The following is a 72089-nucleotide window of genomic DNA, read 5'->3' as shown; positions in this document are numbered from 1 at the left end:
CTGTGGGCTGCGGGATACCTCCCATCTACATGGAAAGAGGCGATTGTGGTTCCTGTCCTGAAGCAGGGAAAAGACCCCTCCTTGGCAGCAAGTTATCGTCCGATAGCTCTTACCAATTGTCTGTGTAAGCTCTTTGAAAAAATGATTAATCGCAGACTCGTACATTTCCTTGAACTCAACAATATACTCGATCCCTATCAGTGTGGCTTCAGACAAGGGCGGTCAACAACAGATCATCTTGTGCGCATTGAAGGACATATTCGCGATGCCTTTGTACACAAACAGTATTTCCTCTCCATATTCCTCGATATGGAGAAGGCATATGATACAACATGGCGCTACGGGATCTTGCGAGATTTGTCGGGAATGGGCATCTGTGGAAGTATGTTGAAAATAATTGAAAGCTATTTGTCCAATCGTACCTTCCGTGTAAAAGTCGGCAATGCACTGTCACGTCCCTTTACCCAGGAAACTGGTGTACCCCAGGGCGGCGTGCTCAGCTGCACTCTCTTTATTGTTAAGATGAACAAACTACGTGCTTCACTACCACCTGCCATCTTTTATTCCTTATACGTAGACGATATACAAATAGGCTTCAAATCCTGCAACCTCACAGTATGCGAAAGACAGGTACAGCAGGGCTTAAACAAAGTGTCCAAATGGGCAGACCAAAACGGATTTAAGGTCAACCCCCACAAAAGTTCTTGTGTTCTATTCACAAGAAAGAGAGGCCTGGTCGCAGATCCTTGTGTAGAACTGGTCGGACAACAAATTCCTGTCAACAAAGAACACAAATTCCTAGGTGTTATTCTTGACTCCAGGCTCACTTTCATTCCTCACTTAAAACATCTTAAAGAAAAATGCCTTAGAACAATGAACATACTTAAAGTACTATCCCACACAACGTGGGGTAGCGACAGACAGTGTTTATTGAATATTTACAGGAGCCTAGTTCGATCACGGTTAGATTATGGTGCCGTAGTATACCACTCTGCCGCACCGAGCGCGCTTAAGATGTTAGATCCCGTACACCATTTGGGTATCCGTCTGGCCACTGGCGCATTTAGGACAAGCCCTGTCGAAAGTTTATATGTAGAGTCAAATGAGTGGCCACTCCATCTTCAGCGAACCAACATCAGCTTAACATATTTTCTCAAGGTTCGCTCTAATAAGGAACAGCCGTGTTTTACAACCATTAACGACTTCACGTGTGAAACACTTTTTAATAACAGACCCTCTATGAGACTTCCTTTCTCACTGCGTGCAAGAGAACTTAGCAAGGAAATGGATGTCCCAATTCTCGAACAACGCCTAATGCCTCCAGCTAAGCTAGTACCGCCCTGGGAGTGGCAGCTGATAGAGTGTGACACATCCTTTGTAGAGGTCACTAAACATGCGCCAGAGACACATATCAAAATGCATTTCTTGGAGCTCCAGTACAAGTACTCGTGCACAGAGTTTTACACAGACGCTTCTAAGTCGCATGACGGGGTGTCCTACGCAGCCATTGGTCCATCCTTCTCGGAATCCGGTGTACTGCACCCTGAAACAAGTATATTTACGGCTGAGGCCCATGCACTATTGTCGGCTGTGAAACATATTAGAAAATCAAATATTCAAAAAACAATTTTATTTACAGACTCCCTAAGCGTCGTGAAAGCCTTGAAGTCACACTGTAAACAAAGAAACCCCGTAATTACTGAACTCTATTCCATTCTCTGTAGAGCGTATATGTCTAACCAGCATGTCATTGTATGCTGGGTGCCTGGACATAGGGGCATTGAGGGTAACGTTCTAGCAGACCAGATGGCCACATCAATTTCATTGCTTACAGTTAATCCTACCGCTTCGGTCCCTGTCACAGACCTGAAGCCTTTTTTAAGAAGGAAACTGCGAAACCACTGGCAACGTAAGTGGGACGCAGAAGTAAACAACAAACTGCACGTGATAAAGCCACAGTTAGTTTCTTGGCCCTCCGTAACAAAATCACGCCGGACAGATGTCCTATTCTGTCGCCTCAGAATAGGACACACATTTGGCACACATAACTTTTTACTCACTGAAAATGATCCTCCAACCTGCGGTAGATGCGGGGAGAGGCTGACCGTCCTCCACGTCCTCCTGGAGTGTCGGGCAGCCGAATCTGAAAGAAGGAAACATTTTTCCCTAGCATACCGGCAGCACATCCCCCTACATCCCGTAATGCTACTCGGCCCAGAACCTTTATTTGACACCAACACAGTACTAAATTTCCTGAAAGATGTTGTCCTGCATGTTTTTAGCCCCACATGTTCGTAGCGGGTGCTCTCTTCAGAGGATGCCGCTGCGATATCTCTTTAGTATAGCACATGCCTCTAGGCCCTTGTCTTTCAAGGGCTCTGGCGAGGCAGCAGTGCTCCAAGTAATTTTAACATCCTACATATTTTTGATTTTGCATCAATCTTCTACGATGGATTTTAATGTTCATAGTAATCGTCATTAGTCATCGCCATATACTTATAGCACGTAGATTTTACGCACTTTACAGCGACAATTTTTAGGCCACTTTACAGCCAAGTCACATCTCCATAATACATCGTCAACATCACCACTTGTCATGGCGCTCTTTGGCCAAACCTGGCCCTTGCGCCATTAAACACTACATATCATCATCAAAAAACAAAGCAGTGCGAAACATATCACCATTCCTTGTCTCAAAGTCCTTGACTGATGTTTTTGGACCAGGTTACAAGGTGTCCAGGATGGCAAGCGGTGACCTCCTCTTGGAGCTCCGCGACCAGAAGCAATATCAGCAACTACAGAAACTAGTGTCATTCGGGGAGACCCACATAACAGTAACGCCACACCGTACAATGAACACCACCCGCGGTGTTGTTTCCGATGATGATCTGCTTGAGCTGACTGAGGCGGAGCTCCTGGAGGGCTTCAGTGAGCAAAATGTTATCAATGTTCGAAGAATAAAGATAAGGCGAGATGGTAAAGAGATTCAAACGAAGCACTTAATAATCACCTTTGGTTCAAGTGTCCTGCCCGAGTCAATCGAGGGCGGGTACATCAAGCTCCGCGTTAGGCCGTACGTGCCCAACCCACTCCGCTGTTTCAAGTGCCAGCGCTTCGGCCACAGTTCGCAGAGTTGCCGAGGCCGCCAAACTTGTGCTAAATGTAGTGCCCAAGAACACACCACTGAAACGTGTGAGAACGCTCCCCACTGTGTAAACTGTGATGGGGAGCACGCCGCGTACTCGCGGTCGTGCCCCTCCTGGAAGAAGGAAAAAGAAATAGTAACGATCAAAGTGAAAGAGAATATATCGTTCAAAGAGGCACGAAGGCGGGTAGCATACCTGCCAAAGAAAACCTTTGCCGAAGTGGCGCGTCAGGGGGCAGCGTCACAACGGCCTCCGGCGGCTGTCCGACCCTCAATCAGTGAGTCGGCAGCTAAGCCATCTGCCCCCGCGGCGGTTGCAGCTGGCGCTGCTCCGTCAACTGAGGAGAGGGGACCACCGACCCCGAAGGTGGGCGCAGCCGAGGCTGCCTCAACCTCCCCGGCCCCTTCCAGCGCTGGCAACAGCCGGCGCAGCCAAATCGCTCAGGGAGCCCCATCGACCTCCGGGCTGGTGGGCGCAGGGGTCTCGCCTTCCGAGGTGAGACTCTCTCGAAAAACTTCTCGCTCTCAAGAGCGCGTGTCCGGCGCCTCAAAAGAGGCAATGGACACAACACCTATCCCCACGGCGCTCCAAGCGCCTAAGGAGCGGCGAGGCTCCCTCGAACGCTCCAAAAAAGGCAGAACCCCGGTTACAGGGCCTCGCAAGAGCTCTGTAATCTAAGGCATCACTTCCGTTTCCGTAAACACAGCACCAATTCCCTTTAAACATGGATACACAAGTCATACAATGGAATGTCAGAGGTCTTCTGAGAAACCTTGATGATGTACAAGAACTCATCCACCAACACAATCCAAAAGTGCTGTGTTTACAGGAAACACACCTAAAATCAAAACACACAAACTTTCTCCGACAGTATTTAACTTTTCGCAAAGATCGCGATGATGGTGTCGCATCATCAGGCGGCGTTGCCATTGTCATCCATAAAAGCATTGCGTGTCAACCTTTACAGCTACAAACGCCTCTTGAAGCAGTGGCGGTTCGAGCTGTTCTTCTAACCAAACTTATCACTATTAGCTCTCTTTACATCCCCCCACATCACAAATTAACGAAACATGAATTCCAATCCTTTATAGATGAATTGCCAGAACCTTATGTTGCTCTGGGTGATTTCAATGCACACAGCAGCTTGTGGGGAGACTCTCGTATCGATGCGCGAGGTCGTCTCGTTGAACAATTTCTTTTTTCGTCCGATGCGTGTCTGCTGAATATGAAGGAACCCACTTATTACTGTCTTGCAAACCATACCTTTTCTTCAATTGATCTGAGCATAGTTTCTCCTTCTATTCTGCCTGAACTTGAATGGGAAGTTACAAAGAACCCTTACGGAAGCGATCACTTCCCCATACTACTACGAACACCTCAAGAAAACGAATATCCACCACAGGCACCTCGGTGGAAGATGGAGACAGCTGATTGGGACAAATTTCGAACTCTTACTGGTATCTCATGGCATGACATCTCCTCGTTAGAAATTGATGCTGCTGTGGAGTATTTTACAGCCTTTATAATAGATGCCGCATCTAAATGCATATTACAAGTAAATGGCCTCTCGTGCAAACGGCGCGTCCCGTGGTGGACCGACGATTGTAGGATCGCACGTAAAAAACAGAACAAAGCGTGGGGTTTGCTACGCGCTTCTCCCACTGCAGAAAATCTTATCAACTTTAAAAAAGTAAAATCCGAAGGCAGGCGAACCCGCCGACAGGCCAGAAGAGAAAGCTGGCAGAAGTTTTTATCGGGCATCAACTCGTACACAGATGAGGCCAAAGTCTGGAGCAGGGTTATTAGGATAATAGGGCGACAAGCACAATCACTCCCTCTGGTAAACACACAAGGTGATACCCTCCAAGATCAGGCAGACTCACTTGGGGAGCACTTTGAGAGCATCTCGAGCTCAACCCATTATTCTCAGTCCTTTCTCAAATATAAACAAACCGAAGAATGTAAGCCAATAATTAGAAAATCAAGACAGAATGAACCCTATAACCGGCCTTTCAGTATTGCCGAGTTGAGAGCTGCCTTGAATACATGCCAAAGCACTGCACCGGGACCTGACAGAGTCATGTATGACATGATCAGAAACTTACATACTGACACGCAATTTACACTACTTACACTTTTCAACACTCTGTGGGCTGCGGGATACCTCCCATCTACATGGAAAGAGGCGATTGTGGTTCCTGTCCTGAAGTAGGGAAAAGACCCCTCCTTGGCAGCAAGTTATCGTCCGATAGCTCTTACCAATTGTCTGTGTAAGCTCTTTGAAAAAATGATTAATCGCAGACTCGTACATTTCCTTGAACTCAACAATATACTCGATCCCTATCAGTGTGGCTTCAGACAAGGGCGGTCAACAACCGATCACCTTGTGCGCATTGAAGGAAATATCCGCGATGCATTTATACATAAACAGTATTTCCTATCGATATTCCTTGACATGGAAAAAGCTTATGACACGGCATGGCGTTACGGGATTTTGCGAGACCTGTCGGAAATGGGCATCCGTGGAAATATGCTGAACATAATCGAAAGCTATCTGTCAAATCGTACCTTCCGTGTAAAAGTCGGTAATGCACTGTCACATCCTTTTACGCAGGAAACTGGTGTACCCCAGGGAGGCGTACTTAGCTGCACTCTCTTTATCGTTAAGATGAATACACTTCGTTCTTCACTGCCCCCAGCCATTTTTTATTCCGTATACGTAGACGATATACAGATAGGCTTCAAATCCTGCAACCTTACAGTATGTGAAAGACAGGTACAGCAGGGCTTAAACAAGGTGTCCAAGCGGGCAGACCAAAATGGATTTAAAATTAACCCGCACAAAAGTTCTTGTGTTCTGTTCACAAGGAAGAGAGGCCTGGTACCTGATCCCTGGGTAGAACTGGGTGGACAACAAATTCCTGTTAACAAAGAACACAAATTTCTAGGTGTTATCCTTGACTCCAGGCTTACCTTCATTTCACACATAAGAAGTCTGAAAGCAAAATGTCTAAAAACCATGAACTTACTTAAAGTTCTATCCCACACTACATGGGGTAGCGACAGGAGGTGCCTGTTGAATCTTTACAGGAGCCTAGTTAGATCACGGCTAGATTATGGTGCCGTAGTATATCACTCTGCTGCCCCGAGTGCGCTAAAAATGTTAGACCCCGTTCATCATCTGGGCATCCGCCTCGCCACTGGCGCATTTAGAACAAGCCCCGTCGAAAGTCTATATGCAGAGTCAGACGAGTGGTCACTACATATTCAGAGAACATACATTAGCTTCACCTACTTTCTTAAAGTGCGCTCTAATAAGGAACATCCGTGTTTCACGACAGTAAACGACTTAACGTGTGAAACACTCTTCCGTAACAGACCCTCCATGAGACTTCCTTTGTCGCTGCGTGTAAGAGAACTTAGTGAAGAAATGGATGTCCCAATACTCGAACATCGCCTAATGGATCCTGCTAATCTATTACCGCCCTGGGAGTGGCAGATGATAGAATGTGACACATCCTTTGTAGAGGTCTCGAAGCACGCTCCTGAGCTTGAAATTGCTATGCATTTCCGAGAGCTTCAATCGAAGTACTCCTGCTACGAGTTTTACACAGACGCGTCCAAATCCCATGCTGGTGTATCCTACGCTGCTGTTGGCCACTCTCTTTCTGAATCTGACATGTTGAACCCCCTAACAAGTATCTTCACTGCAGAAGCCTATGCAGTACTGTCTGCAGTAAAACACATAAAGACACTGAAACTTGACAGAGCAATAATATTCACAGACTCGTTAAGTCTTGTAAAAGCACTAATTTCTTTACAAAAGCATACAAATCCTGTCTTCAATGAACTCTACACACACTTATCTAACATCTACTCATTACACAGACATGTTGTAATATGCTGGGTTCCTGGCCATAGAGGAATCGAGGGAAATGTGCTTGCTGACGAGATGGCCAAATCAGTGGCATCGCAGGGTAGCCGTTCTGCTGCAGTCCCTGTCACAGACATGAAGCCTTTCCTCAGAAACAAACTGCGAAGCCAGTGGCAACGCTTGTGGGACGCAGAAACGAGCAATAAGCTTCACGTAATTAAGCCTAAGTTAGGTTTATGGCAGCCAACAACGAAAACACGAAGAACAGACGTCCTTTTCACTAGACTGAGAATAGGACACACATTTGGCACTCATAATTTTCTTTTGACTGGTAACGAGCCTGCAACCTGTGGTAGATGTGGCGACCGGCTGACCGTCCTCCATGTCTTCCTGGAGTGCCGGGAAGCCGAAAAAGACAGGAGAAAACATTTTCCTTTTGCATACAGCCATCACGTCCCTCTGCATCCGGCCATGTTCCTTGGGGTAGAACCGCTTTTTGGTACCAAAGCAGTCCTCGCTTTCTTGAAAGATGTTGTACTACATGTTACAAGCCCATTCATTTCTTAGCGCGTTCTCTTTCCAGAGGATATCGCTAGGATAGATTCTCTGTATAGCACATACCTCTACGCCCTTGCGTTTCAAGGGTCCCGGTGAGGCACTAGTGCTCTAGACAATATTATACATTTAGACAATCACATATTTTATATATTGCATCACCCTTTCTCAATCCATTTTAATGTTCACAGTACTCGCCAATAGTCATTCCCATAACTTTATTACTCGTACATTTTATGGAATTTACATCAACTCTTTTAGGCCCCTTTACAGCCACAGCGCATTAAGACCATAAACCCATCAGGCACTGCGAACTCATTAATCATTAGCATGGCGCTCTTTGGCCACACCTGGCCCTTGCGCCATTAAACATCACATATCATCATCATCATCTTCCTGTCTCTCTCTCCCCAAACCTTCGCCTTTATCCCTCACTTTTCGATCTTTCCTGTCTTCTTCTCTCTTCCATTTACTTCCTTTCTCCACGGTGGCAAGGGTTAACCTTGTGTGGATATCCTACCTTGGGTACACCATATTTGGTTATAGCGACGGCGTACGGCTGGCGTCGTGCAGGCTTGTACACAAGCTCTGCCGCGTCCCCTCGTTGGGCTCCGTGGTGGGCGGTCGGCGCTGTTGCCGAACATACTCATTTTCTATGGCAGCACAAACCTCTCTCGTCTATGATCGGCGTCTGAAAAGATGCCGCACCGAAGTACCATTCCATTTCTCCTTTCGGGGCAACGCTCCATCCTTCCCCAAGTACTATGTAGTACATAGCGAAAGCAACATGCCAGTAAGAAAACTCTCACCATTCCTTGTAGCCAAATGCTTGAAAGAAAAAATAGGACCGACGTACAAAGCCTCCAAAATGTCTAGCGGAGACCTCCTCCTAGAACTGAATGATAAAGACCAAGTAGAGAAGCTCACTGACCTTACCAGTATTGGCGACGCCACAGTGACAATTTCACCACATAGAACACTGAACACAAGCCGGGGAGTGATATCTGAAGAAGACTTTATTGGACTGAGCGATGAGGAACTCCTTAGGGTTTCCAAGAACAAAATGTAACAAAAGTACAAAGAATAGTAATCCGTGGAAACGATCAAGAAATTCCCACTAAACACGTTATACTCACCTTCGGAACAAGCGTAATGCCTACCTCTCTCGATGCCGGATATGTCAAAGTCAATGTGAGACCATATATCCCAAACCCCAGACGATGCTTCAAATGCCACAGATTCGGACATGCTTCACATGCATGCCGAGGACAAACAACTTGTGCTAAATGCAGCTCAACTGATCATCAATCTGAAAACTGCACTTCTTCCCCACATTGTACTAACTGCAAAGGAGACCATCCAGCCTACTCGCGGTCTTGCCCATGCTGGAAAAAAGAAAAAGAAGTAATAGCACTAACTGTCAAAGAAAAAATATCGTTCTTTGAAGCCCGAAAACGACTGTCGTACCTTCCGCGACGCAGTTATGCCGATGTGACGCAGGCGGGGGCAGCGTCACAGAGGCTTCCGGAGTCCTCCGAGCCCACGCGCAGTGGTGCCGCAGTGACTCCTCCCGCCCCCGTGGTGGAAGCAGTCAGTACTGCTCCGCCCTCTTCAACGGCCCTGCAGACACCAGTCCCGCAGGGTCCTAAGATCAAGCGAACTCCAAGGCCCGAGACACGTGTCTCGGCGCCAAACTCTCGGTCCTCCAGCGCCTCAGAGAGAGCAATGGAGGTCGAAACAAAAACCCCGGTGTCCTCGACACCGAAGGACAAGCGCTCCCTCGAGCGCGGTAAGAGGGACAAAATCCCAATAACAACTCAAAATAAGAAGGCGATAACCTAAGGGTTATCGCTCTGTTTGTATCTGCCTTCTTCAGATCCATGTCACCTAACATCTTTCTTATCTCCCATTCACTCGTTAATATCATTTTTTACCTTTCAATTTCATAATGGCGTTCATGATCCATTGGAATTGTAGAGGTCTCATTCATAACTTAGGTGACATAAAAGACCTGTTAATAAACTTCTCTCCTGTGGCCCTGTGCTTACAGGAAACCAACCTAGGCGAAAAACACAAGAACTTTTTAAAAGGTTTCACTGTTGTACGGCGCGACCGTAGTCAGGCGAACCGGCTGTCAGGTGGTGTAGCCATTGTTCTGCCAGTTGGTATAGCAGCCAGAGAAATTCCCATTAACACTCACATAGAAGCCGTTGCTGTCACCGTTTTAGCTCACAAAACCATCACCATTTGTTCAGTATACATTCCGCCGCATTCAGATTTTACCGTAAGAGACCTAGAGTTAATTTTAAACCAGCTACCTGAACCATTTTAATAGGCGGTGATTTTAATTTGCATAACACGTTATGGGGTAGTAAAACTACTGACAACAGGGGTCAAACGCTTGAAGATTTTATCCTAACAAATGACATATGCCTTTTAAACACAGGTGCGGCTACTTACTACTCCCCAAGCACAGGAGCTATGAGTTGCTTAGATCTAGCACTGTGCTCTCCATCTCTTTTTTGCGATTTTCAGTGGAATGTTATTCAGAACCCCTATGGTAGTGACCATATGCCCGCTATCATTAAAAGAACATCTACTTTTCCTACCATCCCACTGAGGCCACCCCGTTGGAAACTCCATCTAGCAGACTGGCCCCTCTTTACCGAAAAGGCCACTCTGGATAACATATGAGATGAGCTAACCATAGATGAAATGAACGATCAGATCACCGCCTGTATACTTGCTGCAGCAGCAGAAACAATCCCACAATCGTCATGCTTCCTAAGAAAAAACCTAAAACCCTGGTGGACGAAAGAATGTACGCAAACAAAAAAACTACAAAACAAAGCGTGGGGTATCTTTCGGGGATACCCATCACAAGATAATCTACTCTCTTTCAAAAAAGCAAAAGCGAAAGCCAGGTACACACGCAGACAAGCAGAAAGACAGTCATGGAAAAATTATGTATCGTCTGTAAATAGTTCAATAACATCCAAACAAATGTGGGATCAGCTTCGCAAGTTTAGAGGCGATTACGCTTCTTACACTATCCCCATACTGTCACCTCCAGGCACACAAACAAATATAGAAGAACAAGCAGACATATTAGGGCAACATTTCTATGATATATCAAGCTCGAAAAACTACTCTGCTGCATTCCTGAAACAAACAATTAGCAGAAAAACTAAAGCTTCCGACCACAGGAAGTTCAGAAAGACTGTATAATGGCCCTCTAACACTTCCAGAAATCAACAGAGTCCTTACTAGTGGCAAAAAAACAGCACCCGGTCCGGACAGGGTACACTATGCAATGCTAGCTCACCTATCCCCTAAAGCAGTTGAGACCCTGCTTCATTTCTTCAACATAATCTGGGAAACGGGGAAAATGCCCAAAGAGTGGAAGAAAGCTATCATAATCCCGTTCTTGAAAGCCGGAAAGTCTCCCACAACAGCAACCAGTTATAGACCCATAGCACTCACAAGTTGTCTTGCAAAGTCCTATGAGGCCATCATCAACATAAGATTGACATACGTCCTTGACACAGAAAACATGCTAGATAACCATCAGTGTGGATACAAGAAAGGTTGCTCCACAACAGATCACCTAGTCCGGCTAGAAGACGAGATACGTGCGGCCTTCCTACACAAACAATATTGTCTCACTGTTTTCTTTGACTTAGAAAAGGCGTACGACACAACATGGAGGTTTGGTATATTAAGGGACTTAGCAGATTTAGGAATCCGAGGTAGAATGCTGAAATGTCTAGCCGATTTCATGTCGGACCGAACATTCCAGGTGCGTTTAGGAACGGTGCTGTCACGTGTATTCATTCAGGAAAATGGTGTGCCACAAGGATGCGTACTAAGCACAACACTCTTTATAGTAAAAATGAACTCTGTTAACAAAGTCATTCCCCCCTCTATCATGCACTCCATATACGTCGATGATCTGCAAAAAGCGTGCCGCGCCTCAAACTTACATACATGTGAAATGCAGCTCCAGATAACAATTAATAAACTAATGGAGTGGGCTGAAAAAAATGGCTTCCGTTTCTCTACTCAAAAAACCGTTACAGTGCTATTCTCGCAAAAACGAGGATTGTACTTAGACCCGCTTCTAAAATTGAATGATGTCGCACTGCCGGCAAAACAAGAATGTAAATTCTTGGGAGTAATGTTTGATAAAAAACTAAACTTCCTAGCACACATTAAAACACTAAAAATTAAGGCAAATAAAGCATTGAATATCCTAAAAGTTTTGTCTCATAAGCACTGGGGTTCCGACCGAACCTGTCTTTTACGTATGTACCGGTCTCTTGTGCGTAGCCTTTTAGACTACGGCTCCGTGGTTTATGGTTCAGCCAGGCAGTCCTACATCCAACTACTTGATCCAGTACATAACCTTGGATTGCGACTGGCAAGTGGTGCCTACAGAACGTCACCCATTCAAAGTTTATATGTTGAGTGTAATGAACCCTCCTTACAGCAGCCCCCGCAGGGGCGTCTGCGTCAGCAGGCGTTTGGTGTGTTGCGACACCACGTACCCGAGCACACGAGGGTTGGACCCTCCCGCGTGTAGCCGTGCGCGGCTTAGCCGTGTCCGGGGAAAAGGGGATCCTGGGGGTTGAGCCAATGCCGGGTGTTTGGACCTTTACGGCCCCTCGGCAGCGGCAACACACCCCTTTGGCCTCGGCTTCACGTAGACGGCACCCCTGGACTGACCCACCCGGGGGAAACCGGTAGTCGCCTTTTCCTGTCTCTCTCTTCTCAAACCTTCGTCTTTATCTCTCACTTTACATCTTTCCTGTCTTCTTCTCTCTTCTATTTACTTCCTTTCTCCTTGGCGGCAAGGGTTAACCCTGTGTGGCTATCCAACCTTGGGTAAACCATATTCGGTTATAGTGACGGCGTACGACTGGCGTCGTGCAGACTTGTATGCAAGCTCTGCCGCGTCCCCTCGTTGGGCTCCATGGTGGGCGGTCGGCGCTGTTGCCGAATGTACACATATTTTCATGGAAACTTCTTTCCCCTCCCTTGTTGATCGCCCTCAGAAACGAGGGCGCACCGAAGATGTCTTCAAGTTTTTTGGACACCAAATCCAGAATTTCCCGCGCTTCCACGTTATCCACTCTGAAAAGCCAAACAAAGCAGTTCGAAACATTTGCCCATTCCTTGTCTCAAAGTCCTTGACTGATGTTTTTGGTCCAGGTTACAAGGTGTCGAGAATGGGAAGCGGTGACCTCCTCTTGGAGCTCCGCGATCTGAAACAATATGAGAATATACAGAAACTAGTGTCATTTGGGGAGACCCCCATAACAGTAACCTCACACCGTACAATGAACACCACCCGTGGTGTTGTGTCAGATGATGATTTGATTGACCTGACTGAGGCGGAGCTCCTGGAGGGCTTCAGCGAACAAAATGTGATCAACGTCAGAAGAATTAAGATGAGGCGGGATGGTAAAGAGATCCAGACGAAGCACCTAATAATTACTTTTGGATCAAGTATCTTGCCCGAGTCAATCGAGGCCGGGTACATCAAGCTCCGTGTTAGGCCTTACGTGCCAAACCCACTCCGTTGTTTCAAATGCCAGCACTTCGGTCACAGCTCGCAGAGCTGCCGAGGCCGCCAGACTTGTGCTAAATGTAGTGCCCAAGAACACACCTCTGAAGCTTGTGAGAACGCTTTCCACTGTGTAAACTGTGACGGGGATCACGCCGCGTACTCGCGGTCGTGCCCCTCATGGAAGAAGGAAAAAGAAATAGTAACGATCAAAGTAAAAGAGAATATATCCTTCAAAGAGGCACGCAGGCGGGTAGTGTACCTTCCAAAGAAAAGCTTTGCCGAAGTGGCGCGTCAGGGGGCAGCGTCACAGCGGCCTCCGCTGGCTGTCCGACCCACAGGCAGTGAGTCGGCAGTTACGCCATCTGCCCCCGCGGCGGTTGCAGCTAGCGCTGCTCCGCCTACTCAGCAATCGGGGCCACCGACCCCGAAGGTGGGCGCAGCCGAGGCTGCCCCAACCTCCCCGGCCCTTTCCAGCGCTGGCAACAGCCGGCGCAGCCAAATCCCTCAGGGAGCCCCATCGACCTCCGGGCTGGTGGGCACAGGGGTCTTGCCCTCCAAGGCGGGATCTTCCCTGGTAACTTCTCGCTTGCAAGAGCACGTGTCCGGCGCCTCACTAGAGGCAATGGACACAACACCTATCCTCAAGGCGCACCTAGCGCCGAAGGAGCGTCGACACTCGCTCGAACGCTTCAGAAAGAGCAAAACCCCTGTTACAGGGCCTCGAAAGGGCTCTGTAATCTAAGGCATCTCTTCCGTTTCCGTAAACACAGCACCTATTGACCTCCAATATGGATACACAGATAATTCAGTGGAACGTCAGAGGTCTCCTTAGAAACCTTGATGATGTTCAAGAACTAATCCACAAACACAATCCCAAAGTGCTCTGTTTACAAGAAACAAACTTAAAACCCAAACACACAAACTTTCTCCGACAGTATATAACATTTCGGAAAGATCGCAATGGTGCTGTCGCATCATCGGGCGGTGTTGCCATTGCTATCCATAAGAGCATTGCATGTCAACTTTTACAGCTACAAACGCCTCTCGAAGCAGTGGCGGTTCGAGCTGTACTCCTAAACAAACTCATCACCATTAGCTCTCTTTACATACCCCCACATTACAAATTAACGAAGCGCGAATTCCAATCCTTTATTGATCAATTGCCAGAACCTTACGTTGTTCTTGGCGATTTCAATGCGCACAGCTCTCTGTGGGGCGACTCTCGTATAGATTCGCGAGGTCGTCTTATTGAACAGTTCCTTTTCTCTTCTGGTGCGTGCCTTCTCAATAAGAAGAAACCCACATATTACTGTCTTGCAAACAATACTTTTTCTTCAATTGATCTGAGCATAGTTTCTCCGTCCATACTGCCTGAACTAGAATGGGAAGTTACCAGCGATCCCTACGGAAGCGACCACTTCCCCGTACTATTAAGAACACTTAAAGAAGACGAATATCCACCACAGGCTCCTAGGTGGAAGACTGAGACAGCAGACTGGGAGAAATTCCAAAACTTAACCAGTATATCATGGGATGACATGTCCTCGTTAGGAATTGATGCTGCCGTGGAATATTTTACAGCCTTTATAATAGACGCCGCAACTAAATGTATATCACAAGTAAATGGATTGGCATGCAAACGGCGTGTCCCGTGGTGGAACGACGATTGTAGGATCGCTCGTAAGAACCAAAACAAAGCGTGGGGGATGCTACGCGCCTCCCCCACTGCGGAGAATCTTATCAATTTTAAAAAAGTAAAATCCCAAGGCAGGCGAACACGCCGACAAGCCAGAAGAGAGAGTTGGCAGAAGTTTTTATCTAGTATCAACTCCTATACAGATGAGACCAAAGTCTGGAACAGGGTCAATAGGATAAAAGGGCGACAAACATATTCACTCCCTTTGGTGAACACACAAGGTGAAACACTGAAAGATCAGGCGGACACACTTGGAGAACTCTTTGAGAGCGTGTCGAGTTCAAACCACTATTCGCAATCATTTTTGAAATACAAACAAATAGAGGAATGTAAGCCAATAATACAAAAATCCAGACAAAATGAACCTTATAACCGGCCGTTCAGTATTGCAGAGTTGAGAGCTGCTTTGACCACATGCAAAAGCTCTGCACCGGGACCTGATAGAGTCATGTACGAAATGATCAGAAACTTACACACTGACACCAAACTTACACTACTCACGCTCTTCAACGTTATTTGGGCTACGGGATACCTCCCATCCGCATGGAAAGAAGCGATTGTGGTCCCTGTTCTTAAGCACGGTAAAGACCCTTCCTTGGCGGCAAGCTACCGTCCGATAGCTCTTACAAATTGTCTTTGTAAGCTTTTTGAAAAAATGGTTAACCGCAGACTAGTACATTTCCTTGAACTCAACAATATCCTCGATCCCTTTCAGTGTGGCTTCAGAGAAGGGCGGTCCACAACCGATCACCTTGTGCGTATTGAGGGAAACATTCGCGACGCCTTTCTACATAAACAATATTTCCTATCCGTATTCCTCGATATGGAGAAGGCGTACGACACTACGTGGCGCTATGGAATCTTGAGAGACTTGTCGGGAATTGGCATCCGTGGCAATATGCTCGTGCTAATAGAAAGCTATTTGTCCGACCGTACATTCCGCGTGAAAGTCGGCAATGTATTGTCGCGACCTTTTATACAGGAAACTGGTGTACCTCAAGGAGGTGTACTCAGCTGCACTCTCTTCATCGTGAAAATGAACACCCTTCGTGCTTCATTACCGCCAGCCATTTTTTATTCTGTTTACGTGGACGACATACAGATAGGTTTCAAATCCTGCAACCTTACTGTATGTGAGAGGCAAGTTCAACAGGGCTTGAACAAAGTGTCCAAATGGGCAGAAGAAAACGGATTTAAAGTTAATCCCAACAAAAATTCTTGTGTGCTTTTCACAAGAAAGAGAGGGCTTACTGCAGAACCCAGTATCGTAATGTATGGCCAGCAAATTCCTGTGAGCAAAGAACACAAGTTCTTAGGCATCATACTTGATTCGAAATTAACCTTTATTCCACACATAAAGTACCTCAAGGTCAAATGCTTAAAAACAATGAACTTACTTAAAGTGCTATCCCACACAACATGGGGCAGCGACAGGAAATGTTTAATGAACCTTTACAAGAGCCTCATTCGATCACGGTTGGACTATGGTGCCGTGATCTATCATTCTGCAGCCCCGAGCGCGCTAAAGATGCTAGATCCGGTCCACTATCTAGGAATCCGACTGGCCACTGGAGCTTTCAGAACAAGTCCCATCGAAAGTTTATATGCAGAATCAAATGAGTGGTCACTACATCTGCAGAGAACATACATCAGCCAAACATATTTCCTGAAAGTCCACTCTAACCCTCAACATCCATGTTTCAATACCGTTAACGATATGACATATGCTACACTCTTTCATAATCGTCCCTCCGTAAGACAGCCTTTCTCGCTGCGTGTGAGGGAGCTTAGTGATCAAATGCATGTCCCACTCCTCGAGCTCCGCCTAATGCATCCAGCGAAGCTGCTACCTCCTTGGGAGTGGCAGCTCATACAATGCGATATATCTTTTGTGCAAGTGACAAAGCATGCTCCTGAGATAGAAATCCAAATGCATTTCCGGGAACTCCAGTACAAATATTCCTGCACGGAGTTCTACACAGATACATCGAAGTCACGCGACGGGGTGTCCTATGCAGCCGTCGGTCCATCCTTCTCGGAATCCGACGTACTACATCCGGAAACCAGTATCTTTACGGCTGAGGCCTACGCACTCTTGTCGGTTGTAAAGCATATAAAGAAATCAAACCTCCAGAAATCAATTATATATACGGACTCCCTTAGTGTTGTGAAGGCCTTGATGTCATTCTGTAACCACAAAAATCCGGTAATTAACGAACTATACTCCGTACTGTGTCAAGCATATATATCCAACCAACATGTGATTGTATGCTGGGTGCCTGGGCATAGGGGCATTGAGGGAAACGTACTAGCGGACCAGATGGCCACATCCATTTCATTGCATGCAGTTAGTCCTACTGCTTCGGTCCCTGTCACAGACCTGAAGCCTTTCTTAAGAAGAAAACTGCGAAACCACTGGCAACGTATGTGGGACGCAGAAGTAAATAATAAACTGCACGTAATAAAGCCACAGTTAGTTTCTTGGCCCTCTGTAACAAAATCACGGCGAACAGATGTCCTATTCTGTCGCCTCAGAATAGGACACACGTTTGGCACGCATAACTTTCTGCTCACTGAAAATGATCCTCCAACCTGTGGTAGATGCGGGGAGAGGCTGACCGTCCTCCACGTCCTCCTGGAGTGTCGGGCAGCCGAATCTGAAAGAAGGAAACATTTTTCCCTAGCATACCGGCAGCACATCCCCCTACATCCCGTAATGCTCCCCGCAGGGGCGTCTGCGCAAGCAGGCGTTTGGTGCGTTGCGACACCACGTACCCGAGCACACGAGGGTTGGACCCTCCCGCGTGTAGCCGTGCGCGGCTTAGCCGTGTCCGGGGAAAAGGGGATCCTGGGGGTTGAGCCAATGCCGGGTGTTTGGACCTTTACGGCCCCTCGGCGGCGGCAACACACCCCTTTGGCCTCGGCTTCACGTAGACGGCACCCCCGGACTGACCCACCCGGGGGAAATCGGTAGTTGCCTTTTCCTGTCTCTCTCTTCCTCTAATCTTCGTCTTTCTCTTACTTTTCATCTTTCCTGTCTTCTTCTAGCTTCCGCTTACTTCCAATTTTTCCAGGCAGCAAGGGTTAACCTTGTGTGAATAACCAACCTAGGTTATCTCATATTTGGTTATAGCGATAACGTAAAGCTGGCGTTTGCAGGACCTGTTTTTACAGTCTCTGTAACGTCCCCTTGTAGGGCTCCATGGTGGGTGGCTGGCGTTGTTGCCGAACATTCAATTCCTTTATGGCTAGCTCCTTCCCTCCGCTTCCTGATCGCCCTCACAAAAGAGGGCGCACCGATGAAGTTTTTCAGTTCCTTGGACGACAAAGACCAAACTTCCCACAATACCATGTGATCCACTCAGAAAAATCCGACAAACAAGTACGAAACATTTCCCCTTTTCTAGTCTCCAAGTCCTTAACTGATGTCCTTGGTCCAGGCTACAAGGTATCAAGGCTGGCAAGTGGTGATCTCCTGTTAGAGCTCCATGATCAGAAACAGTACGATAAGTTGCCCAGTCTAGTATCATTTGGAGATGTTCCATTAACAGTGACTCCACACCGCACTCTCAACACCACCCGCGGCGTTGTCTCGGATGACGATTTGCTCCAGCTGACAGAGGCTGAGCTCCTGGAGGGCTTCAGTGATCAGAATGTTGTCAATGTGAGAAGAATTAAGATAAGAAGGGATGGAAAAGAAATTCAAACAAAGCACCTGATACTCACATTCGGTTCAAGTATTCTGCCCGAGTCTGTAGAGGCCGGCTACATAAAGCTCCGTGTCAGACCATATGTGCCAAATCCCCTAAGATGCTTCAAATGCCAGCGTTTTGGCCACAGCTCGCAGAGCTGCCGAGGCCGCCAAACATGCGCCAAATGCAGTGCCCTTGAACACGCCACTGAAGCTTGTGCGAACACTCACCACTGTGTAAACTGTGATGGGGAGCACGCCGCGTACTCGCGGTCGTGCCCATCGTGGAAAAAAGAAAAGGAAATTGTAACAATAAAAGTAAAGGAAAATATAAGTTTCAAGGAGGCACGTAGGCGGGTATCGTACCTGCCCAAGAAAACCTTTGCCGATGTGGCGCGTCAGGGGGCAGCGTCACAACGGCCTCCGGCGGCTGTCCGACCCACAGTCAGTGAGTCGGCAGTTACGCCATCTGCCCCCACGGTGGCTGCAGCTAGCGCTGCTCCGCCAACCGAGCAGACGGAGCCATCGACCCCGAAGGTGGGCGCAGCCGAGGCTGCCCCAACTTCCGAGGCCCCCTCCAGCGCTGGCAACGGCCAGTGCAGCCAAATCCCTCAGGGAGCCCCATCGACCTCCGGGCTGGTGGGCGCAGGGGTCTTGCCCTCCAAGGCGGGACTCCCTCTGAAAACCTCTCGCTCGCAAGAGCGCCTGTCCGGCGTCTCACAGGAGGCAATGGACACTACACCTGTCCCCAAGGCGCACCAAACGCCTAAGGAGCGTCGAGACTCGCTCGAACGCTTCAGAAAGAACAAAACACCTATTACAGGGCCTCGAAAGGGCTCTGTAATGTAAGGCATCCCTTCCGTTTCCGTAAACACAGCACCTATATTTCTTTAAATATGGATACACAAATCATTCAATGGAATGTCAGAGGTCTTCTTAGGAATCTTGATGATGTGCAAGAACTCATCCATACACACAATCCAAAAGTGCTGTGTTTACAGGAAACACACTTAAAATCAAAATACACAAACTTTCTTCGACAATATGTTACTTTTCGGAAAGATCGCGATGATGCTGTCGCATCATCAGGCGGTGTTGCAATTATAATTCAAAAAGCGTAGCCTGTCAACGTTTACAGCTACGAACGCCCCTTGAAGCAGTGGCGGTTCGAGCTGTTCTTTTAAATAAACTCGTCACCATTTGCTCGCTTTATGTACCCCCACACTTCAAATTAAACAAGCATGAATTTCAGTCATTTATAGACGAATTGCCAGAACCTTATGTTGTTCTTGGCGATTTCAATGCGCACAGCTCCCTGTGGGGCGACTCTCGTACAGACGCGCGAGGTCGTCTTGTTGAACAGTTCCTCTTTTCTTCCGGTGCGTGCTTGCTGAATAAAAAGGAACCCACATATTACTCTCTAGCAAACAGAACATTTTCTTCAGTAGATCTTAGTATAGTTTCCCCGTCTATACTGCTCGAACTTGAATGTGAAGTTACGAAGAATCCTTACGGGAGCGACCATTTTCCCATACTGATAAGAACATCTAAAGAAAACGAATATCCTCCGCAAGCTCCTAGGTGGAAGATAGACACAGCCGACTGGGAGAAATTTCGAACTGTCACTAACATCTCATGGGCCGACATGTCTTCTCTAGAAATTGATGCTGCTGTAGAGTATCTAACATCATTCATAATAGATGCCGCATCAAAATGCATATCCGAAGTGAGGGGTCTGGCATGCAAACGACGTGTACCGTGGTGGAACAGCGAATGTAGAATCGCCCGTAAGAATCAGAACAAGGCGTGGGCGTTGCTACGCGCTTCTCCTACTGCAGAGAATCTTATAAACTTTAAAAAAATAAAGTCCCAAGGCAGGCGAACCCGCCGACAGGCCAGAAGAGAAAGCTGGCACAAGTTTTTATCGAGTATAAACTCGTTTAGGGATGAGGCCAAAGCCTGGAACAGAGTTAATAGGATTAAAGGGCGGCAAACACATTCACTCCCCCTGGTAAACACACAGGGCGATACACTACAAGACCAGGCAGACTCACTTGGGGAGTATTTTGAGAACGTGTCAAGTTCATCAAATTATTCACAATCCTTCCTCAAATACAAACAAATAGAAGAACGTAAGCCTTTCAACAGAAAATGTCGTCAAAATCAACCATACAACCGTCCTTTTAGTATTGCAGAGTTCAGAGCTGCCTTGAGCGCATGCAAGAGCTCTGCACCGGGATCTGACAGAATTATGTATGAAATGCTGAAAAACTTACACAATGACACGCAAGTTACACTACTTACACTTTTCAACACTATCTGGGACGCAGGGTACCTTCCGACTGCATGGAAAGAAGCCATTGTGGTCCCTGTTTTGAAGCAGGGGAAAGACCCATCCATGGCGGCAAGCTATCGCCCAATAGCCCTTACAAGCTGCCTGTGTAAGGTTTTTGAAAAAATGATTAATCGCAGACTCATACACTTCCTTGAACTCAATAATATACTTGATCCCTATCAGTGTGGCTTCAGAGAAGGCCGGTCGACAACAGATCACCTTGTACGCATTGAAGGATATATTCGGGACGCATTTGTACATAAGCAGTTTTTCATGTCAATATTCCTTGACATGGAGAAGGCATATGACACAACATGGCGCTACGGCATCTTGCGAGACCTGTCGGAAATGGGCATCTGTGGCAATATGCTGAAAACAATTGAAAGCTATTTGTTGAATCGAATCTTCCGAGTGAAAATCGGCAACGTATTGTCGCGACCTTTCACACAAGAAACAGGTGTACCACAGGGAGGCGTGCTGAGTTGTACGCTCTTCATCGTGAAGATGAACTCGCTTCGTGCTTCGCTACCACCTGCCATTCTTTATTCTGTCTACGTTGATGACATTCAAATCGGCTTCAAATCCTGTAACCTCTCAGTATGCGAGAGACAGGTGCAACAGGGCTTGAACAAGATTTCCAAGTGGGCAGACAAAAACGGATTTAAAATCAACCCCCACAAAAGCTCTTGCGTTCTTTTTACAAGAAAGAGAGGCCTGTTTCCGCATCCTTCCTTAGAACTGTGTGGACACCAAATACCTGTCAACAAAGAGCACAAATTTCTGGGTATTATACTTGATTACAGACTCACTTTCATTCCACACATTAAATATCTGAAAGAAAAATGTCTAAAAACCATGAACCTAATGAAACTTCTATCTAAGACTACGTGGGGTAGTGACAGAAAGTGTCTAATGAATATCTACAAGAGCCTAATTCGGTCACGATTGGATTATGGTGCCATAGTGTACAACTCTGCCGCCCCGAGCGCGCTAAGAATGCTGGATCCTGTCCACCATTTGGGCATCCGCTTAGCTACTGGCGCTTTCAGAACAAGCCCGATTCAAAGCTTATATGCCGAATCGAATGAATGGTCTCTCCACCTACAGAGATCATACATTAGCTTTACATATTTCCTTAAAGTACGCTCCAATCCTGAACATCCATGTTTTCATACCGTTACCGATATGACGTGCGCTACACTTTTCAGCAATCGCCCCTCCATAAGACAGCCTTTCTCGCTGCGTGTGAAGGAGATTAGCGATGAAATGCGTGTCCCACTCTTCGAGCATCGCTTAATGCACCTAACCAAGCTCTTACCTCCTTGGGAGTGGCAGGTGATAGAATGTGACATATCCTTTATAAAAGTTACAAAGCACGCTCCTGAGGCCGAAATTAGAATGCATTTCCTAGAACTGCAGTACAAACACTCCTGCGCAGCGTTCTACACAGACGCTTCGAAGTCAAATGCCGGGGTATCCTATGCAGCCGTCGGCCCATCGTTTTCGGAATCCGATGTACTGCATCCGGAAACAAGTATTTTTACGGCCGAGGCCTACGCATTACTCTCTGCTGTGAAGCATATAAGAAGAACAAAACTTCCAAAAGCAGCGATCTATACAGACTCTCTAAGCGTCGTGAAGGCCTTAATGTCACTCTACAAACATAAAAATCCCGTATTCAATGATCTGTATTCGGTATTGTGTAAAGCGTACTCATCTAACCAGAACATCATAATATGCTGGGTCCCTGGCCACAGGGGAATCGAAGGTAACGTTCTCGCGGACGAGATGGCCACGTCAATCACATCGCAAGCTGTAAACCCTACCGCTGAAGTGCCTATCACAGACCTGAGGCCTTTCTTACGAAATAAACTGCGACATCACTGGCAGTGCACGTGGGACGCGCAAACAAATAACAAACTGCACGTTATAAAGCCGCAGTTAGGTTTTTGGCCCTCCCCAACAAAATCTCGGCGAACAGATGTCCTATTCTGTCGCCTCAGAATAGGACACACATTTGGCACCCATAATTATCTGCTTACTGGAAGTGAATCTCCAATCTGTGGTAGATGCGGTGAGATGCTTACTGTCCTACACGTGCTCCTGGAGTGTCGGGAAGCCGAAACGGAGAGAAAGAAACATTTTCCGCTTGCTTACCATTATAACATCCCTCTACACCCGGCTATGTTTCTCGGCGAGGAACCGCTTTTTGACACCAAGGCAATCCTCAACTATTTAAATGATGTCGTACTACACGTTATATGCCCATTAAATTCGTAGAGCATTCTCGCTCCAGAGGATGCAACTGCGATAACAGTTTTGCATAGCACATGCCTCCAGGCCCTTGTTCTTCAAGGGCTCTAAGGAGGCAGCAGTGCTCTAGCATATCTTTTAACCATATATATTTTTACACATCGTATCATTCTTTTTAAATGCACCTTAAATGTTCATACTACACGTCATAAGACATCGCCATAATCTTATCGTACAGATTTTGCGCACTTTAGCGCGAACATTTTTAAGGCCCCTCTACAGCCACGTCACACCAACTTCATCGAACTCATGATTTCATTGCAAACTCATTAACACGGACATGGCGCTCTTTGGCCATAACTGGCCCTTGCGCCATTAAAAACCACATATCATCAACCGTCCCTTTAGCATTGCCGAGCTAAGAGCTGCCTTAATCACATGCAAGAGCTCTGCACCAGGACCTGACAGAATTATGTACGACATAATTAAGAACGTACACACTGATACACAACTGACTTTACTTGCACTTTTTAACACTATTTGGGCTGCTGGATATCTTCCACTTGCATGGAGAGAATTGCGATTGTGATTCCCATTCTGAAGCAAGGTAAAGATCCTTCGTTGGCGTCAAGTTACCGCCCGATAGCCCTCACAAGTTGCATTTGCAAGCTTTTTGAGAAAATAATTAATCGGCGACTCATACATTTCCTGGAATTAAACCAAATGCTTGATCCCTTTCAGTGTGGCTTCAGGGAAGGGCGGTCCACAATTGATCACCTTGTGCGCATTGAGGGAAACATTCGCGACGCCTTTCTACATAAGCAATATTTCCTATCCGTGTTCCTCGATATGGAGAAGGCGTACGACACTACGTGGCGCTACGGAATCTTGAGAGACTTGTCGGGAATGGGCATCTGTGGCAATATGCTCGTCCTAATAGAAAGCTATTTGTCCAACCGTACATTCCGCGTGAAAGTCGGCAATGTATTGTCGCGACCTTTTATACAGGAAACTGGTGTACCTCAAGGAGGTGTACTCAGCTGCACTCTCTTCATCGTGAAAATGAACACCCTTCGTGCTTCATTACCGCCAGCCATTTTTTATTCTGTTTACGTAGACGACATACAGATAGCCTTCAAATCCTGCAACCTTACTGTATGTGAGAGGCAAGTTCAACAGGGCTTGAACAAAGTGTCCAAATGGGCAGAAGAAAACGGATTTAAAGTTAACCCCAACAAAAGTTCTTGTGTGCTTTTCACAAGAAAGAGAGGGCTCATTGCAGAACCCAGTATCGAAATGAATGGTCAGCGAATTCCTGCAAACAAAGAACACAAATTCTTAGGCATCATACTTGATTCGAAATTAACTTTTATTCCACACATAAAGTACCTCAAGGTCAAATGTTTAAAAACAATGAACTTACTCAAAGTGTTATCCCACACAACATGGGGCAGCGACAGGAAATGTTTAATGAATCTTTACAAGAGCCTCATCCGATCACGGTTGGACTACGGTGCCGTGATCTATCATTCTGCAGCCCCGAGCGCGCTAAAGATGCTAGATCCGGTCCACCATCTTGGAATCCGACTGGCCACTGGAGCTTTCAGAACAAGTCCTATTGAAAGCTTATATGCAGAATCGATTGAGTGGTCACTTCATATCCAGAGAACATACATCAGCCAAACATATTTTTTGAAAGTCCACTCTAATCCTAAACATCCCTGTTTTAACACCATTAATGATATGACTTATGCTACACTGTTTCGTAACCGTCCTTCCGTAAGACAGCCTTTCTCGCTGCGTGTGAGGGAGCTTAGTCATGAAATGCGTGTTCCACTCCTCGAACTTCGCCTAATGCATCCAGCCAAGCTGCTACCTCCTTGGGAGTGGCAGCTCATACAATGCGATATATCTTTCATGCAAGTTACGAAACACGCTTCAGACATTGAAATCCAAATGCATTTCCGGGAACTCCAGCACAAACACTCCTGCACGGAGTTCTACACAGACGCATCGAAGTCACACGACGGGGTGTCCTACGCAGCCGTCGGGCCATCCTTCTCGGAAACCGATGTACTACATGCAGAAACTAGTATCTTCACGGCTGAGGCCTACGCAATACTGTCGACCGTGAAGCATATAAGGAAATCAAAACTCAAAAAATCAATTATATATACGGATTCCCTAAGTGTTGTGAAGTCTTTGTTATCGTTCTGTAAGCACAAAAATCCTATAATCATTGAACTCTATTCCGCCCTAAGTAAAGCATATGTATCTAACCAGCATGTGATAATATGCTGGGTGCCTGGACATAGGGGCATCCAGGGTAACGTGTTAGTGGACCAAATGGCCACATCAATTGCATCACACACTGTTAATTCTGCCGCTACAGTCCCTGTCGCAGACCTGAAGCCTTTCTTAAGAAGGAAACTGCTAAACTACTGGCAGCGCTTGTGGGATCTGGAAACAAATAATAAACTGCATGTAATAAAGCCACAACTAGGTTTCTGGCCTCCTGTAACAAAATCACGCCGGACAGATGTCCTATTCTGTCGTCTAAGAATAGGACACACTTTTGGCACGCATAACTTTTTACTTACTGGAAATGAGCCCCCAACCTGTGGGAGATGCGGGGAGAGGCTGACCGTCCTCCATGTCCTCCTGGAGTGTCGGAAAGCCGAATCTGAGAGAAAGAAATATTTTCCATTAGCATACCGGCAGCGCATTCCCCTTCATCCTGTAATGTTACTCGGCCCAGAACCACTCTTTGACACTAACGCAGTCCTAGACTTCCTGAAAGATGTTGTCCTGCATGTTATTAGCCCCACATGTTCATAGCGGGTCCTCTCTTCAGAGGATACCGCTGTGATAGCTCTTTCGTATAGCACGTGCCTCTAGGCCCTTGTGTTTCAAGGGCTCCGGCGAGGCAACAGTGCTCCAGCCATTTTTACCATCTCATATATTTTCAATGATATGTCATTCTTTTACGATGGATTTTACTGTTCACAGTATTCGTCATTAGTCATCGCCATAATTTTATATCACGTAGATTTTATGCACTTTACAGCAACTATTTTTAAGCCACTTTACAGCCAAGTCACATCCCCATAATACATCGTCAACATCACCACTTGTCATGGCGCTCTTTGGCCACACCTGGCCCTTGCGCCATTAAACACCACATATCATCATTATCATCATCGAAACCCATAGTTGGCGAGTGGAAGTCATGCTATCATCAGGAGCGGTTCATCGAAGTAGTTTTATGCCGACTACGCATTGGGCACACACACCTCACACACAATTACTTACTTACGAAAGAAGACACACCAACATGCGAGAAATGTCAACAGCCACTAACAGTTATACACATATTACTAACATGTACCCAGACTGAAACACACAGACGAACACTTTTGCACAAACTATATCAACTACACATACCTCCACACCCTTCTCTAATTTTAGGTGATGATCCACTAGTGACATTATGTGACATCCGTAAATTTCTAGACGACACTGGACTTCTACATAAAATATAGATTATTAACAAAGCATTTTCCTTCATTCACTGGATTTTAAAACACCTCGTGTTTGGCGCAGCATAGCCTTAGCCGCTTTTGCGCCATTAAACCCCATTTAACTAACTAACATCAAAGACCTAAAACACGCATTTCAATGAGCACGTAAACGAGCAATGCATAATGAAGCATTCAATAAAATTTGATTGTCAAGCCACTAGAAGTACAACTGTATATGTCTTGTATCAATAGTGCCTCCTTTTTCCTATTCTGAAGTTTCATAAAGCACGTAAGGCTATAGTGCCAACCTAACCCACTTAACAAACCAAGGTCCAAATGCTCAAAACATGTTCTTTCAACGTTTACGATGCCGCCGCTTTCTCGTCGGGGCTTCGACGCCACACCGCGACACAAACATCGTCCCAGTTGCTGGCCCAGCGCGCTGTCGCCACTTCGGGCAACAGTACAAAGGCAGAGAGCTTTGCGTTGCACTGTCCCACTGCAGGTTATAGCAATTGCGCTTGGAGCGAAACCAAAACTGCCAAAAAAATACTTGTAGACTAGTTCGCTAGTCAATAGAATGCCAATCCGAAGCCTGTACTTCCCATCATTCCCATGATGGTTGAACGATCGCAGCGCCAGATTTGCCTCTAGGTATACTAATATGAAACTCTATGCTTCTAGCCCATGGAGGAAGGAAACTGAGGAGAGGGCCTATGCCCTTCGCGCGCTAGGAGAAAAGTGTGGAGGAAATGACGTAGTAGGTTCTCCTCTTTCTTGCTGTTTTTTTTTTATTTCTTTGCTGTAGCGGCCACGCCTTTCGGGCCACAATGGCGGCTTTGTTATGGTTCTGTGCGCTCACACGTGTTGCTGTGTAGGTTTCGTACCGTGGCAAAGGCGCCGTGCGGGCAGGTTTGCGTTGGTCTCCGTATTTTGTTGCGCTATGTCAGCTGGACAGTGCTCTACCGGATGTTGCTGTGTCCAGGTGGGACAGGAGGTACTAAAGTTCGTGAAATGAACGCGCATGCAACGCTGTACGCAATATACCGCGCCACGGCAATGGCTACGGACGAAGGAATATTCGCGGGAAATGCTAACGTGCTAACGATTGCTTAGTATTGCTGCGGAGCGCGCGGGTCCGAGCAGCACGGTTGCGCGCAGCGCGACGTGCTTACGCGAGAAATGTAAACAAGAGAGGAGAGCTGACCCGATAGGCGGAGCAACGCCAACTTCCGGCTTCACTTTAGCTTCACAAAGAGTGTCGTCAGGGCCTCTCCTTAGTTTCCTTCCTGTGTGTTCTAGCTTCTGTAGCGACGTCTGGTGTACGTACAGTACCAGGCCCCGCACACTCTCAAGTTTAACAAATGGCCACAGAGGGCGAAAAATCAATCGAGGCGTGTTTCAGCGTAAGCGCGCAAGTGGAGCTACTGTAATTTGGTCGAATACTTTAATTTGTGCTTTTTCTGCTAGGGGCGCTGAACATGCTGATTTTTTTCTGCGTACAACTGCGACATCTGCGTACAACAGGCGTTGGGAACGGTCGTGGCTCGCGGACGCTCCTGTGGACGAGGCTTCAGCGACTTCGTTCGTAGCTAAGTACTCTTTTATCTTTATTAGCTAGTGTTTTGAAGTGTTTTCTTTTGCATGGAGTAGGGGCGCAAATTTTGAATTTTTGGTAGGAGTAGGAAACGTGCCAGCTTTGTCTAGGTCTGGCGGCTCCCCCGTTAGGCCTAGCGGGTAGTTCTTTCAGCTAGCTCTTCGGATTCTCACATGGAGTAGGGAGTGATAATTCTTTGTTTTTGTTTGGGATAGCGGTCGAGGTCGGGTTTGCGTGAGTGAGTTGGCGAACTTGCTCGTTGGGCCTAGGGACGTAGGCCTAGCGATGAAATCGAAAAACGTGAAGGCCGCGGGGGACGGGGAGCAAGTGCAGTGCGACGAGTGCCTGCGCTGGTGCTTCCTCGACGAGACTAAATTTCAGAATTTAGCAGACGCGGTGGGGTCTAGCTTCACGTGCAGGTCGTGCGAGGGCGTCAGGGAAGCCGTCCAAAAACTGGAAGAGTATTGGACGGCTAAGTTTGAAGAGCTTAAGGCAAACCTGAGGGAGGAGCAGGAGAAGCGGGTAGCACTGCAGGCGAAGGTTGAAAATTTCGTCAAGGTGGAGGCGGCCCAGGCCGCGCAGTTGGTGAGGACTGTGGCCGAGCTTGGGGAGGCGAAAGAAAGGAGCGCCGAACTGCAAAGGCGGCTCGACGCTCTTGAGACTCGGGCAGCGGATAATGTCGGGTCAGGACACCAAAGCGAGGGCGAAGTTGATATGTCGCACTAGGCTTAAAAAACACTGACATCAATCAGACATAACGCCGCAAGCACCGCAGCTTTATTGCAGCCTGCGTCCGTGTGTTCCGCTGCTCACGTGTCATGATGACCATGGCAGTGCCGATGAAGGCACGATGAAGATGACGATGAAGTTGGCGATACATCACTGGCATGATGAAGATGACGATGAAGTTGGCGATACATCACTTCTCCCCCTCTTACAGGTCCAAGCGTTCAGGAGGCCGTCGCTGTCGGGTCGATCTTCGTAACGGTGGCGGGCTATCCGTCTGGGCCACTTCCGGACTATGTCGCGACGTGATTGGAGTGCTATCTGCAGGGTTTACGGCTACCCTCTGTGTCGAGAAAGAGTCTGAGACAGTTCGACGTCTCACCTGGTCCAAGTGTCGCCGCTGAATTCCTTTCCCGGAATCAACAGTGACCATTCTGGACCCCAGTTGATCTCGCACTACTCCTGGTATCCACCTACGACGACTTGTTCGGAAATCGCGCATCCAGACTGGGTCACCTGCCTGAACTGGAGACCCTCCAACTCGTGGTTGGATTTCTGGTGACCTTTCATCGGGGGCAATACAGTCCAGTTTTGTCCTTATTTGGTACCCCAATAAGAGTTCCGCCGGCGACTTCCCATCCTTGACGGGCGTTCGGCGATATCGACATAAAACCCGCGCTATGCGTATTCTGAGGTCTATTCCGGGGTTCTTCTTTAGTCCTTCCTTGAGCATACGCACAGCTCGTTCGGCTAACCCATTCGACTGTGGATGATAAGGGGCTGTTGTGAGTTGTTGCACATTGTTCCGTGCCAGAAACTCACGAAAAACTTTGCCCACAAATTGTGGTCCGTTATCAGAAACAAAGGTTTTTGGAAGGCCGAACCGTGCAAATATTGATCTTAGCGCGTTAGCCGTGGTTTGCGAAGTGGCAGTTTTCATTGGAATGGCTTCCATCCATTTCGTTTCCGAGTCGACGACGACTAAGACCATTTGTCCGTCCAACGGGCCTGCGAAATCTGCGTGCAGCCGGCTCCACCTTTTCCCGGTGGCTGGCCAGGCCAAAGGTATCTGTGCTGGTGGCATCGCTGAAGCCTGCGCACATGTGGAACATGAGTTCACCAGTCGCTCTATGTCGGAATCCAGTCCCGGATACCAAAACAACGTTCTCGCTGTGGTTTTCATGGCTGTCATGCCGGGGTGTGTCTCGTGCAAAAGACGCAACACACGCCTTGCCGCTGCCAAGGGTAGAACAATGCGATGTCCCCAGTACACCAAATTATGGCTGACTGTAAGCTCTGTTCTTCTGTTGAAGTACGGCCGGAGATGCTCATGGCCCTGCGGAAGATATGACGGCCATCCCTGGGAAATCCATTTTTTAACCTGCAGAAGGCTGGTGTCTCGATTAGTCAGATGTTCAACCTCGCGGGCACAAAGCGCTGTTTCCTCAAGAGAGTGGGCATACAAAACGTACTAGTCGGCAGCAAAGTCCCGCGGCTCCTCCATTACTGGCAAGGGCAACCGACTGAGGGCATCAGCATTGGAATGGTCACTGCCCTTCCGGTACTGCAATGTGTAGTTGTAGTTGCCAAGAAGCAAGGCCCAACGCTGTATTCTTGCGGCCGCCATCGGTGGTATGGCTTTACCTGGATTGAATAAACCAGTAAGAGGCTTATGGTCTGTTACTAAGACGAACTGATGTCCGTACAGGTAGTCTTTAAGCCGGGCGACGCCGAATACCAGTGCCAAAGCTTCTTTTTCTAACTGCGAGTAATTGCGCTCGCTCTTGGTAAGTGTCCTGGACCGGAATCCGATGGGGTAGTCAACACCATTCACGCGGTGCGACAAAACGGCCCCAATGCCTACTGGTGATGCATCGCACTCCAGCCGCAGTGGCTTATCCGGGTCGAAGTGAGCCAGAAACTTGGAAGCCACAATTGCCTGCTTAACTTGCTGAAATGCTTTCTCCTGTTCCTGGCTCCATTGCCACTTGACTCCTTTGGATAAGAGAGCATGTAGCGGAGCTAGCATGGTGGCCAGATTGGGCAGGAACTTGCCATAGTAATTTATGAGACCGAGAAAAGCTTTCAGCTCACTCACCGAGGTGGGCTTTGGGGCTTCAACAACGGCTTTGATATTGTCGTCCTTCGGTCGCAGACCCTTCGCGTCGATACGATGACCGAGAAATGTGACTTCGTCTTGCCGAAACTTGCACTTTCCCTTGTTCAGTCGGAGACCATACACCCGCAGCCGCTGCAGCACGGCTTTGAGCCTAGATGAATCATGTTTTTTCTCGGCGATGATAATGTCATCCAGGTACATCTGCACTCCAGGAATATCCCCCAGCAGTCCGTCCATTCGCCTTTGGAATATGGCTGGAGCAGAACTAACGCCAAACGGTAATCTGTTAAAACAAAAAAGACCCTTCTGGGTGTTGAGGACTGTTATCTTCTTTGCTCCCTCATCCAATGGCAACTGGTTGTAGGCTTGACGCAAATCCAAGGTCGTGAATACTTCGCCACCGTTTAACCTAGCAAAAATGTCGTCCACTCGAGGCAACGGGTATTGTTCTACCACAGTGGCCGCATTCACAGTCATACGGAAGTCTCCACACAGTCGGAGGGACCCATCGCCCTTCAAAACGGGTACCACAGGGGTTGCCCATTCAGCGGTTTTTACCGGCGTCAAAACGCCTTCCGCGACCAGCTGATCCAACGATTCAGACATCTTATCTCTGAGAGCGTAGGGTACAGTACGGGCCTTAAAGAACCGTGGACACGCGTTTTCTTTCAATTGAAATGTGACCGGTGGTCCTTTGCACAGGCCGAGTCCCGGAGCAAACACGTCGGCATATTCGTCAAGCAGCTGTTGCAGATCTGTGCTGACAGCCTGTATTCCAGCCGGTTGCAGATTCGCTACCACATTCGACAACATTGCCACTCCAACTTCATTAAATGCCTTGATAGTGTCTCTGCCGCACAAAGATGGTCCGGAGCTGTCGACCACTATGACAGTACCAGGAATATCTTTCCCGTCGCACGTAGCGGTCATGCTAATCTGGCCGACAACTGGAAGTTCTCCCAAGAGACAAGAGAGCTTGAGCTGTGAACTCTCCAACGGAGGCCAGAACTGCTTGTACTTGCGGAACACCGTTACGGGAATGACGCTTACAGGTGACCCCGTGTCCACCAACATAGTGAGCGGAACGTTATTCCAACTGATGTCCTTGTAAATAGGCTTAACCTTGCGGATACTGGCTGCGTGATGGAGAACCGCTGTAATCGTGTGCAAGGCGTCGTTGTCGTCCGAGCTTGCGTCCTCTCCGGCTGCCATGGCGTACGAACCCTGGCGCCGTTGTCTTGCTGGATAAGATCCCTGCCGACGGTCACTATCTGTGCTAGACAGGCACATCCGACGTAGATGTCCTCGTTTTCCTAGCGATGAAATCGAAAAACGTGAAGGCCGCGGGGGACGGGGAGCAAGTGCAGTGCGACGAGTGCCTGCGCTGGTGCTTCCTCGACGAGACTAAATTTCAGAATTTAGCAGACGCGGTGGGGTCTAGCTTCACGTGCAGGTCGTGCGAGGGCGTCAGGGAAGCCGTCCAAAAACTGGAAGAGTATTGGGCGGCTAAGTTTGAAGAGCTTAAGGCAAACCTGAGGGAGGAGCAGGAGAAGCGGGTAGCACTGCAGGCGAAGGTTGAAAATTTCGTCAAGGTGGAGGCGGCCCAGGCCGCGCAGTTGGTGAGGACTGTGGCCGAGCTTGGGGAGGCGAAAGAAAGGAGCGCCGAACTGCAAAGGCGGCTCGACGCTCTTGAGACTCGGGCAGCGGATAATGTCGGGTCAGGACACCAAAGCGAGGGCGAAGTGGGAGGCAGGGAGCCAAAGCAAGCGGTCGCCAGCTCGCCGCCGGTGAATCGGCGTAGCTATAGCGAAGCAGCGCAACACGCCCCGAGTGAGGCGACGCTGCAGCCACAGGAAGCCGGGAAGCAGGGAGAGGTAGGAGAGAGTGAAAGGGTGATTATCGCTGGCGACTCAAACATGGCTGGGTGCTCAAAAGCAATTGTGGAGAGGGTGAAAGGCGACAAAAGAGTGGCGGTAGGGACATTTCCAGGACAGACACTGGGTTCTGTCATGGAGCGAGCAAAAGAAAAGTTCACGGAAAATGCCCACGTGCGCAACCTTGTCGTAGTAGCAGGTGGGCTAAATGACGTCCTGAACAGGAAAGGGCCAGGACTAGCCCAGCGCTTGGCGAAGGGGGTGGACGACTTGCGCGAGCTATCCCCTCAGGTGCAGATCGTGGTGTGCACGGTGCCGGAGGTGCCTGTGCATGACAGTCACGTACAAAGAGCCGTAATGGCTGCCAATGAGACAATATGGAAAATGAGCCGAGAGAAAGGCTTCGAGGTTGTCGAAGTAAACAGGGAAGTGAGAAGTTGTGGTGGTTTTAAACGAGATGGGATCCACTTCAATTACAGGCTAGCACGAGAAGTGGGCTGGCGACTTGGGGGTCGCGCTGTTGCTTTTTTAGGGGGCCCGCGGGCGCTCAGGAGGTCAGAGTAGGTAGTAATAAAGAAGGTCCCCTAGGGGAACATCAGAAGAGCATTGCCGTCGATAACAGAAAAAGGAGGAAAGCAAGAACAAGAGCTCGCCATGCAATAGGCTACATAAACATGCAGGGCGGTAGAAGAAAGGAAAAGTGGACAGAGATTGAGGAGCAGTTACATAGAGAACAAATAGGGGTGTATGCGGTTACAGAAACTCACCTTAGAGACTCAGAAGAGCCGCCAGTTATTGAGAATTATGTATGGGAAGGGTGCAACAGAACTAAGTCGGAAAGAAAGGGAGGGGGAGTCGGAATGCTCATCCATCAGGGAGCCAAAGGGAAAAGAGTAAATTCACAATGTCAAGAGCATCGTTGGTTATCAGGTACAATGAGTGGGAAAGAAACTTGGCTTGGAGTTACGTATTTGTGGACCGAAATAAATTGCACAGAGAAGAATAAAGAGTTAGTGGAATGCATAAGCGCTGATATTAGGGGTTTCGGGAATGGTGCTGAGATAGTCCTATTAGGTGACATGAATGCCCACATACAGGATTTAGATGGCTATACCGACAATAACGGGAAGTCAATGCTAGACCTTTGCGAGCAACATAACCTCGTGATCGTGAATACAGGGCCTAAGTGTGAAGGACAGATCACGTGGGAAGTGGGAAACCGGCAATCGACCATTGATTACTGTCTGATGACAGAAGGAATTCATGATAAGTTGAGAGAAATGGTCATCGATGAGGAAGGGTTTAGCAGCATAGGGAGTGACCATAAACGCATCATTTTGAAAATGGGATATGTAGTTGGGAAAGAGAGCAACGAAAGCAAAATGGCCAGTCCAAATTTGAACGCTGAACAAATAGCAAACATAGTCACTAGAGAGGAGGAAGAAATTGGCAAGTTGCCAAGTAAGGGGTGGGAATATGGTGAGCTTCTAAGTGTAGTAACGACAGAAATACGGAAAGAGAAACAACATGTTCATTGGAAAGGAAAAAAGAAACCGAAAAGCTGGTGGAACAAGGAGATACGAGAAGCGATCGCCGAACGACAGAAGGCATCTCGAGAGCACAGGCAGGCAAAGAAGGCGCAGTTGCCACAGGATGAAGTAACCAGTAAATGGGAAATATACCGGGAGAAAAAGTCTATGGTTCAATACTGGTGCAAGCAAAATTAAAAGGTGAAAGTGAAAGTTGGTTGTCAGAAATACGTGAGAAAAAGAAGGCCGCACCTAGAATATTTTGGAATCACATAAAATTATTAGGCAGGAAGTCAACAACAATACAACAACATATCCTAGACGAAGATGAAAACAGACTGGAAGGAGAAGCAGCAATAAATTACATCCAAAAAGTAACAGCCGAATCTTTCAAAGGCAAGGACGAGGTTGTATTTGAAGAAAAAAAGAGCATGAAAGAGACCCAAGGGGGAAAGGAGCTAGTGCTTACAAATTTAAACTGGAAGAAAGCGGAAGAGAAAATTCCTAAGCGCACAGCCACAGGGCTAGACGAGGTTCCCGTTAAGCTGATAAATGAACTGGGACCAAAAAGTAAGGAAGCTCTCGTGAAAGCAGTTGAAAAAACTTTAAAAGATAGACGAATACCAGACAGTTGGCGACAAAGTAGAATGAATTTAATTTATAAAGGTAAGGGGGAGAAAGACAGAATTCACTCGTATAGACCGTTGACCATTACATCGGTAATATACAGGCTAGCAATGCAGGCAATCAAATTAAAGCTTCAAGCATGGGCAGAAAATAATGGCATTTTGGGAGAGCTTCAGAATGGCTTTAGAATAGGTAGGCGTTTGGATGATAACTTGTTTGTTCTTACTCAGTGTATTGAAATATCAAAAGCAGAAAGCAGACCGTTGTATGTGGCCTTTTTGGACATTACAGGAGCATACGACAACGTAGACCGCAGCATTTTGTGGGATATTCTGGAAGGGGAAGGCTTAGGTAACGACTGTATACAGCTTTTGAGAGAGATTTACCTAGAAAATACTGTGCGTTGAATGGGAAGGGATGAGGAGCGCGGAGAAAGTTCATATCAACAAGGGACTGAGGCAGGGGTGCCCTTTATCCCCGCTGCTGTTTATGATGTACATGGTGAGGATGGAGAGGGCGCTAGAAGGAAGTAATATCGGGTTTAATCTATCATACAAACAGGCAGGTACAGTAATAGAGCAGCAACTCCCAGGTTTATTTTATGCGGACGACATTGTGTTGCTCGCAAACAAGCAAAGTGATTTGCAACGTCTGGCTAATATCTGTGGACAGGAAGCCAACAATTTAGGTTTGAAATTTAGTGTTAGAAAATCAGGTGTTATTGTATTCAATGAAAACAGTGAACAGACAGTGGAGATACAGGGCCAAGAAATACCTCGGGTAACAGAATATAAATACCTTGGTATATGGATAAACGAAGGCAACGGATATATGGAAACACAGGAAAAACCATAACAGTCAAGGGGAAGAGAAATGCAGCCATAATGAAGCACAGAGCGCTATGGGGATACAATAGGTACGAGGTCCTCCGAGGTATGTGGAAAGGGGTAATGGTTCCAGGACTTACTTTTGGAAATGCGGTTGTTTGCTTTAAATCAGGGGTACAATCAGGACTCGACGGGAACCAAAGGTCAGTGGGTCGCCTCGCATTGGGCGCTCACGGGAAGACTACAAATGAAGCTGTGCAAGGGGATAATGGCTGGACTAGTTTTGAAGTGAGGGAAGCTCGCAGTAAAATTGAGTATGAAGAACGGCTGAGGAATATGGAGGAAAGTAAATGGGCTGGGAGAGTGTTCAGGTATCTGTACAGGCAAAACATTGATTCACAGTGGAGGAAAAGAACTAGGAAGCTTACCAGCAAGTATGCGGCCTGTTGGGTGGGCAACACAGCAACAAAGAAGGTCAAGCGGAAAGTCAGAGAGGCTGAATTAATCGCATGGGTGGCGGCAATGGAAAAGAAACCTGCCATGAGTAACTACTTAAGGGGAAAAAACGAAATTAGGAAAGAAACCATTTATGATAACTCAAAGGGAAGCTCATTACTTTTCGAAGCGAGATCGGGATGCCTTAGAACACGAACCTATAAAGCGAGATATAAGAAGGAAGAAGAAGCATGTGCTTGCTGCGGTAAAGCTAGGGAAACGACGGAGCATATTTTATTAGAATGTGAAGACGTCTATCCAGTGGTCGATTTAGGCACCACTGGCCTCCTTGAAGCCCTTGGGTTCAGCGGGAGCAATGGTAAAGCAAACAGGTCCGCAATAGACATCAGTAAGAGGCGATTGGAGGATTGGTGGAAGAAAAGTAGGGAAACGACAAAAGACGGAGACGTGCAAAAGCACAGTTCGCAATAGGGTATCAGAAAATTTGGACGTGGTAGTTCATAGTGTCTTTTTTTTTTTGTTTCTCATTGGTTAACCTAGGTAGGATATTAGGCAGCATAGTAGCAAGAGCTTGGTGGCGCAAGCCACCGCCCCGTTCCAAAGGGGACGCTCATAACATCCATCCATCCATTTTACTTTGCACAAACCATTGACATAAGTAATCGAGGTGTCTAATGGCGTTTTTCACTGGTCGATCTGGAGCGGCCGCCGAAATCCTCGAGCGAGCGCTCGGGTTTCACAAATCCGAATCGGCCAGCGGAGCGCAAAAACGCTCCGCGGCGGATCACGCAGGAAGTCTGCGTACACGTCGCACGAACCGGTTCCGAAAACCATGCCCTACTTCCGTTCTGTACGTTTCCACGGCAACCAAACTCGCCGTCCCCCGTGTGTAATTTGACCGTGGCAGTCGCATAGTCCGTCATTTCCATGTCGCGCCCGCAAGGATTGTGCATGGACAACGTGCATAGAAGTCTTCGTGCAGCACCTGCGTCACTTCGTAATCGCTGTCGTCCGCGCTCTCATCGCTAAACGCGAGCGCTGCAGCAGCACCGAACGCAGCCATTTTGCGAAGCAACACAATGTTGTGCGTACCATAGAGTTTCCTACAAAATTTTGTAGGAAACTCTATGGTGCGTACCAACCGGGTACCGATTTCTCTTGAAAACGGAAGTGACGCGAGCTATTTCCGCCCGAATCCGCGTCTCGGCGGCGGAGCAAGTGAGAGCGATCCGGCGCGGAGCGAGTTCATCCGAAACGACCAGTGGAACGCGCGAACCCGCTCCAGATCGACCAGTGAAATTCGGATTCGTTGCCACGGAGCAAGAAGTTCTGCTCCGAATCGACCAGTGAAAAACGCCATAAGGATGTTTCTTTACCTCAGGCAAATAGGCAGTTGATTTTTCTTAAATTTGATTGTTGAAGCTGCTTTTTAGTCATAGCGTCAAGGTTTTTGTACTTGATTAACCACCGACAGCCGACAGCCTATTGATATCGATGTGTTTCCTGGCCGTTGGCGTTCGAATACTACGGCGGTAAAACATTTTCGAAAGCATGCTGGTTTCGTCTGCGAGTCATTACATAGACTTGCTGTAAAGAGGTCTACTCTTGGCAAAAAATAGTGCCTCATTTTGTTTAGGCGTTGATTATCATAATCAATGCGGCGGAGGTTGAGGAAGTACGCTTGAAGGTACGTTTTTATGCCGTTGATCTCCATAACACCGTAACTACGCAAACCGATGTCACAGAACACCCGATGCATCATTGTGTGTTCTCCGTCATTGCTTGTTTGCTGTACGCCTACTAATTCTTCATTTCTTCTTCAAGTGTTGTATCCTCCTTTTGTCCTTGTTCTCTTGTACTTGACTTACAGTATGTCGTTCCGTCAGCTGTAATGCGCATTTGCAAAACCAATACGTTTGATAAGACGCAGTGGTTATGATAATTTCACTATACACATGTATTAAGCTGGCACATATGGTTCAGATACAGATAGCTGTATGCGGACTTGCACGACGTTGATGCGGAGATTAGGATAATTATGACACCCGTAAGGAAAAGGCAGCTGACGGCCGTAAGCTGTTGCGTTCTTTCCGCCACACTACCCGGCCTGGTAGTGCTGTAAAGATGCTGTATAAAAGTGACACGCGGTGACAGGGAAGTTATTATACTTAGCAGCCGACCGTACGTATTGTAGCTTAGGTCTTCTTCCTTGTGCGTTTGTGGTACCCTTATTAATGAGCCATTTCTTGACTATGTTCTTGACTATGTAACCGCGTTTGTGTGGATGCGTAGACGTGTGCTTTTTGTTGTACTTGTAAAATGAAAATAAAATATTTTCAGGCTTACTCAAACTTTGGTGTCGTGTGCGTTTATTCTAGTCGAGGCCATCGTGCCACCTGGAAACCGCATTATGTCAGTAGCCCTACACGAAATGCAACAGCTGGAGCGCGGCGACACAACTCGGGGTAACGGCGGCGTAATAAACGAAAAACCGCTCGGGATGCTCTTAAAAGTCAGTTCAGAGTGTGCCTTAACTCGATATGACTCAGCGCTACATGTATTCTGCTGCGCCTCGATCGTGCTCTCGCCAGTTTGGTTGCTGTGTGGCAAACGTAGCGCCTACATATATATTTAGGCGCTAGGTTTGCCACATAGCAACTAAACTGGCGGGAGCACGATCGAGGCGCAGCAGCCAGAGACCCAGTAAGGCCACAGAACACCTGGTAAAGCGGCCATACCGTGCAAAACCCCGTTTCCGTTTCCGGCTGTACAGCGCCGCCTGTAGTCCCATACTTTAGTTCACGACGCCACCGCTACGCTTATTTCCGTAGCACTGTGGAAGGTACAGTTTCCCTTCTCTAAGTTTCTATAGGTGTTCTGTGACAGTACTAGGGTGGCTAGAATTGGAAGGTGTGAAGACCGCGGCGTCGCCGCCATTGCCTAGGGAGGCCCCGCTGCGCGTTCCTCCCACTGTGGGAAAATTTGGCGCTTCCGTCGGGGGCGCGGGTAGGGTGGCTAGCGCGGGGGCGCCGTAAGCTTGTCAGTCTCGTAGGCCACGGTGCAGTACAATGTAACTCTCGTGGTCGGTGTAGTGCAGCTGCGTTTTTCTCGCGTTTCCTAAGCTTTTCTTCAAAGTAGGTGGTGTGAACTGCTGTCGCTATCCCCTGACACCCTGTGAACATGTTGCAACGACATGGAAGGTCGACAGCAGTGCCTTGACATTGAAAGTTGCACCCAAGTTGACATGTTCACACATATACCCTATGGATTTGAAAAGATGCGGGTAAATCTGGCCTTCAATATTATCAATAGTGCAGTTGTGCACGCCATGAACTTACACAAAGAAAAAATTGAGTAGCAGTGCTCAAATCTGGAGCCAACAAGGGTGTTCATTGACGTGATGGCTCAAACAATTGAAACCATGACATCACGGTTTCTAGCTGAAGCTTTGAGGTATGCACACAGCAACTGTGCTCAGTTTAGTGTGCCGGTGGTAAATGCTTTTCGTGTTGTTTCAGACGTGGTAGTGCTCAAGAAACTGCACTTAACAGCATGCTGGCGTTCTTAAGCAAGGGCACATCAGAAGGCCTGCGTGTGACCATACATTCCACTGAAGACCTCTTGACGTATCTAACTGAGAAGGTTGAGTTCAGGTTCTTGATGACTTCCCGCCTCAGTCAGGATTGCCTGGAGCGTTCATTTGGTATTGTGAGACAGTCCAGCGGAGCCAATGATCACCCCACTCCTGCATAGTTCATAATTATAATGAAGTATGCAAGCTTATGCATTTCAGTCTGTGGGGGCTTCAGTATCCCTTAGTCTGTCTATACAACCTCATTCAGACACTCGAGGACAGGTTTACTCGGGCATTTAGCACTACGCGACTGCACGCAAAAGTTGTCAAGAATTTATTGCTTCTAGCAGCCAATGTGGCACAGATTTGCTGCAGGAAGCATTCCGCTGATCTAACAGGATCGGTGTCTAGGTCTTATTGTATAACACGTATTCACTTCTTAAAAATCAGTGTGTCATCCACAACAAAGCCAAGAAGGTTAAGCCTTGTGTTTTGTAAAAATGTGATATGCAATTATTGTGTTATTTCGAATAAACATGTATTAAGTCGCAAGCGCTTTGTACTTTCTAGAATTTCTTCACCACAATGCTGATATATTGCATGAACTTCTTCCATTTAATGTTACAATCCCAAATATGTGACTTATGTGCGGGCGACACATTCAAGGTTATTCCAATGCGCTGGCCTTGCGCGGCGGTTCCTATGAACTATACTTTCGGCGAGGCATAGGCGCGCTAATCTCGGCAAGAGGTGGTCGCAAAAACCGTTGCTGTGTCGGCTGCGTAGTCGGTGCTCGCTGTTCCCATGTGGAATGAGAGCAGCGAAACATCATTAAGTTCTCTCAGCATCTACAATGTAGAGAAAAAAGTCTGGTCAGATTTTAACGCATTCAAACGCAAAAACTAAGCGCTACCAAATCATTTTCCCGCCCGGAGGTATGCAGACGCCGCGAGAAACTACGGCGCCCTAAACGGCGCCCCGGCCGGCAGCGCCGTCACGCGGCAGGAACGCGTTTTGGGGCCAGCTTCCGGAGGCCGGTCTTCACACCTCCCCATTCTAGCCACCCTAACAGTACGTTGTATCGCGGGTACGTGTACACCCCGTGATCCCCGTTTCCGTCACTAGACAGCGACTAACTTTACAAGTGGTACTTGCTGCACCCTCAGATTCCCAGTCCTTTATGCAGGCAGGTATGCAGAGAATTTCTGGGCAACCCTTGTCATCACAGGGGACAGTCAGTCCGGGCAGAGTTCTGACTTTTCTTTCGACACGGGGAAAATGATAGAAGGATTATCCTAACGCCTTTCCTGTACTGGAGACAAGGTAAAATTGCGGCCTAGCTGAATGGTTTCGTCACGAAGTAGTAGTGGTTGTTTCATGTTTCAGCCTGTGTTATTCCCAGTTAGCTGCAGAGGACAGGTGTGCAGTGTTTTGATGACAGTGCTTAGGACTTTCAGACTGGCTCCAACCAAATAAGTGAATTTTATTAGCGCGACGTTTGGGAGCCTATTCGGCTCTTTATTCAGGGGTTATTCTTCGGGAGTGGCGGTGTGCAGCTTTTAAAGGGTCTTTTGTAAAAAAGGAGGGGAGAGTACGGAAGGTGGGGAGACACTTCACAGACGGAAGGGGGGGGGGGAGCGGAAGGGTGACATGGCTGCATTGGTGCAGGTCGGCTGGGATGATGACCGGTGCTGGGTGCTTGACCCGCGAGAGTGCCGTTCAGGGAAGGGGGGGGGGGGGGGTTTACGGGCGAGCGCAGACGTTTTGGGGTTGGCGACCTCGAGCGGGAGTCTACCTGGCTGGGCGTCCTTTTCTTCTTTTCGTCATGTCGCCAAGGCCGTGTATATACACGGAGGGTAAGCTACCCTTCACGCGGTTTATGTTACCCACTTTTGAAGGAGCTGAGTAGGCCCTGACACGTCGAGCAAATAAAATTCACTTATTTGGTTAGGGTCACTCTGAAAGTGCTAATAAATTTCCCAACCAGACAGGCAATTCTGTCAAAATGTCTAGCTTCAAGGACAGTGCTCGTATTCATGTGTTACCACAACTCGCGAATGCCTGATGGCGGGACACAACAGTGCTGTTATGATTGACCTCTTAAGTGTGGGAAACATTCCAGTGTGCTTTCCCTTGTCAAGAGGACTTCCCTCATCCCCGAAAAGACTGTTATGTTCAGCCTGGACTTAGACCTCTCAAGTGTGGGAACATTCCAGCGTGCCTTCCCATATCGATATAATTGCCTTCTTCCCCGAAAAAGTGTCGCCCCTCTACGGCCCGAGCAGACACAAAGGGGAGGACCCAAAGGAGAAGACGCGAAGGGGTAGTAGTCATTGACTTCAGGAACTGACAAACGCACTGACACTTCTACAAGTTCCCCAAGTTTCCCAAGGAGACATAGACTACCACAAGACCGCGAGGCGTTATTTAAATAAAGCCGTCCTAGTCCCCGTGTTAGGCAAAACTGCTCATGACACGGATAGAGTCGCAACCGTGTACCAATCAGAATTAGTTTTATTCGTGACAAAAATGGCGATAATTACATGATGAGTATATACAGAAGGAGGTCCCGTAGTTAGAAACTGAAATGAAACTGAAACTGAGAAGCCAATGAAGTAAATACATTTTTTTTATCACGATTCCCGCCTTTGTTTCCGTCTTCTGATTCTTGCAGTGACGACCCACCTCACTCGGTCGAGATTGTATCAGTGCTCAATAAAACCCTGTATGCTTTAGTGCTCAAAACAACTGGTGCCATGGCTTCACCTTCTAGTATAAGGTGTTTTGCCACTGAATGCCATTCATATGACACTGTTGTTGTAGGTGCCACCGGGCCCTTGTGTATGCAATGCCTGGACTGCTTACACTTCTCGTCTAGCAACTTGTCCAGGTTTGCACGCGAACACCCTTAACGTTGCAGTTGCCGACGTGACAACAGCCACGAGTGGACACGGTCTACCAGAGAAACCACACCACTGCACTGAGTAGTACTTGTTGCCATTCAGTTGTCCCTCATTCCTGTTGAAATGAATCAAGCAACTGTAGCTCAGACGCGAGTATTCAAGGATTTCAAGCACACCCTAGGCACCTGTGCTCAATGACCAGCACGATTTGACAGTGATTTCAGTGTTTGCAGAGCTGTTCAGCACCGGATCGCGTGCTGCGACCAGTTCACACCCTATCGATTGGAGTCGTATCAGTGTTCTCTATGCAGAAGTGGAGTGCGCATATGAGCCCTTTTGCAGGAATTGCCATGACTGAAGTGTGCGAACTCGCATGATGACGTGATGCAACTGGATGCGCTTCAGAGAGTTCATTTCTTCGGTGACTCCGCCAAAGAACATACTGAGTTCCGCAGACATCCCAGCGCACAAGGCCCGACAAACTGAGGGAAACGAGGCGGTGCCTTCACAGAACTCCGGAGGTGCGAGCAGCATGGCTGTGGTGCGGCGAATGGTATGCTCAAAGAAGCCACGAAGAGTGATCTGGTGACCTTCCAGCATGACAATTGAGGCGGGTGCAAAGAAGTGATGAAAGGCCTTGCGATTCTGAAAGATGAAGAAATTCGGACTAGTTGGAGTTTATGATGAAAATACGAGGCTGGCATGCAGGAGCTCTACGCTACCAATAGAAATAAAAAAAAAGGGAACAATGTGATGGGAAGCATTTTGCAGATACCTAGCTGTCTAAGATCATTTTCAGGTTCCATGATGTGGATGGCATAGTAACGACCAGTGCATGGTAACTGAGTTATTGTACAGCAATGATGGAATTTTACAGCCTCATGTGCTAATGTGGTGCAGTGTCACATGGTGTATCAAAGGGCGAACTGGCACAGTGAAGGATGGGGAAAATTATCGTGACGAGGGTAGGTAGAAAATTGTTGCTATGTGACATGGCGCATGCGGCAACTGTTTCAAAGCACTAGCTTATGCATGGGCAGGAGTAAGGCAAGTTTGTTATTTTTTTGCCTAGTCTGTGGCCTCTTGGGTAGTTGCGCTGGTGACCCTAGTTCAGATCCTACCACCAGTCAGCTAATCTGTTTATTTAAAAGGCCCCTTAGTTGAGACTGGAAACTATTGCAGAGTGCCTGCTAAAAGGTGAAAGATGCGCCACATGAAAGATAAAACAGCAGCCAAAAGGCTAGATGCTCCTGAGCTGCTTCTCTGCCGTAGTCGTGAGGTGTCATTGCCAAAACTCGTGCATGGCAGACCTGTCTAAGATTATGAAAAATTTCCTCAAATTTGCCTAGGAATGGTAAAACTGGTGCAAGAAACATGTCTGAAGCATTGCTGATTGTATAAATGCCCAACATGAAAACATGAGTTTCTAGCATCAGGAGAAATGAGCTCCACTATACTGCTGTCTGACCTTCAAATATTTTAGGATTAGAACTGTTCTGTTAATGTTGATTCCTTCAAACATGGCACATACTCAAGAGGGTAATTGGCCACTAGTTGCCACTTGCTCTTCCTTTACCGGCACATGATTTGTCAGTTTTCCTTAAATAAGCACATGCACTTCAACCAATGTCAGGCATTTATACATAGCAAACAACTGAATTGGCACAAGCAGATTTATTTCCAATTCCTTTAACTGTCGTGTAGTCCAAAATTGCAAGACTGAGCAGTCCTTCCTTTCACTTTTCTCTTCTGTGCTTTCTCCTACAAGTCCAAGCACAACTGTTTCTGTCCGACACATTCCTGGCAGCCACCGTTGCTGGCGCTTATTTCGTCAGCTAGCACAGCCAGTTTTGGCCACCTGAGCAATATAGCCGCACATTGTTTGTTCTCCACCCCCAGACACACAATTCTAGATTAAGGAAACGACACAGAGCAGCCTGTTTGCTTTACCACCTGCTGGTCTTTTTATAAAGTGAAGCTTTCTTCGTGAATTCAGGCGGACTTTCCCGACTGTGAGCGCTGCTGCTCTCTTACCAAGTAGCTCACACTTGAAAAAGAATTGAATTACGTGCCCGATGGTGAGATCGAACCTCGGCCCCCCGCACTCTTAACAAAGGTACACCCTTTGGGGTGTATATCTTCCATACAACAGTAATTGTCATCTGCCTTGCTTGCGTTTCCTTTCTTGAAAATGCTGCGCCCGCTACTTTCCTGTTGGGAATGCTATGTCATGCTGATAATGCACATGCTGTTCGTTACTGAGAAATACCGGGCTCGCAGCATTAAAGAAAAGGAAATGCAGACAATACAGATGATGTTTATTTTTGTGTGGCAAGATACAACACAAAGGGCGTAATTTTGTTTGAGTGCAGTAGAGCAGCTTGATGCTTGAAGCGTTAAACCACAATTGCACCTATACTCCCATCATGCCGATACCAACAGCTCTGAGATTATCACTGTGTAGTGTCGCATCACATAGCGCGAGTGCTTGAGGGCACATGCGTGCATGCCATTTTCTTTTACGCCAAAGACGCATAAATGAAGGCAAACTTTTGGCATTTGATTAAACGTTTCGTGAAAGTTTCGCTTTGCATAGATTCCAAGATGTCTGTTGGATCTGCATATTTTATTCCCTTATTTTTTACTCTGGAAGGTGTACCAAATTTTGAATAATGATTTTCATTTGCGGAAAGCTCCCATCGGGGTGGGGTATGGCCACTTCTTTTTGTTTTGTTTGAATTTTTAATTGCATACATTACTTATCGGGGGAAAAAAAACACTTCCCTCTCCGGTTCCCGCTTTTTTCTCAGCAAAGGTGGTGGCCCTATATTGGTAAGTGAAATGTCTAGCAGTTGACAAAAAAAAATTAATAGGGCAAAAAAAAAACTAGAAAAGAATTATATTTGGTTTTGTGTGTCTTTTTCTTTAACTGCTGTGTTTTTTTTCTAAGAAACCCCTGGAGGTGCAGTTTCAGTGGTAGAAGAGAGTGATATAACATTTATTTCCACCAGTCAACACCACAGAAGGTGGTCTTCCTCTGCAGCGCCTCTATCCGTCAGTCGGGATCCCAAAGGACTCGGTGGCAGCAAGAGCTTGGCTGATGAGTTCTCATTGATTCTTGCTGTCTGGATTGTGTAGTAAGGCCTCCCAGGATTCTTAGAAAATCATCACAAGCACATGAATATTGTTGTTGTGTTTCTGTGCCTCGTAACTGCGTTGTCCTGCTCATCTGGCAGCTGTGCTTTACTATATTGCTACATAGTTGCCCTTATCCTTTTTTTTTTTAGACAGACAAGGAGCAGCTTCCTCCTAGCAGCGGGCACAAATCAGTACTTGCTGGCCGCCATGGTGATGCACGCGGATGCCGATTCACAGTGCGACCTGAAGGCTGTGGTTGCTGTCAAGTCCACGTGGTTCTTTACTGTGGGCATGTCCAAGTCAACTCAGGCAGGAGTACTTCAATGGGGGGTCTCCAGGTCTACGCAGTGGGAAGATCCAACTGACTGCCATATTACTCCTTTGCTGGTGGAACAGCCGTTGCCAAAAAAAGGTGCACCATTATGCATTTAAATACAGAATTTATTCTGGGCCTAATCAGAACAAATTGTACACATTAAGTGGAAGTATGCAGCACATGCAAGATAGGAGACTGAAGGAAGATGGCATGTCACTTCATTTGTAGGTATGTGCATTTATTTGAAAGTGAACATGCACATGCATGCACTCACACACATCTGCCAAAATTCTGTTGTACTGTACCATGACAAAGAACAATGTCAAGATGAACCGTCACAAACTAGTCAATTGTCAGTCTTGCTAAATTACACACCTGCCGAGAATGTCTCCACCACGTATTTCAAGATGCAAAGAAAGCAGGGCAGCAATCCAAGATGATTTTTGTGGTGGCTTTCCTTGCAATTCAGTCGCCATGGTGGCATTCTTCCGCTGAGCAGAAGTTCGCGGGTTTGATTCCTGGCTACAGTGGTTGCGTTTCAATAGAGCAATATGCAAAAATATTCATGTACTTAAATTTAGGTGCGCAGGAAAGAACCATAGGGAGTGAAACTTAATCCGGGGTCCCACACTACGTCATCTGTCGTAGCCCTAGTGTTACTTTAATTCCTTCCAATTCGGTTATAGCAAACATTTTTGTTTCAGACCAAAACAGAGGTTTGAGAAGTACATTCAACTTTTTGTGCCCGAGTTCTAACCAGCTCCTTCACACAGCATGCACCATTGCTTCAGAGTGTCTCAGCACGTTAAGTTGCTTCGTGTGAAACTAATCCTGGAGCCATATTGTTCAAGGATTTCTTTTGCAATCCGTTTTTGTCAAGGCTCCTCATTGGTGCCGACAGTACTTAACATGCCGTGCGTTAAGTGCCCAAACATAGTGATTGTGGCCTCTGACAAAAGTGGATGAAAAAGCAACTTCGCATTTTGCACGCGAAATGCGAAGGTTGTGGGTTCGGTTCCCACCTGCGGCAAGTTGTTTTTTCATCCACTTTAATTTCCATTAATTCATCATTTCTTTAATTCATTTATTAAGCACAAGTAATTTCCCCTATGTTGTCCTTGGTGTCAGTGTTTGTTGGCTTCTTATGATATGACTAATAAAAATCAGGCCCCTCAGTTAACCCCCCTTCTTCATATGAAGGTATAGTATTTTACAATATGTAGCAACAGTAGGAATGCTCAATGTCTGGTCGATTTTCTATGAAACTGAGCATTTCAAGTCCATCTGGGTGCAACATTTTCCTGAATCTTTGTCCAAGAAAACGGCGTCCCACAGGGTTACGTATTAAGCACTGCACTTTTTGTGGTGAAGATAAACTCCATAAATTCAGTTATACCATCCAACATTATGTCCTCTTTATACGTCGACGACCTTCAAATGGCATGCTGTGCCTCGAGTATGTCTACATCTGAAAAGCAAATACAGATAACAATGAACAAGTTTACACAATGGACCGTTAAAAATGGATTCCGTTTTTGTACACAAATTTTTGTACCCAGATCTCACATTAAACCAAAGCCCACTTCCAGTAAAGCACAAACAAAAATTTGTAGGAATAATTTTTGATAATAAACTAAATTTCATTGCCCACATTACATTAACAGCGTAAAAACTTATGCAAACAAAGGACTTAACGTCCTGAAGGTCCTGTTACATACGCATTGGGGCACTGACTGAACATGTCTCTTATGTATTTACTGCTCTATCCTGCAGAGCATTCTTGACTACAGCTGCATAGTTTATGGGTCAGCAAGGCAGTCATACATCAAACGTCTGGTCCCACACACAATCACGGAATATGCTTAGCAACTGCTGTGTACAGGACCGCACCAGTAGAAAGTAACGAACCCTATTTGGAGCACCAAAGAACCTTGTTCACAATTTCATACATACTCAGAATCGCAGCTCTACCTAATCATATATGCCACACTCGTCACTTACACCATGAACAGAATGTACTACTATACCAACAAACCACATAGCGTGAAACCACTTATCCTTCGTTTCGAAGAAATGTGTCGAAACTACAATGTTCCAAGCGAAGCCCTTAGGGTCGCCGAAAGACCAAACAGACTGCCCCCGTGGTATGATGTCTAAGAATTACAAGAAAAATATGATGATTACACAGAGTCTTACACTGATGGGAAATAAACATGTTGGAAGCACAGTCGTATCGGAACTCTGGGAAAATTGTCTTGGGTTGCCACAGTTTGCTTCAGTTTTTACAGGCAAAGTATATGCCTTGCTTATGGCTTCAGAAAAATAGTAATAGGAGATTATAAAAAAGTTGTCTACGCAGATTCTCTCAGTTCACTTAATTCTCTCCATAGAAAATCGGAGTGCAAGCCTCTTTTCAGCGGCATCCTGAGAATGTTTAGCGAAAGTGAAAATCGTGATAAATTGTCTCTGTTGTGTTTGAAACCATGTCAGAATCCCGGGAAATGAAAAGGTGGATAAATATCCAGCAATGACAGCCCATGAAAGACTAACAGAGAGAGAAATAACTATTAGTTATGTAGCCGGGAGATTGGTGGGGGGCCAACCTCGCCTAGATGGCGGCCAGAAGCCCTTGGGCTCTGGCGGAATTGTGGGCTTGCTGGATGGCCAAAAGTTGGTCTTCGGGGGTCGAGCTGAGCACCACGGTCAGAAACAAATCTTTTTCCATTCAAGGACTGTGCCCGAATGACCCGTGCTACGACGACCTCAAAGTGGTAAAAGGATTTAGACCGTAAAGTCAACAAACTGCATATAGTAAAGCCCATGCTGCAAGAGTGGAATATATCATACTACCAGAAATATTTCATGGAAGTTATGCTATGTTGTGTTTGTATTGGACACACACATGCAATGCACATTTTATTGAAAAATGAAAAACAATGGTTTGTAATCAATGCCAAGAACTTCGAACTATGAATCGCATTTTAATAACATGTCCGGCATTGGAGGGATAAGGACAAATATTTTATGCACTTTACAAAACACTAAGACCACTTCATCCCTCCCTGATCCTAGCTGAAAATGCACTTGTTTCACTAGACGATATTTTTAAGTTTCTAGAAGAAACGGGTTTCTTAAACTAACACCCTACATAACTAACTCAACCTAAAATAAGTTGGTTATGTTTGTGTTATAAACTTGGGTTGTGACTTGCAAAAGATGTGCTGCACCAAGTGAGCTAAAATTAAGCAGTTATGTTCCTGAATGTTCAAAAAGTGCAAGTCTGCACATCAACTTTTCTATCTGTGTATTAGCCGAAGTTTTGAATTTGCAACTTTGAAAAAATGAAATTTTATTGGCGATTTCTACGAGATTTCAAAATGTAGCAGTGTCCTAAAACACGATATCATAAAATTTATCGACGAAATCAGTAGGATTGAATTAGTAGCAGGGACACAGTACTGCTCCCAACATTTCAGACTTGGCCAACACATTTTTCTAGAAAAATGAAAAAAAAATCATTGACTGCAAAAATGATATGCTACAAAACCAAGTAGTTTTCTTCTGAAGCAGCATTGAAGGCAGGAAAGCAAGCTGCAAAGATGCTCTTTCAAACAAGACCGAGATGGCCTGGCTATGATAGATGCTTTTAGAATGGTGGGCAACACAAAATGGGTCAGTTCAGTACTTTCATTGGCAAAACTGAGCATTTCACAGGAGAAATAGAGTGCTTTCTTACTCAAAGACATATCATTTCGAGCTAGTTTTTTGCCAGCAGGTGCATGCACCATGATATGGGGATTAGAATAACAACACAAATGACAAATTATTTGTTTGTGAACTTTGTCTCCAAGACCCATGCTCGCCCTTAACTTGTCCTTCCGTGGGATGTTGGTGCGTTCTGGCAGGCTCCTTTTTCTTTTTTTTACGCATGCATATTAGTGTCGGTTAATGACACATTGTACCATAGCCTTCAATTCTCAGAACCAAAGGTGTACTCCTTCACATTGAAACTACCTTTGCACCATAATAAAGTAACTTTTCTCATCTGTTTCAGTGGAATCTCTAACCCCAAGAAATTCAAAGAGTTCTACCTGTGAAATGCAACAAGCTGCTAAACCTCCCACTGCAGCTGACCATATTTTCCATGCATCTCGGAGCAAAGAGGGACACTCTCCTATTGTCGTCGTGGCAGGGTCAGCAATTGTCACCTACGCCTGCGGATGTTGTTTTCTTGAATTTCACGATTTAAGTGGCTTGACCTGCCATGTACAGACGTGCTCGTGGCCGAAGCCATATTATTGCAGCCTGTGTTCGCAACCTTGTGCAGACTGGAGTGCAACGCGTGCCCATCTCGCTACTCATGTCGAGAAAATGCCAAGAACGTGTCCATTCTGCGAGTACACCCTCGACGGCAGCCACTCTTTGGCCATGAGGCATGTGCTGCGGCATGTGGATGTGAAGCAGTTCATGTGCAACATCTGTAAATCAGCATTCATCAACGGGAAGGATCTCCTCTCACACATTCAACGGTGCCACTTGAATGAGAGGACTTACAAATGTGATTCGTGTTCCATCTCATTTGCCGACAAACGCACTTTGCAAGTCCACGTTCGCCGGCACGCTGGTGAACGGCCATACAAGTGCAACGTTTGTTCAGCCACGTTTGCCAACAGGCCGGCGGCTGCAAGTCACATGCGCTGTCACAAGAAGGGTACGCCATACTGTGCTGTGTGCTCCCGCATGTTTGCCACGTGGTGTACTTATTTCACTCATGTGCGCTGTAAGCATGGAAGTTGTGGTGGCAATCCCTGAAGTGAGTAAACGGCTGCCAGGTGTTGTGTGTTTTGAACATTCTCGGAAGCTGTGCGTGGCATGTGCGTGTTACTTGGCACTAATGGCTTTACAACTTCTTCGAGACAGTGTGCTCACCTTGACAGTGACCATTATTCAGTGTTGTGCTTCTTTATGCTCTAGTTGTCATTACAAAGGATATGAAAATGGCAGTTTATTGTGAACTGATTTTTCCACGACTGAATGCAGCTATTTAGTATGTGATGCAGGCATGGAGACCATACTTGTACACGTATTGCAAAGCCTGTAGCGCCCTCTGGGGATTATGTATAAACACAGCACTTTAAAGTGTCCCTCAACAGGTCTGGCCATTTTGAGCTGACAATCTCAGAGCATATAATGCGTGCTAATGCAAAGAATTACATCGCTACGTGCCGCGGAAAGGTCTGAAATTTCAATCCGAATGCCGTTTTCCCTTTCCCTCACGGCGACCATGCTCAAAGCAGGACGATGACGTAGTCGTGTCCCTGTGCCTATGTACTCGTGTCCGCAGTGTGACGTCGCTCATGTCTACACGTCTTCGAGAATTATTCAAGGCAACATCTGTTATTTGTGTGATCTGTTGCTTGAATTGACGAATTGAAGTTTTGAGAAATAAAACGCACAAACGGAATGTCTGCGTATTTTTTTGTTTTACTTCGCACCGTAGCAAGAGAGATGCACTTCCGCTTCGTCTGCTTGTTTCCACGGTTGTGCAGCCACGTGCGCAGGTATCGAAACTGCCATTTTATACCGTGTTCCAGTGTGTGATCATGCTCTGCGATCCGCTTGTTCTGCCTCAGTATTCGTGGAGCACTGAATTATACCACTAGTCATATCCTTGTGCACAGCGCGGAAAATCGTGCGCTGCACGAAACAAGACATAACAGCCTGCGTGCAATGCTGTCAGCAGAAGTGTGCAGCGCTGCAAAAAAGTAAGGAGAAAAAGAAATGAAGGCGGGGCCCATGACATATGCGTCACACGATCCTCGAGGTCCGGTATGGGAGAACGCAGGGAAGAATTTCGCTTGTGGAGGCTAGACGGGGCGAGTGGAGAGTGTCTCGCTATGCAGTGGAGTTCACTTTCTGAAATCATAGGTTTGCAGCACTGAAATATTTCTATCTCTGTTATTAATGAGCCAATTTGAAAAATTTTTGTGGCAGAACGCTCCCTAGAGGACATACAACATCGAGCCAAAATATTCTCTGGTGCCTGGTGAGGGGCCCTTTAAAGGCACTCAAAGGTAAAACTAAGTTATGCTTGTCCAATACAAAAACAGCTTCTCCTGGAGTGATAAGAGGCTTGGTAAGCCAGAAAGTTTGCAAACTCCTCCTTCATGAGGCCCTGATAATACTAGTCAAACCTTAATATGATCACTTACGGTTGTAACAAAGTTAATCTAAAATGTTCTTCACCAATATCAGCCTGCAGCGAAAACATCATTATAATATTGGACATAATGAAGATATTTACGTGCGAGATGCAGCTTTGCTGCAACAAGGCTCAACTGTACATGTAATGCGTATTATAATGACAATGTATCATATATTGATGCCACTTGCTTGGAAATTGAGGCATCCCCTGAGACTATGTAAATGTTAAATTGATTTTGCCCAAACATGTGATAAGGAAGATAATGCAAAAGGCATAATAAAATCAAGTGTTCAAGCCCAACCGTTTGATCCGCAGTCCTGCTTACAGATGCAGCTCATTTCTGGCAAGCAAGCAAAAGTGTGCGCAAACTGGGTGAGTTTGTCCGAGAAAAGGTACAATTGGTCAGACAGACCCAGTTTGTGTTTCAAGGTTGAAGCTTAAAGGGACAGTTAAGGCAATATTAGGTCAAGCTAAAGTGCTCGAGAATCTCTAAGGTGTCAATATTATCATGAACATAGCCCTAATAATGAAATTGAGGTAAATGCAGGACACGATTGAAAACTCCCCCAGAAAATTCAAGTACTTACCCGATGACGAAAGCACCCCTCAGTTAAATTCTGCCAGTAGTACTCAACCACTTATTGCAAAAAGCATCCTTGTATTGCGAGACAAAATAAAATGCTACTTGTCCAGTTCTGTATCATTTTTAGAAAAAAGGAATGCATTGAAATTACCCTTGACACCCGGGCGGTCGAAAGGTTTCATTATCACTCGACTCTGCGTGCCCACGCGTTCGCATAGAGCTGTGCTGGTTTTGCTGGCTTGCAAAACTCGCACAAAGTGCAAGTGGCAGGGAATTCAACTTCCATGTGATGTCGCGGGGTGCCCAAATGGTCCATGCCACTTGACCAAAAAGCAGCTGCAGCAGTGAATGCGCCGCTTTGTCTTGGCTCAGTACCGCCGTCTGTCGGGCACCATTTTACTCACCGCCAGCAGCAAAGAGTGGTGATGGCGTATGCAATGTCACCACTCCCCCGGTTTGATGGCAGGAGATTTGAATTTCAAAAAAAGGTATTCGGTCCCTTCAGATGCAACTTTGTAAACTAAGTATATCTTTGGCACAAAACAAGCATTGCAATGTTTCTGGAATGGTATTTAAACAGTCCACATTGACTTAGTATTTGCCTTTTCATCTCTTTGGATGAAGTGAAGGTCCACACCTTCTAAATCCTGCAAAAAGTACTGGCAAGCATCAGAGTGCTTTAAACAATTTTATATAGTACTTGCTTGTACAAACCAGTGCGTTTTTAATATCTAGAAGGTGGATGTGTCAGAACATTGCCATACATTGACTCTCTGCAGCTGCCAGGTGCATTCTCCTAAGTTTCTTGATAAGCAAGCTCGTCATATCTAGACTAACCTTATTTCTACACGACTAACATGTGCTGGTTAACCAATGCCATGCATGCAATGAAAGCACTGTGGCTGTGCTGCAATCTGAGCAGATTGACACCTAACAACAGGAACTGCTGGCCGTCGTACTCACATGCGCTTAAAATACTTCTGTAAACGTCAATGTTTTTTGTACTGCGAGTAAATCGCTCTTGCTTTACAGTGCTCTGTTTGCAGTATAGCAGTTAATGAGTAATAGGTGCATGTGAAGTTTTAATTCGTAAATATCCCACAGATATGACAATGGATAGCACACATTTTTTAAATAGGTTTGCTCTGAGCACAAGCCTTTTGTAGGATACATATACACATTTGATTAACAATTGTTCCCCTTTATACGCAGCACACAAGCTGCAGCAAATTTGAAACAGCAGAGACTGACAACACAGTTTTTAGACTATAGTGACTATTTCAGCAACTTGCTGTGGGTGGCTTGGCTGGCTTTGGGAACTTGTCTGTATCACAATCTTGAAAGCAAGCACCTCTCTGGCATATGGTGTTCTTATAAGAGGGCAGCACAGGCACCATCCAACAATTATTTTTATTTTGCAGGCAATCTTGACTTACTAGTCCTTGCAGTCTTTCAACACGTTTCAAACTTTTGCAAGAATAGAACAAGTTCCTTGTCAAACTTGATGCAACTACATTAGCAAACCTTATTAAAAACATGCGAGAGTTGGCAGGCATGTAAGTGGCCACATATTTGAGCTGACGCATCAGGCAAACAAAGAAAAAGGCACAATGGTGGGAGAAAAAGCGTTGTAGGCACAGGAACTGCCTTGCTAGTTAACAATCCTGCAGTCCAAATACAAGAATGGAGAGAGTATTAGGTGAATGGGAGCAGGATTTAAAAGAAAGATATGAGGAAAGAAGATGGTCATGATGCGTAAGAAGTTCTTTGTGGTGCTGCTGTGCTGGCAGGCTCCGTGTTCGGTCGCATCATCACGGCCCACAGAACATGATGTACTGGTGTATCCCAGTGCCGCCGAGGAAGGTTTCCAGGCTTTCATTTGCACTAGCCTGGGATTTGGAGGAGTGCCATCACTGTGTATGCTGTGAGCCCCACTCTGCGGAGCCATTGAGACACCTGCAAATGATGCGAAGCCCTTTAGGCGCTATGGAGCAAGACAAGTGCACAGTGTCTCTCGTACTTCACCCAATTTCTACGTTTTACAAACTGGTACAAACAATTGGGGCTGTGAAATTTTGGACTTGACCATACCTTTTATGTTGGTCAGTCAGCTGGATTGGGTGCAGCTATCCGGCAGCATCTGTTTGTGCCTTGTGTGTGAGATGCAACAGGATGCCAATCCTGCAGGTGGTCCCATGAAGGGTATATTAACATGCTTTCTTGTGGTTAATGTCGGCGAGTGAAGTCGCTGCAAGTGATAACCTACAACTGCAAGCAAGGGAGATTGCACTGTCAGTGAAACAGGCTACAGGAACTCTTATATTTTAAGGAAGATACTGGGGCTTAAAAAGGCCAGCTGCAATGAAATTTCGCACAAGTAGAAAGCCCAGTTTTAGATAGTGCAAATAAAATATTGCCTCTGTGAAAAATTACATGTTTGAAATATGAGTGGATGCAACATTGGAACTAAAAAAAAAATTCTACCATTAGTGCTCGCCTAATGCAGAACCCAGAACATTGAGCATGGCTCTTTGGCATGACCTCCGAGATTATACTCTGTTTAAGTAGTATCTTGCTGCAGAGCCAAGGCTAAGTGACTTGTGAGCGCAGATTCTTGCGCAGCAAAATGTAGTGCCACAGTTCGGAAAGAAATAAGACGCCCCATGTGCAACAAATTAAACTCCATTTTTCTTGCTAAAAAAATCAGGTGCACGTTAGATTACTACTTTATGTTCTTTAATGTTACCTCTACATTAGTTTTCTACTTTAGAAACATAGAAAGCAGGCATGCATTTCATTCGGGGGCATGTTGGAATCAGGCAAATACTGCCAAATGAATCAGCAGCGTGTTTTGAAGTTCTTTCTGCATCTTGTTTAATTTCGCAGTCCTGTTAAGGTCGAATGGAAGTGGACTGTACCATATACATTTTACTCGTACTTGAGCAAGTACCGTTACCACGAGCTCGCCATCCAAGCCCCTGATTCTGTGAATCCCATGCGAGTTTCTGATTCTTCATACCAAGTCTGAGTGAGCTAGTGATTCATGAATTTGAATGAGGATGAGTCTGTGAACCTGCTAGTCTGACCAAGCACAATTGAATCAAAGTGAGTTCGACGAGGTCTCGTCATTGCAACTCTGAGTGAGTTTTGCTTTATTTATTGATCTATGGGTGTGTGAAGAAAAAGCATATGCATAACTTAACATTTAATTTGATTGACTAATATTTAATCTAATTAATTAATTACCGTATGTCAAGGTGGCACCATACAAAACGAACACAGCAAAAGGGGCTACACATGCGGTCGATTTACAAGTACACTAAGATATTAAAGACTGGCAGCGCATCCATCCTTTGGAGATGATTGGCGTTAGCAATCTCTTCTTATGGGTGTGTAATTGGTGAAGAGTGTTTTATATGTTACAATGATTATTATTAAGAGTGACACATATCCAGTGGCACATACCCAGTGCTAGGAAGCGAGCTCTTGGCTTATGGTCAACAAGAACTCGCACACATCTTAGTTCTAAGCGAGTGAAGCTGGCATCAAAGAGGCTCTCTGAAAAGTGGCATGTATCTAGCGACCTAAGTTGGCCTGAAAGGAAAACAGTCAGATCCATCAATACGGGGAAGTGCATGAAGTATCCTAAGAATGCTAGTCGCATTAAAACTTGGCAACTCGGGCACACATATAAGTCCACATACCTTGATAGGCTGCAATCTTCACTGTCACAGACATTGAGGATGGACGAGCTCACGTTTGTATTGCCCTTGTCACTACAAATGATGCTGTTTGAACATCTGCAAAGAGACATAGTGAAGAAGTATTATGATCAGCACTGACAGCGAGAACAGCTATGCTTACATTTGTGTTCCATAAACTTTGTCTGTGTGCCATAATCAGACAAGGAGTAAGACTCTGCTGCTGAAATCCTGGTACTAGAGCTTTCACAGGTGCTTGCCAGAGTAGTATCTTTCTTGATGGCGGAAGGACCCATGGTTGGCACCCCTGAAAGGTCACGACGAAGGCATTAAGATCACCAGTGCAGATCCCCGCTACAGGCAAGATTGGGCAAACTTACATTTGTGTTTACTATCGGTCTGTGTGTTTCTGGTGGTTAGAGGGGAAGGTGTCATTGCAGTTTTAACGTCCACTGTTCGAAGATGTCTGCTGCAGAAGGAAACAAGTTGTCGATGGCAGCTTGGCGTTCTCTGCTCAGCTCCTCGTGATATGGTGGCCACATCGTGCCACTGCTCATTTGACAAGTTGTCTTGAGATTTCACATCTGTAGTGGAACCCTTTGCTTCGCATTCTTGGCCTTTCTTTGCGCACTGCTCCTGAGCTTTCTTTCGAACATTCCTTCCTGCGGAAAAAAAAAACTGCTTTGTTTTCACAGCTCAGCTGTTCACAGCATGCACCTTGTTTCAAAAGCAATACTTTGCAGTGGTCATGGCTTTGGGCATGCCTGCATCATGCATCTGTACATTTTGAATGCTGAGAAGATGGTCCAAGTCAATTGGCTGAGCTCAGCTTATTATGCATGGTGCAGCTGCTTTGACAAGAGCAGTTACCATTCTAGTGGCTCTCACTCGCTTTTACTAAGGACCCTACCAGGAAACATACACAATAAGATTTCGAACAAGATCAACATAAGCTGATTTGTTGCTCCATGCAGGAAGTCAAAATTAATAATATTGCTGTTTGTGGCTCTTCCCCGTGTGCTTTGATGGTGGTGGTGGTAAACTTTATTGAAAGGGGAACGGGGGAGGTGGCTGAGGAATCGGGCTCAAGTAAGGCCCTGGGCCTGCTTGGCCTTCTCCGCCCAGTCCACCAGTTCAAGCTGTCGGTCGACGTACCCGGACCTGAGCCAGGCTGTCCAGTCAGTCTTGCTGCTAATGGGGGGATGAGAAAACAGGAGCAAGGTGCATTCCCACATTATGATAATGATTTGGCATCAATTAAAAATGCAGCTAAGTATGCCACTACATCATCAACACTGACGGCACAAACATCATCCCAGGTCAACTGCGGAAGTTCGTAAAACCGTGTCCAGTCTCTTGAATAGACTTTCCATTTAGGAACTCGTTAGCTTTAGAACAGCCGAAAAGTGATCGCTTTTGTATGGATTCTTTGGGTATGTTTGATTCGCCTGCACCACTTGAACCAGTTCGCGAGGTGCTGCACCCTGCCATTCGTTTGTGGGTTTGTGGGTTTGCGGGCGCCATTGCTGGCGCCCGCAGAACCACGACGTTTGTTTCAAAAGGCGCAGGGCTGGTTCATGATTTTGCTGCACCCGCTCCACTGTCGGTGCCGACTTGGTGCAGGCATACAGATGCGAAGCAGCGGCGCAGCAGACGACGCAGCACACGGGCGCGAGCAGCGTTAAAACCGCGCTTACACATGTCTGATGTATTTACGCCCCAGAAACCGATCATACCTGCAGTTCAGGACCTCTCAAACTTATGCACTCCGTGCACATTAGTCTGACATAGCATAACACCTACACCGCGTCTGCACCTTTGCATTCGTTTCGAGTGTTTTGCTGGGCCTGCACCTCCGGAATCGAGCTGCACAGTTTCTGAACTTCTCGTGACCGCCGTGAACTGGTTCACAGTGGTACAGGCGAATCGAACAGACCCTTTATGACATTCCACTTGACGTAAGGTATGAGCTTGCCTAATGCTATGCTTATGCCTATTGATGGGAATGTTCCATGTACAACGCTATAGAAGATTGACTCTTTACTAAGGAGGCATGCACCTACAAAAAAAAAAAAAGAAGGAAATTATTAGGCGACTCCTCGCATCACAAGTCGGATCTCCCAACAGGGTGCTATGTGAATTTAGATCTCCTAGGAGTAGGGTTCGGGAAGTTCATGAAGAAGGCTCTGAAGTTCCGTTCTGTGCAGTTGGTAGCTGGGAAGAATGCAGATGGAAACGAATGTGACTAGCTATGCATTCATCTACATAGAATTTGCAACTGGTGTTTGGAACTGCAACGAAAAGCACATTTTGCTGAGTGTGCAAAATTATCTTGCTCATAGCTTTTACTATGCATAGGCGCACTACACGGTAATTGCAGGGTAAAAGAAGCTTTCGCTCATGAAAAACAGGTTATGTGTCCCCGGCTTCGGTGACATTATAATCCAAAGTTTTATTCCTTGCTTTAACCAGAATTTCAATTGAACACACCAATCAGTTTTTCTTTACTTATTTAGGTACAACTAATTCAAAAGTACCCTCTAATTATTATATGTAAGCGATGCGCTCGATTCACACACGATAAATATTTCCAAATACACCCCCTACCCCCCTCCGAAACAAATTCCTGGGTACGGCCCCGGGCGCAAGCGTATGTTTGCTATTCCCTTTTCGTGCACTGCGCAGTTGGAAGTAGAGAAAGACGCCACCTCACCTTTACGAAGTGAGCCTTGGCAGGTGGTGCAAACGCTGAAGGTGGTAACGTCAGCCTCGGGAAAAATTTGCTCCAGCACGGGAACCCACGTCTCGTTGACGGAAACGATGTCTCGCAGATGACAGAGACGATCACACACAGAGCATATGTACCCCAAAGGGTTATCGATGAAATTGGTGGCGCTCGCGTGAAGCCGGGCATTCTGTTCGGCCTTTCGCTTCCGGGCTTCGCGCAAGACAATGCGATGGGCTTCCAAACGGGCTTCACGCTGTTGAGGAGTTTCTAAGCTATGCCGTCTTGCCTGGTACACCCGCATTGTCGCAAGCCGCTGAGCACGTTCCTCGGGAGTTTCCTGGGCACGCCAAGCCCGCGCCTTTAGCCGGACTTGTTCAGCTCGTGCCTGGCGCCTGGCGACGATTTCGGGGTCGGTCGACTCGCGCTCGACCTGCCGCTGCTTGCGTCGCTGCTCCGTCCTTCTCGCTCGGCGCTCGGCCTCTCGATCACGAAACGAACCCGGTACTTCCATAGCGCGCACAAAACCTGTACCGACTGCCAGAGGAGGTCAACCTGCAGAATACCGACCGCCTGTACCACAGAACCTAAAGCAGAACTGTAAAGAGAACCTTCCACAGTCAACAAAAATAAGGGTAGTGGTGGCTTCGTGAACTAAAGTGTACGACCGAGAGATGGCGCTGTCAAAATCAAAAGGCGTAAGCTGCTGACACGCACGTGGTAGTAGCGAAATGCCATACTAAAACGCTGCTGCCACGCACGGAAGTGACGTCAGAGTTATGATGACGTTGTTTAAACAAGTATGACGTGATCCGGTTTATAGTTTTGCGCGCGCTGCTGGAGCTGCTTCAGCTTTTCAGCTTAGCTAAGACACAATTTTACGGTTTCTTACTGTATTGTGTGCTAGAATGTTGTTCTAGTTGCGCTGGGAGAATCGGATGGTGTTCGAACTTGCCTTCACGAGCGACACTTGGACGCAACGCTGGAGCAGCTCGTTTCCTTATGCCTTGCAGCGCGTTTATGGTTGGTAGTGTGGTCTTATGTAGCTCCTGTTACGTTTTTCGGTGCTCTTGTTTGTTGAATTTGCTGTTGTGAATGGGGCACATGTTGGCTTTCAGTATGGCAGAACTTTTTTCTCTTATGGTAAAAACGTTTAAACGCGTTCTAAACTCTTGTCGCTGCAGCCAGAGTGCGGGAAGCCTCGAGCTCGCTTCTTCCCGGCGCCGCCCCGGCTTCGAGGGCCGCCGGGGACCTTCTCCATCGGCGTTGCCGCCGCTGGGAGACGACTCTCAAAAGTTCAGAGTTGGCAGACCGCAGCTCTGGGCCATCCGGCAAGCCGAAGGTGCCGCTCGAGTTCAAGGACTTCGAGCCGCCACCTGACAAAAACTGCCGGACCATTCTCTATTAAAGTTTCTTCTTCATCCTTCGTAGGATTGCTGTTGCAATTTTTTTACGGCAATGTCGCATTTACCTCTACTGTTTCTTGTCTTGCATCTTCATGCTGTTTCCCTGTTTACCTCGGATTTTGGTGGCTAGCGAATCGCGACTTGCTTGTGCACCTGCTCGTTACAGTTCAAAAGGCACATGTTGAGCAACCTGAATGTAAACTATGAAGACAAATATTGCAAAAGGTGGCCCAGCCACTCATAGCTCTACTTTGGTTCAATTTTGTTGTATAAAGTTTGGCTGTCTTGAAGACCGAGAAATTTTCTTAAATTTCTTCCAGCTAGTTTGCTAAGCTGCTATTTAGTATTGCTTCTTATGATGGCGCTGTGCGAGGTACCAGGTTTGCGCAAATGTTCCTCGCAACTTGTTTGTAGACATGACGTAGCTTCATTGCAGGAACCTGCATTTTGTTATACATGTGAAATGCATGCTAATATGACCAGTGTGGGCTTGCAGGTCCATGCATGCCGCTCTCAAGCAAATGCCGTTTCCATTGTATGAATCTTCCTTGACCTTGCTGCACTTCACAGGGCTTGTTTGGTTAATCCTTTTGTTTGTGCAATAGAATGCTCATAGGTCTTGAGCTTTACCCTGATCCTTTTGTCCAACAAAAAAAAAAAACTCTTTAGGCATTGCGTTAGGGAACATATCTGGGTGATAATGTGACAATCTTTGCCTCTATAACCTTTCTTTTCTCCCATCTACAGAAGTTGTCAACCACCTGTCCCTTTGTTCGAACAGAGTGCCATGCATTGACAGAAATTCTCATCACAAGAAAATCTCTGAAGGAAATTTTTGAAACTGACTAGGACTTCGTCTTGGGCAAGTTGGTGAAATCTGCGACGCATTTTTTTTTTTTTGTGCGCAAAAAGATATTTATAGAAGAAGGACACATGAAAGTGCGAACTACCAACTGACTTAATGATTCAAAGGATGGAAGCTAGGGTACAAATTTTGTGCACATGCAAGAGGCGAATGTTGTGACAGTGCTAGTTTGTCTAGTAATGCTACAAATCGGCATTAAACAAGTGCACTTCTGGGGAATTAAGGCAATTGAAGTGCTACTGACATGTGCACCATCTCTCTGATAAAATATTCCTTCGCGAGTTCATGTGCTGTTTTGTTGCTACTTCTGCCCAGGATCACAATGTTGGAAAGCACGGCTCACATGAGCAGGCCTTGCAATGTGCGCTGCACCATCCGGTTTATTTAAATTGTTTGAATGCTCCCTCAAATAGTCATTTAGGCATTGGGCCGTTTGGTCTACATAGAACTTGCCACAGCCGAGAGGTATCTCATAGACCAACCCACAGCACAATGCAAAATGGTTGGCATGATTTTTCATACACCCTTGTCTCGTGGTATGGGAGCCACTAGCAAAATTATTTGCTTTCACGTCGATAAATGTTGTACACTGTTGCACACATTTTTGGCGTGACAGAATGGGTCTTTTTTTTTTTGCATGAGTGCGAACATTCATAGCGATGGAAACACAAAAATTGTTTCAAGTGAGGCACTAGATCACCCAGAGCAACAATCTAAAGAAAACATGTATTTTATGTTAATCTTGATTTATTAAACAATTTTCTCGCCCTAATGTGGCAAAGAGGACATCTTAACCTCTACACGGACAGGCAGAAGAATGACAATTCCATGAGAAATGTCAACATATGAGCATGGAAAGCGCAGTTGCCAGTGATGTGAGGACTGACGACTTAACAAGTACCACAACGCGGAATGGAAAGCGTATGCGTCAGCTCCCGCCTTTTAAAAGGTTGATGCTCTTATTGAACACGCCAATGCCATGCTGTGCCCCGACCAGCTTCAAAGCCGCAAACTGCACTGTTTTGCAGTACGCTGCGACTGCAGCCCACTTGTTGCCTGATGTAGATTCCGGAAATGAGCTGAGAAGGTCTAAGCCGACACGATGGAAGGTCTTGGTAGGGATGTCGAGCGGCTGCAGGTAACCGGTGGGGAGCTGGGAAGGCTTCTTACGTCGTTGGCAAAGTTCACAAGTGGGGACACAACATCGTACGGAACGGGCAAGGCCCGTCCAAAAAATACGGCGACGTACACGGTCATAGGTTCGAGATACGGCAAGGTGTGCTGCCGTTGGTGCGTCGTGAAGCTCTTCTAGAACAGTGGAGCGGAGGTGTTTAGGTATTACAAGTAGAAACTCAGAGCCGTCCAGATGAAGGTTACAGAGGACGAAGAGGCGTAGAGCAGCATCGGCTGGAGAATGTTCAAAATGGTCTACGAGTGCTCTGATGTAGCCGTCATGATGTTGCTCGTCGGCGAAATGAAGCAGCTGTGATACAGAGAATACACAAGAAGCACTGGCAATATTGGAGGAGTCAAAGTTGTCAACAGGTAACGCGACAAGCAGTCAGCGTCTTGGTGCAGGCGGCCAGACTTGTACACCATGGAATATGAAAATTCTTGTAGCCTCAAAGCCCATCGACCAAGCTGGCCTGTAGGGTCTTTTAGTGATGAAAGCTAGCAGAGAGCATGATGGTCAGTGACTACGGAAAAAGGGCGACTGTAAAGGTAAGGACAGATATTCGCAACTGCCCAGACGACAGCAAGGCATTCTCATTCCGTAATGGAATAGTTGTGCTCCGATTGTGCTAGGAGGTGGCTCGCATAAGTAATAACGCGATCCTGTCCACGCTGACGCTGGGCTAAGACTGTACCTACGCCATGACCGCTGGCATCTGTACGCAATTCTGTAGGGGCATCAGGGTCGAAGTGGGCGAGAAGAATGGGTGGTGAGGTTAGAAGAGTGACAAGACGAGAGAAGGCGGCGGCTTCTGAAGTACCCCACACCTCCACCAGAATGTTACGTGTGAAAAGACAGACGAAAGGGGCTATTTACAGGTTATTTACACTGGAGCCAGGCAGCCAGGCCGACCCTCGCTCGCACTAAGAGCTGCGACGTCATCTTCGTTCTCGTGGCGGCCCGTCTTTTGAGCATTGCTCGATGATATTGTAATAATATTACTGCGAATAGAGCTTTTGTAATTGAGAAACTGAAGTAAATGCAGGACACAATTAGACACTCCCTTAGACATTCAAGTACTAGCCAGATGATGAAGGCACTCCTCATTAAAATTCTGTCACTGGAACTCATCTACTAGTAATAAAAATATCGCTGCATTGCATTATAACATGAAAGAAAATGCTTCTTGTCTAGTTCTATTTGATTTTTAGAAAAAAGAACCTATTGAGGTTACCCTTGAAAGCATCGCCCACGCTTTTGTGTTTCAGTAGTTATTATGTAGTGCTGAGCTGGCTTTTCTGGCTCGCGAAACTTGCACAAACTTCAAGTCGCAGAGAATTTTATGTTCATGTGATGTCGTGGTATGTCTGAACAGTCCATGCCACTTGACCAAGAGCAGCTGCAGTGGTGAATCCAATGTTCTGTCTTGGGTCGGTTGCTCCATGGCCGCACGTACGCATTTTTCGTAGAAAACTGTAGCACCATCTGTAGGGCGCTGTTTTACTCACCGATGAAAGCAAAGGGCAGTCGTGGCGTATGCAACGTCGCCATTCCCTGCTCAGGAGCAGGTGATTTGAATTCCTCTCTAGGTATGCGGACCCTTCAGACGCAATTTCCTCGTAAACTAAGTCTTGTTGGCACGAAACAAGCACTGTGAGGTTTATGGAATGCTACTTTAATAGGCCGCATCTATTTATTTATTTCATACATACTGCTAGCCTCCATTTCGAGGCTGTTGCAGGACATGGGAAAATACATTGCATCAAAATATGAATGGCAAACTTATACACTTGTTAATATTGTAGTTTACGAGAAGATGTAGTTGAGCAATACAATAAGAGGGTGTGACCTTCCTGAGTCAGCCCTTAAAGGTTAATGAACAAAAATGCAGAAGCATAAGGCAAACAACAAAAAAAGTACACCAAACCAATTGCAAACATATTGCAGTGTCTGTAGGCGATACTTATAAGTTAAGATGCGTACTCAGACCTATTTTTCCAGCATAGGAAGGAAATCGTCAGGTGAACAAATTATATCACTAGGCAATGAATTCTAATCACTGATTGTCTGAGGAAAGAAAAAAATACCTGAATGTGTCTGTGTGGAACCTGTATTCAATTAAATGTTTAAGGTGTTTAGTTCTAGTGTTTCGCTGTTCAGAGAAAGACACATATGCACCACTGTGTAATTTGTAGCCCCCATTAAGGAGGTGGAACAGAAACTTGAGGCATAAGAATTTAGCACGCTTGCAAATAGTACTATAGTCCACTACTACTTAGTAGTCTGCTTTGTATTTTCCTTTAATGTCCCATGAAATGACCATATTAGGGAGCACTCAAACAATTCAAATAAATTTCAAGGTGTGCATCTTGGCATGCTTTGCAAGGCCTGCTAACGTGAACTGTGCTTTTCGTGTGTTATGATCTTGGGCAGTGCATGAGTTCATGGAAGCATACGGTGTTAGGACGATCCTGCATGTGTTAGTAAATGTAAATTATTTTAATTGCATGTAACCTTAGAAGCAGGCTAGTAGCCAATAAACTCTTGTTTGCTAACCCAAGGCATCGAGGCGGTCAAAGTCAGGGTCGTTGACCATTTGCCTGCTCCTAACCCCAATTATTGGCAAATCAGTTCTGTAGAAACCCGCAAGATCAAGGAGGGTACACGAAAAGGAAAATTCTTGAGACCCATATGGGTTTTTAAAAAAAGGCGGTGACTGGTGACATGCGTAGTAGAGGCGAAATGCCATACCAAAACGCTACTGCCATGCACGGAAATGATGTCACATTTTTGACCACGTGATTGTGACGTTTAAACAAGTATGGCGTGTTCCAGTTAACAATTTTGCTACAGTTCGCGCGCGCTGCTTCCACTTTTGATCTTAGTTAAAACATAAATTGATGGTTCCTTACTGTATTGTGTAGCAAAACATGCTAGTTAGTTGTGCTGGGACAACCGAAATGTGCCTGAGCTTGCGATCATGAGCGACACTTGGGCCCATGCCTAAAGCAACTCATTTCCTTATACCTTGCAGTGCCTGTTATGGTTCATAACGTGGTTTTGTGCAGCTTACTGTTCAGTTTTTCAGTGCTGTTGCTCTTGTTTGCTGAATTTGTTGTAAATGGAGCTCGTGAGTGTCTTCAGCTTGGCGGCACTTTCTTCTCTTATGACAGAAAGGTTTAAAATATTTCTAAACGTTTGTTGCTGTCGCTTACTTGAGTACGTTGATCGTGAAGACTTTTCCTTTTTTTTTTCCATCTTTCGTGGGGCTTTGCATAATGTGCGAGTAAGTGAGCTGTCGCAAATTTTTATGGCACTCAATGCAGCGTTTACCTCTACTCTTCGTCTACTGTACGGTTTCCCTAATCACGGATTTCTCGGCTCGATTGTGAATCACGACTTGCTTGAGAACCTGCTAGAAAGCCCAAAGAAGGCTACAGCATCTACATTCTGCGCCTGCTCGCAACACTTCAAAATGCACATGTTGAGAAACCCTAATCTAAACTATGAAAACCAGTATATAGGAACGTGTTCTACTCAGGCTCAATCTTGCTCTCAAATTAAGTTTGTCTTGAAGCCAGAATGCGGTGCAGCTTGTTTCCTAAACTGATATGTATACTAGCATTGTTGTTTCTTACGCTGTTATCTGAGGCACCATGCTTGCACGAACATTCTTCGCAACTTGTATGGAAATACGACGTAGATTCATTGTAGGAATCAAGCTTTGTGTCCTGTCCTTCTCTTGGATTTTATTTTCGCGCTATTCTTGAGCTCGAATCAGGAATTTGTCATTGTAGAACCTGCACTACGTAGATGTGAAATGTAAAGACACTATACTGGTAGGTGGGTGTACGCAAATGTGTAAGTTTCTAGGCTCATGCCAATCAAGAAAATGCCAATTTTTCATCCCGTGAGTCTTTCTTCACCTTGTGGAATTTCGCAAGCCTTGTTTCAGTCATCCCTTGGTATCCGTTGCAGCAGCTCAGTGTCTATAGTGCCCTGCTGAGCACAAGCTCAGTGGTTTGATTCCCGGCTCTAACAGCCACAGTTTGATGGGGGTGAAACGTAAAAACACTTGCATTTGAGCTTTGGGCGCACTTTAAGGAATCTCCGGTGGTCAAAATAAACCAGAACCTACAATGTAAACCACAGTGAAGTTACATGTCAAAACCTCACAGTTAAAGTAATCTCTTGATCTGTATAACAAAATTCTGATAAGTTTTATCCCTTAGCATGATCCTCTTGTCTAATAAAACTTTTTAAGGCATTGTGTAAAAATATGTTTTGGATGACTACTGAGTATTTTTCCTCAAATCTTTTTCAGCACCAAACCGAAGAAGTTGTCGATCACTTTGGACTTTTCTCAAACAGGGTGTTGTCCGGTGATTGAATTTCTCTTCACACAAGGACAGATTGTGAAGGAGATTTTGTAAACTATCAGCAGCAGTAGAGAACGAGGCACAAAGAATAAAGGAAATTGATGGACCCAATTTTCTGTTATTTACTATGTTGTGAAGGAAGCAGACAGTGAAGCTGGACAATATGTAGGGGAAATCATAATGTAGAAATAATAAGTAAAGAGGAAGTGAAAGTTGATAGAAAGACAACTTGCTGAAGGTGGGAGCCGAACCCCCATACTGTGCATTAAGCATGCCGTGCATTGCCAATTAAGCTACTGATGTGGTCGTCCTCCCATTTACTTGGCTATCTGTGTATGTGTAAGGGGTAGTCCTGGGAGGGTTGGCCAGCACTGCTTCTCTCGGCCATGTCAGGGGATGTGGAACATCTCTAACTGATGATGTCAAATTGTATGACTTCAGGATTAGGCAACTGGACAACAAGCCCTTAAATGCTCCCTCATGGCATCAAGGCAGCCAAAGAAAATACCTTTGACCAGTTGCTTGCTGCAAAGCTGATTTACTATGTGACTCCTGTTCTTAAAAAGGGATGTTCCACATGTGCTGTTGTTGGCTACGAGTGGCCCTGGCTAGCACTACTAGTGCTCTTTTTGTATGTGTACACAAATACCTAAGAAAGTGAACAAGGGAGGGCCCTCATGACAGCTTAACTGGTATAGCACAGTACGTATAATGTGGTTCAGCTCCCACCTTTTCATCCACTTTCGTTTCCTTTATTTCTACATTTCAATGAAACACAATTTCCCCTGTGCTTTCTCTGGCTTTGTAGTCTGTTTTTTCATATAGTAAAAAGAAGGCTGCCTGAAGTTCATACAGGCCGCTTCAGTATTTTTGTACAATCCCATAAGAAAAGGCATTTGTTCCCCTCGGCTAAAGAAATACAGAATCCAGGTTTGTGCAATTTATCTGATATGTCCACATTTTGGGACAAAGTCTTCATGGACTATCTGGAAGCAGTGGCGAAGCCAGTGGGTAACAAACTGGGCACAAGCCCTCACTCACCCCCCCCCCCTGCACACACACACACACACACATACAAAATTTCTATCTATATGGAATCTGCCCAGCCCCCTTTCCGTCCGCAGTCATGTTGGTGCAGCCCGTCCACCTGCTCTCCCTATAAAAAAAATTTTGGCTATGCCACTGTGTTGAAATATGTGCCACAGTAGTCATCAATGTTTTAAGAAATTGAGGAAGAAGCTAAACAAGTGAAATGTCGAAGAAAGTTCTCAGGTGTGTTGCTCATGCATGGCAACATGCCAGACTGCATGGCGAAATTTGGTTTGCGATGCACTCTGGCATGTTTGAAACATGCGTGCCAACTGCACGCTAGCCTAGCCTGATCACTACTGCTGTGCACAATTAAAGTCATGCTTTTGACATCAATTAAACAGTAATCTGATTTAGAGAAAAGCATGCTTCTGCATACTTTTGCCCTTTCACTTGCTGGCTCTGCTGGTTGTTGCCAAGCTGGATGATCGTGTAGCTGGTGGATCGGCATTCCTGACCCCTTCAACTTGAGCACAAGCCTCAGGTATCTCCTTTTCTTTTGCACAACCTATACCTTGCAGCAGTTGTTGCAGTTCATAGTGTACGTCTGTGCAACTGGCACTCTACATTCCAGTTTTGTACTTTATGTTTTGTTTGGTTTGCTGTTGGTTAGCCCTCATTAGTCCTACCACACATCTACTGTTCTGAACCATGTTCACGATATTTAACTATATAAGGAACTTCCTTGTTACTTGATTTGTCTTTTACATATGAGAATTGGATCAGAACTACCCTACTTTGTTCATACATGGTCAATCACACTCGTGTCTTGTTGGTTAGCAGCTCCACAGTGAAGCATGTCCAATAGTGTACCTTATGTGATTTGGATGTGTGGACAAAAGCACAGGTGCACACCTCGCATTTAGCCAGATATTTTATCAGGTGCTGTATTTTCCAACCACTTATTTAATTTACTAGTTTTACCTTTCATCTAAGTGTGGATGCTACTGAACTGCTATCACTGGGGCTGGCAATATTATACATAATATATGCTACCTTTGCAACTTGGTCCCTGTTAAAGCTTGAAGAAAAATAATCCTATAATACAAGCAGTCACATAATGTACCCCTGGAAAAAGATGGTTCATTTGCAAAACCTACTCGACATAATTTATTAATAAAAAGAAATGGGGTGAGACAGATGGAATGCCCTTCCTGAAATTATAAAAGGCAAAGTAGACTGGTCTCATTTTTTTCTACACCACCACAGCTGTGGTGCATGCTGGTAATTGCACTACAGCTGAGTTGCGAACAGAGAGCATATAAAATGTGTAATCCACCGAGTCTTTTTGATCATAGGCAACAGTTTTTTTCGTTGAAGCATTGTGACATTATAGTAAAGGAATAAACTGTTGCGTCCCTGTATGCTGCAATGAAATGCAAAGGAACAAAATTCTCTAAGTCTTTATTTCTTTCAAAAAGACAACAGCTTGCCACAGGAACACATGTTTAAGGACTATAGCAAATTAGCCTGACAGAAAAGCAAGTAAAATTTTTTTGTTGGTTTGATTTCGTGAAAAACTGCTGTGGCTGCTAGTGCAGCTTGTAAAACTTGGGCAAATGGAACGTGGCAATCGTGCATTTTCACCACAATGTACACGACGATGCTGTGAAAGGCACAAAGATGTGAACAAATGAAAGGATCAGTCATGTGCAGTGAAGTCTTAGAAGTAAGAGAGGCTTTGAAGACATGCAGCAATACCAGATAAATATAACGGACAAATGAGCATTCAGTATGAAGTGCTGCTCACACGGCCAGGCTTGGCCATTGTAAACAAGAACAAACATGCATTGCTCGGTCTGTATACCTGCGCTCATCTGCTATACAATAGTCCTAGCCACATCCCTGACCATCAAAAATCTACCCATTCATTTAGATGGCTAGATAACATTGCTTTCTTGAACTCCTGGCATTGTTGATAGACAGCACTTTAACTGCAGGGCTACAGTTGCGTATTAGTGAATGCGTCTTGTGACATAAGCAAATTGTAATCACTCGGGCTCAACAAAGAATTAACCTCACGCTCATATATTCAAGAAAAAAAACAGTTCACCCAAGCATTTCTATACTTTCTGCAGGAAAAGAAAAATGCAATAGAAAGCATAACCAACGCTTCACAACCTTGCATTCAACTGGTCACTTTTAAGCATTATTGCTCATCTTTAAGGTCCTTTAATGAATCAAGAAAACGTGCCAACAAGCACCTTGTAACAAAAATCGTGCAACCCAACTTTGTTGCTTCGTACAACTATTAGAGTGCTTGAAAACAGCAAGTCAAATAAGCCATAAAGCTTACCATTTAAGAAAATCCTTTGCTGGGCTAGTTGGTTCATTATCAGTCTAATAGTGGAAAGTGCAAACTTCAAACGGGACAGAAAGAGAGTCCTGTGTCTGTCTCTCTATCCATCTTGTTTGAAGTTTCTGCTTTCCTTATTCCATTCAAAGCTTACTGCTTCCAAGTTCCTCATAGTGTATGTGATATTAACCATTGCAAAAGCATTTTCTTCAAGCAAATAAACATCATTAAGTAAATTTCAATGCATGTCCTTATATTTAAACATGCATGCAGATTATATCCTTGGTCGAGTCACTGCTGAAATGTAAACACATGACCACCACCATTTATATGCAAGGTGTCGTAATTTGGGATTGTCAAGCTTGGATATTAATGCAAAACGTCATTGGAGAGCAACTTTTTTTTTCTTCCTTTATATACTTCCTTGAGTATTTTCTGCCGCAAACAGAAAAGAATCTGCTTCACATAGCTGGTGCATGTTAACAGATGCAAGCTTTGAAACACATGTCATTCACATTGAGATAATGAACTTTCACGTCTCCAGCCCCTCAACTTGGCCAGAAGTGTAGTCGCTGAATATGCACTCTGACCACCACCACTGCTTCCACAAAACTCATGTTGGTGAATATGCAAACTCTATAACTATTACGCAGTGCCTTCCCACCGTGTTCCAAATTCTCCTAAGAACTACAAGTAACATGGCAGGAAAAAAGCATGCATCTGCGTGCTAGGCATGGTGAGATTGGTCTATTAGGTGCTAAATTGCAGCAAATCCATTGCCTTTGTTGCAATACACTATAAGCAAAGCTTTCCTGAATCATTACATTTACATACTATGCAAAGAGATACATGATCTCTGCACTTGTTTTTTATTTCTATACCATCTGCTTTAAATGCAAATGAAAGGTCTCATATGGCGTTATGGTATGCAACGACGACTTGCAGCTGAATGCATCATTTTGCAACTGGTGACAAAAGCATTGTGAGCAGCGGTATATGTACGTAGAAGTATGGCTTTTAGAAAATTTAGCAACGTTGAGTCGGGTATTGCTAAAAAAAAGTTTGTGAAACTGTTTTGAAGGTGTTAAGACACAGCAGTGCATGTCACAAAGATGCATGCATGTCTATGGCATTTGCACTGCCTTGCAGCATTGTTAGACATCATATACTACAAGCATAGCCTCCCATACACTTTTGTCAGGATTATATTGGTTATGCTGGGCACCTCGTAAATTTTTCACAGTCATGCTAAGAAATTTACTACTGCACCCAAGACCCAAACAGAGTTTCCTTTGTGTGTATCTGACCATAACCTTCGAAGTCTTGTAGTGAAAGGACAC

At 46.0% G+C, this 72089-nt stretch overlaps 2 protein-coding genes and 1 long non-coding RNA gene across 7 annotated transcripts; 2 read left to right on the top strand and 1 right to left on the bottom strand.

Moving 5' to 3' along the window:
* The first annotated feature begins 41043 nt into the window (after nt 1-41043).
* Nucleotides 41044-51329, top strand: LOC142579811 (uncharacterized). 2 transcript variants are annotated; one of them, XR_012827462.1, is made up of 3 exons: nt 41044-41292; nt 46164-46422; nt 50381-51329. It is a non-coding gene; the product is annotated as an uncharacterized LOC142579811 (long non-coding RNA). The 2 variants fall into 2 exon arrangements; XR_012827461.1 differs by having other exon boundaries at nt 46160-46422.
* Nucleotides 51330-54615: 3286 nt separating this feature from the next.
* LOC142579810 (uncharacterized) lies at nt 54616-60174 on the bottom strand. 4 transcript variants are annotated; one of them, XM_075690390.1, is made up of 7 exons: nt 59529-60174; nt 57196-57477; nt 56979-57122; nt 56819-56914; nt 56580-56708; nt 55206-55382; nt 54616-55070 (listed from the first exon to the last, which is right to left on the bottom strand). In XM_075690390.1, exons 1-4 carry the CDS (start codon nt 60052-60054, stop codon nt 56868-56870), a joined length of 999 nt encoding a protein of 332 aa, XP_075546505.1. In that variant the 5' UTR covers nt 60055-60174; the 3' UTR covers nt 54616-55070; nt 55206-55382; nt 56580-56708; nt 56819-56867. The 4 variants fall into 4 exon arrangements, with proteins under 4 accessions (XP_075546505.1, XP_075546504.1, XP_075546507.1 ...); XM_075690389.1 differs by lacking the exon at nt 56580-56708; XM_075690392.1 differs by lacking the exons at nt 56580-56708; nt 57196-57477.
* Nucleotides 60175-60474: 300 nt separating this feature from the next.
* On the top strand, nt 60475-67470 carry LOC142579809 (uncharacterized). Its single transcript, XM_075690388.1, has 3 exons — nt 60475-60563; nt 60725-60967; nt 67310-67470. Exons 1-2 carry the CDS (start codon nt 60479-60481, stop codon nt 60946-60948), a joined length of 309 nt encoding a protein of 102 aa, XP_075546503.1. The 5' UTR covers nt 60475-60478; the 3' UTR covers nt 60949-60967; nt 67310-67470.
* The last annotated feature ends 4619 nt before the right edge of the window (nt 67471-72089 follow it).

This window comes from Dermacentor variabilis, chromosome 4 (genome assembly GCF_050947875.1).
Source record: "Dermacentor variabilis isolate Ectoservices chromosome 4, ASM5094787v1, whole genome shotgun sequence".
Taxonomy (NCBI): Eukaryota; Metazoa; Arthropoda; class Arachnida; order Ixodida; family Ixodidae; genus Dermacentor; species Dermacentor variabilis.
The sequence above is the reverse complement of the archived record's forward strand: the minus strand, read 5'-3'. Positions and strand labels throughout refer to the sequence as shown.

Coding starts and splice junctions, on each gene's coding strand:
- LOC142579810 (XM_075690390.1), bottom strand. CDS start 60,054: ATGGAAGTACCGGGTTCGTTTCGTGATCGAGAGGCCGAGCGCCGAGCG. Junction 57,478..59,528: donor CCAAGGCTCACTTCGTAAAG/GTGAGGTGGCGT, acceptor TTTTTTCCGCAG/GAAGGAATGTTCGAAAGAAA. Junction 57,123..57,195: donor GACCGATAGTAAACACAAAT/GTAAGTTTGCCC, acceptor GTGACCTTTCAG/GGGTGCCAACCATGGGTCCT.
- LOC142579809 (XM_075690388.1), top strand. CDS start 60,479: ATGGTGTTCGAACTTGCCTTCACGAGCGACACTTGGACGCAACGCTGG. Junction 60,564..60,724: donor TGCCTTGCAGCGCGTTTATG/GTTGGTAGTGTG, acceptor TTGTCGCTGCAG/CCAGAGTGCGGGAAGCCTCG.